We start from the raw sequence: 70,105 nt of genomic DNA, 5'->3' as shown, positions 1-70,105 counted from the left end.
GAATGGATGGGTCATATGGTCAGTGTATGTTTAGCTTCCTAAGAGACTACCAAACTGCTTTCCAGAGAGGCTGTACCCTCTTGCATTCCCATCAGCAACGTGTGAGGGTTCCAGTTCCTCCACATCTTTGCCAGCATTTGTATTGTCTGTTTTTGTCTTGTTTTGTCTTCATTGGGTGACATTCTAATGAGTGTGTAGTGGTGAATCATAGTCTTTCCCGCCGCTTCCATCATGCAGCTTAGAAGTTTTTCACCACGACAACATGGTGACGAGGGCAGCAAATGTTCACCTAAGACGGAGACTTACAGCTTTTCTTTGAAGATTGTCTTCCAGGACATGGCATTCATTTCTAAAGCCATAGGAGTTTCCCTGGGTCTTTTTGATCAAGAACAGATTCTATTAGAAAACAGAGGTTGGTAACAGGAATATTCATCTGAGTCTTCATACACAAGAAAACAAGGCTGATCATCCTTGGAATGTTCTCTCCTTAACACCCTTTCAAATCAGAATCTTTGAATAACTTGTAGCCTTGGGAAGACGTCTCCTCACTGTCAGAGCTAAGGAGAGGGGACCCGCCCCCATATCTTGCGGCAAGCTTCTTTCATTCATTATGAAGATTTGCCTTTTGATGGCCAGGCCCTGGAATTTCAATCTGCCGAGTTCAGTTTTACTGGCAGAAAATGGGTGAAGAAAGAATAGGTGTTTACTTAGTAACAGTGAGATGAGAAGCATATGGTATGAATCATGCTTAGTGCTGTGTACATACTGTGTGGCGTGCAGCTGCGTGGCTCTTTGTGCGTGCCCAGGTGCTGACACTTTGTAGAATCCATCCTTCCACACCTAAGCCTCCTTCCGTTGCAGTGAGCACCTGCTCCATAAAAATACAACTCACTTGCACGGGGCACTTACAACATTCCAGGTCCTGGGCTTTGTGCTCACAGCCACCCCATGAGGTATAGCAATTATTTCGAGCCCCATTTTTGAGGAGAGAAAACTGAGGACCAGAGAGGGGAAGTCATTTGCCTGATGTCACACAGCTAGTAAATGTCAGAGCTGGGTTTTGACCCAAGGTTGGTCAGGAGGCTACACTAATAACCACCAAACCACACAATCTCTTATTTGCTCAAGCCAGAAACCTAGGAGTCTCTCCTGCATCCTTTTTCTCATTCCCTCCTATCCCCATCCACTCTGTCCACCTCTGGGATAGATCTTGGATTTGTTTCCCTTCTCTCTGTCTCCATGGCCACCACCATCTCACACCTTGTTTATAGCATTAACCTCCTAACTGAGATCTAAAGCTGGTTTGGATTCCACTGATCACACAACTGCCGAGGTCAGGGGGCAGGTTCTGAAATACGAATTGGTTCATGTCTCTCCCCTGCTCAGAGCCCTTCTGTGGTTCTCCAGTATCCAGAAGAGAAAGCCCCAAAACCTTAACATGGCTCTTCAGGCCCCGTGTGACCTGACTCCTGCATGCCTCCCCTTATCACTCCAAACTTCAGGACCTTTGCACATGCGGTTTCCTCTGCCAGGATGCTCCTCCCCCTTCCCTCCTCCTCTTTCTCCTGAATGACGCCCACTCATCCTTCTGGTTTCAGCTCAGACATTACTCACTGCGAGACCCTTTCCTGAACCCCTACAGGAGGTCACATCTCCCCATTTTCCGTCCTGGTCCTGTCCTTTTGCTTCAGAGCAGTTAGAACCATTTGTAATTATTTATTTGTGTGTTTAACCAGGCCTTCTTCCTTGATTGCCCTTCTCAAAATTGCATATCTCCTTCTTCGCCTTTTTTCCCCCTAATACTTACTGTCCTATAAAAGTGTGACGTGGGAATTCCCTGGTGGTCCAGTGGTTAGGACTCCAGTGGTTAGGACTCTGCACTTTCACTGCTGAGGGCCCGGGTTTGATCCCAGGTCAGGAAAGTAAAATCCCTCAAGCCAGCCCTGTAGGAAAAAAAAAAAAAAAGTGTGACATGAGCCACATATGTTATTTTGAATTTTCTAATAGCCATTAAAAAAGTAAAAAGAGGGGGAAAGTGGGGGGGTGAGGGGTGGGGGATGGGATGAACTGGGAGATTAATAATACACTATTAAGTGTATTATACATTGTAATACAGGTATATGTGCGTGTATTCTAATACATCCAAAAATGTCATTTCACCATGTAATCAATATTAAAAATTATTAATGAGATATTTTAGATTTTTTTTTAATACTCAATTTTTTCAGTCTGGGGTATATTTTATACTGACAGTACACCTCAATTCCAACCAGCGTGTTTCAAGTGCTTCGTTAGTGGAAATATATATTTTGTAACTAGATAGATACATTTACCAACAAATAATATCTTTTATTGAAGGTCTGTCTTTTCCCCCTAGCATTTAAGCCCCATGAGAGCAGGGAGTTTTGTCTGTCTTGTGCGCTGCTGAATCTCCAGCGCCTAGAACAGTGTCTGGCACACAGCAGTTGCTCAATAAACAATGATGGCAAATACTTACATAGAGCTCACCCCGTGCCAGGCACGGTTCTATGCATTTGACATACACTAACTCATTTAGGCCTCACGACAACCTGGGGAGGAGGTACTATTATCACTCCCTCTTTACAGAAGAGGAAAATGAGGCCCAGAGAGGTCAGCCATATGCTCAAGGTCACACAGCTCATAAGTGGCAGAGCTGGAATTTGAACCCAGGCTGCTGGCTGCAGAGCCCTTGCTCTTAGCCACTAAGTATTACTGGTTGTGTAGGAAATGTCTGTGGAATGAGTGAACGCGTGCATTTCACGTGGCATGTATGCATATGTGCGAGCCCAAGTGTAGAGCATGTGTGCGTATCTGATGTACACACTTGGGTGTATATGGGAGTTCCTGTTGGTGCCTGTAAGTGCCGAGGGTGCATACATGTGTGACTGTGCGACCTTATGTTTTTCAAGAGGGGTGGGGTGGCTTTGGATCCAGCCTAAATTGGGATGTTTCCAGCTCAGAAGGGGTGGGTGAGGATGGGGAAGGGTCACAGCTTCTCAAAGAGCTGGTAGAAGGACCACCCACATTCTGACCTGGATAGTGTTCTGCAAATGAGATGCAAATGAAGGTCTGGTCCTCCACCCCAGACCCATTCTCCAGAAGCCAATTTGCAGAGAGAACATTTGAGTGGCTTCTGCAGCTACAGACTGGGGAGGGAGGGGGCGGCAGGAAGGCACGAGGGACATAAGGATGTATTTATAAATTCGTTCCCTTGAATGTGACAAATGCCTAAGAATAGAAGCTTCATAAATAAAATCTCTTATTCATAAAAATATATCCCCATAAATTCTTCCTATTTGGCAACATAAGAATATAATAAGTGCATATTCCTCATCAATACATTTATAAGAATGTATTTATAAGTAAATATCTATAAAGAGAATATTTAGTTCTCATGCCTTTCACTCTCCCTGCTGTCTGCCCCTCATGGCCCCTCAGTCTCTCCTCTCTCTCTCTCTCCCCAGGCTGTGCTAAATGCCAACTCTTTTTTTCTGCCTTTCCTTCCACAGAGGGAGCTTGGGAAGACACACTTCACTTTCTTTTCAATGCTATTATAATAAAAAGCATTCAACAAAATTTAAATCTTTAAAACAAGTCAATGTGGCAAATTATTTTCTGCACAATGCCCACCAGCCCCCGGATGAGACTGCCCTCCTCTAACAGGACATCATATGTGGAGGCTGCCAAGCACCCTCCCTGACTCCCACTCCCCTTTCTGCCCTGTACCCCAGCCGGGTGGAAGAGACCGAAGTGGTGCTGTCCCTGGAGCAAACGGAGCGACACTCTCGCAGACAAGTTCAGCGGGGCACCCCCTCTCAGAAGGATGCCCCTAATCCTGGTGACAGCCTTGGTATGGGGCAGGGCTGGGGCTGGGAGGGGTTGTGTCCCCAGGATGCTCGGAAGAAAGCCCAAGTGCCTTAATGCCACTCGCTTGGCCCTGTGTGACCTGCTTCCCTCCCCTTCTTACTCTCTGAGCCACACCAGCCTCCTTAGTGCTCTGGGAACAAACCAAACTCTTTCATGCCTCAGGGCCTTTGCACATGTAGTTTCCTTCGCCCAGAATGCCCTTCTCTCTTCCCTCCTCCCTCTTCTCTGTCCCCAGGATGATTGCTTCAGTCTTGTTGCTCTCTGCTCTGAATCCTGCTGTGGCTTCCAGTCGCCCCCACTTTCCATTTGTTCCGTGCTCCCACTTCACTGTTCTTTGGCTTCCAGTAATCTTGACCCTTCCACGTCTGGCTCCTTTCTACCTCTTCCTTCTCCTCTGCTTAACACCCCACCCCCTCCAATCCTGGATGGATGAGCTTCCCTCCCTGTTTGTTCTTCAGGGCCTCACCGTCTCCAAACTGTTGCTGGCAACCCATGCTCCTGGGTGTGGTAATGAGGTCCCCCATCTGCTTTCCTTTTCTGGCTTAGAACTGGCTCAGGGCCACATCTTGACCTCCAGGGACCTTAGAATCTCCTGGAGGATCATGGGCCAGTCTTTTCTCGTAACATGACAGCCCCCCAGGCTGAATGTTATTCTGTGCCACCGGGGAACCGGGTCAGTCACGTGCCATGGTCCAGCCATGTCAATTTTAAATATTAAAACATTTCCCCACCATTGGGCAATTGCTACAGTCCCCAGCCTACTGTGTGCCCTCACCCCACGTTAGCCCCTCCAGGGCAACTGAAGGGACAGCAGAAGTTCTCCAGGACTCGGCAGCACTGTGAACGGGGTCTATGCTGATTACCTAGTCAGCTATGCTCCCGGGGGTTGGCAGAGGGCTCTGCCCCTCAGCCCTGGGTGACCCTCCTGTGTCCTCCCCATCTTGATGTGTCCTGCAGACACCTCTGGTCCCCGGATCCTAGCCTTCCTGCACCCCCCTGCCCTGAGTGAGGCCGCCCTGGCCGCTGACCCCCGTCGTTTCTGTAGCCCTGACCTCCGTCGCCTCCTGGCACCGATCCTGGATGGGACTTCAGTAGCCGCTACCCCCAGTGCACCCCCAGCCCCACGACGCCCCCGAAGTCCTCTTCCGGTAAGCGGTCCCCTCCACTTCAGCCCTCAGGATCTAGGCTGATTTGGCCTTTGGCTTGAACCTTGCTATTCTCTGGGCCTCAGTTTCTCCATCTGTGTAGTGGAAAGGCTGGGATGAGATGGAGTCGGGGGTTCCTTCAAGACCTAGATTCCAGACTCTTCAACTGTTATCTGGACCAAAACCTAGGATGTTTGGGACTGGCGTGGGTGACCCCCTCATTGCTTGTGACCAAGCATCCAGGTTTTCTGAGGTTTGAATTCAGAGTCCAGAATGTCTAATGTCTTAAACTGCACAAGCTTGGATTCAAATCCTGACTCTGCCATTTATAGCTGTGTTACCCTGGACAAGTGGGGCCTCGGTTTCTTCACCTGTAAAATTCAGATAATAGCAAGTAGCCACCTCATTGGTTATTGTGAGGGTTCAACGAAATCATTCATGGGAAGCACTTAGAAAGGCTTCAAGAGACCATAATGGTTACTGTTTTCACTTAAGAGTCCAGATAGTCTGACCTTTCACTCAGGGGTCCATATTATCTGGTCTTGACTTTCCTTATTCCCACCTTTGTGACCCCGCCCCCCCAATATCTTCTCTCCACTGGAGAAATAGACTGTGACCTTTGACCTCACCCTTTATCCTTGGGAAGCTGGACCGGGCATTGTTTTCCTCCAGACTCCAAGACATTTAACCCCAGAGGGCCAGAATATCTTGGCCTCAGGCTTTGGTCTTTCGAACCTTTGATGTTTGCTCTGTAAATCTACACCCAGCGGGACTTCCCTGGTGGCGCAGTGGTTAAGGATCCACCTGCCAATGCAGGGGACACTGGTTCGAGCCCTGGTCCAGGAAGATCCCACATGCCACAGAGCAGCTAAGCCTGTGCGCCACAACTACTGAGCCTGTGCTCTAGAGCCCGTGCACCACAACTACTGAGCCCGTGTGCCGCAACTACTGAAGCCCGCGTGCCTAGAGCCCGTGCTCCACAACAAGAGAAGCCACCACAATGAGAAGCCCGCGCACCGCAATGAAGTGTAGCCCCCGCTCGCCGCAACTAGAGAAAGCCTGCCTGTAGCAACGAAGACCCAACATAGCCAAAAATAAATAAAATTAAATAAATAAATTTATATATAAAAAAAATTTATACCCAGGCACTCAGCCTTTTGAACACCCAGGTGCAGAAACTCACATTTGCTATTTGACCCCTTTGGTGTCCCAGCTGGCTGACATTTGACCCTCACTTCTACCCCTGAGGTCAAATGTTTAGACTGCCTTACTGCTCAACATCTCCCAGGCTCAAGATTTCCTTAAGTCTCTTATTCTCTCTCCCCACAGGCTGATCTCCCAGATGAACTACTTGTGGATGTGGAGAATGCACACAAACTCTTCGCCTCTGGGAAAGACCTTGAGGCAGTGGAGACAGATCTAGATATAGCTCAGGTAAGGGCTGGCATGGAAGGAACGGTCTTTACCTCTGGGTTCTGGGTGACATATCTAAGTTTTAGAGAAGGATGGTGGAATGGTTAAGGGGATGAGTGGATGGATGGATAGATGGGTCATTGAATTCACTAGGTGGATGATGGTAGAGAGATGGATGGGTAATGCCTTGGTATTTGGACGGATGGATGGATGGATGGACAGATGGATGGATGATGTATGTTTGGATGGGTAGCTGGATAGATAGACCGTTTGATGGATGATAGATGGATAATGTTTGGATGATTGATGGTCTGGAGAGATAAATGACAGTGGCATGGATGTATTAGCTATATATCACTGTGTAACAAATTACTCCGAAACTCAGTACCTTCAAACAAACATTTATGGGACTTCCCTGGCAGTCCAGTGGTTGAGACTTTGCCTTCCAATGCAGGGGGTGCAGGTTCAATCCCTGGTCGGGGAGCTAAGATCCCACATGCCTCGGGGCCAAAAAACCAAAACAGAAAACAGATGCAATATTGCTACATATTCAATAAAGACTTTAAAAATGGTCCACATCAAAAAAAAAAAACTTAAAAAAAAAAACCCAAACATTTATTAGGTCACACAATTTCTGAGAATCAGGAATCTGGGAGGCAGCTTAGCTGGATGGTTTATTCTGAGTCTGTCATGAGGTTGAAGTCAAGCTCTCAGTCGGGGCCATAGTCATCTGGGGCTAGAGGATTCAATTCCAAACTCACACACGTGGTTGTTGGCAGGCCTCGGTCCTTCACTGGCTTTGGCTGGAGGCCTCAGTTCCTCACCATGTGGGCCTGCATAGAGGCTGCCTAAGCATCCTCACAGCATGGCAGCTGGCTTCCCCCAAGGCAAGTAATCCAAGAGACAGAGTGAACCTAAGATAGAAGATGCAGTCTTTTATAAGCTGATCTCAGAAGTGACATACCATCACTTCTGCTGTATTGTATTGGTCATACAGACCAACCCTGGCACAATGTGGAGGGCAGCCACAAACAAGTGGGAACACCAAAAGGCCAGGGTCATTGGGATTTATGTCTCTCCTTCACACAAAACTCACTCACCCCCTCCCAAGTCCCTCAAAGTCTCTTCCCACTACAGCATCAACTTTAAGTCCAGAATCTCGTCACCTCAGTCAGGTCTGGGTGTGCCAAAGCACCTCAAATACAGTTCCTCTCAATCTGTTGGTCTGTGAACTAAAGAGACAGGTTGTCTGCCACCCACGTACCCAACATCCAGTGATGGGACAGGCATAGAATAACTGCCCAAAACACTCCTATTCAAAAAATAGGGGAAAGGAGAGCACACAGGTATCACTGGTCCACAGCAGTTTTGAAATCCAGTTGGGCAAATATCAAAAGTTCCTCGGTCAGAACCCATTCTGACTCAAAAACACCCCAGGCGTTTTTCTCCGTGGTGGTTCTTGGCTCCACCCTCTGGGCTCTTGGCAATTCACTCTGAGTCATCCTTCCTTTCTCATAAAAAGGTAGCATGTATTTGCAGCTGAGTGGTTTTTGTAACCTGCTTCCTGCCTTTAGAACTTTGATGGCCCGAAGGTCTCTTTTCATTTCGTACCATCTCTGTCCCTTTCAGGCCAAGCTGGCAATGCTTCTGTTCATATAATTCTCTTTAAAGAAAAAAAAAACAACAAAAAACATTGTATGTCTTAAATGAATCTCTTTGGAGTTCACTCCATTAGACAAAAGCCATACCCACAAATCTCTGAGAGAAACCCTTCTCTACCTTGGGCTTCTGTTGAGATGGCTGAGTGACAGTGCCCTGAGGTTTAATAGAAGCCCTACTGTTTGATTGAGAAGACCTATGAGGCACATCCTTAAACCCTAGAGTACCTTTTGTCTGACTGAGGATATTCTAGGCACCACCTTTTGTCTTTCTGGGGTCTTAACAAGGAATTTTATAAACACACCCTGGGCTTAATCTTTAGACCATGCTTTTCTTAGAGTGCCCTTCTTTGCTCAGAAACCATTTCTTAATTTTAGCCTCACTTGCTATCTGGTTCCCAGAGTCAGCCAAACCCAAGGTGAGGGGCACAATCCTCCAGACCGTCAAGTCTGCCCAAGACTTCTGACGTCAGCCACAAGTTTGGGGGGCCCCAGGGCTACCCTCATTTCAGAGCAGCTGCCTGCAAATTCAGAGACTCTCATGGGCTCCCTCAGGTTTTATAATTTACTAGAACTAGTCATAAAACTAAGGAAAGCACTGTATTTATGATTACAGTCTTATTATAGCAAAAGAATATTATAGCCAAAGGAAGAAATTCATAGGGTAGAATCTGGGACTGGGAAAGTCCCAAGTTCAAAGCTCTCAGGTCCCCAGGGATGGTATTACCCTCCTGTCATTGATGTGTGGAAACATGCATATGGAATACTGCCAGTCCCGGAAGCTCACCCCAGCTTTGGTCTCCAGAGTTTTTATTGCGGTTTCATTGTGTAGGCATGATCAATTGAGTTATTGCCAATGTAGTTGAGTTCCATCTCCATCTCCACCTTCCCCAGCACACACACACACATTTTCCTTGGAGGTCAGGCTGATTTCATGGGGCCCAAAGCCCCAGCCCTCAAATCCCATGGTTGGCTTTTCTGGCATGGAGAGTCCCCATCCTCAGTTGTCTTGTCAGAATAAACTATCAGGTGTGGTCCAAGGGGTCCATCACGAGTAGCCAAGACACACCTATCACTTGGGAAATTCCAAGGGTTTAGATGTCACCTCCCAGGAGCCAGGACAAAGGCCGAACCTCTTTTTGGGTAAAATTCTTCACTGCACGGGGAGGTTGAGAATTTTCAAGCCCTTCAAGCCCCAGCTCCTTCCTGTTTAACATTTCTTCCTTTATCTTTTCTCTCCCTTTGCCTTTTACTCCAAGTAAGCAAGAAGAAATCAGGCAGCCCCTTCAACACTTTGGCTGGAAATCTCCTTAGCTGGATCACCCAGCTTACTAGTTACATTTTCTACTTTCAACAAAACTGCAGGTGACAGTGTTGCTAAACTTTCAGCCACTTCCCAGCAAAAATCTTTCCTCCAGCTTCGGATAACGTGTTCCTCACTTGCCTTCAAGCCCTCAGTGGCAGGCTCCTCGTGGTTCAAATTTTGACTAATGCCTTGTTCAAGGCAATCTAGGCCTCCTCTAACGGGCCCTTCAAAGTCCTCGAGCCCTTGCTCACTGCCCAGTGCAAAAGCCCCTCTCCCATTTTAGGTTTTTGTTACAGCCACACCCCACACTCCTTATCAAAATCTTATTTGCTATCTATTTCTGGATAACAAATTACTGTAAAACTTCGAAGGTTAATACAAGCGTGTATTACTTCACATACTTTCCGAGGGTCAGGGGTTTGGGAGTCACTTAGCTGGGTGGCTTTCGCTCAGCGTCTCTCATGAGGTTGCAATCAAGATGTCACGCCGGGTTGCAGTCATCTGAAGGTTTGACTGGGACTAGAATACCCACTTCCGAGATCCCTCTCTTGGCTGTTGGCAAGAGGTCTGTTTCTTGCCGTGTAGGCCTCTCCAGAGGGCTCCCCTCAAGAGCCAGTGACCTGAGAGAGAGAGAGCACAGCAACAACGGAAGCCACAGTATCGTTACAACCTAATGTTGGAAGTCACACACCATCATCTCCTCAATATCCTATTGTTACCAGGTCAGCCCTAGTCACCATAGTAGGGGAATAACCTAGGGTGTGAATACCAAGAGGTGAGGACCCTTGGGGGCCATCTTGGCAACTGGCTACCACAGAGTCCTTCTACCCATTTTACAGATCAGGAAACTGAGGCTCAGACTCTTGACCTCAGGCACACAACTCAGAAGTGGTGGAGCTGGGACTCTAGCCCGGGTCCACCCAAGGCCAAGGCTCATGCTCTTAACTCCCTCCTGCCCTCTGCAGGACGTCGATGCTCTGGACTTGGAGATGCTGGCCCCCTACATCTCCATGGATGATGACTTCCAGCTCAACTCCAGTGAGCAGCTACCCAGGGCCTACCACAGACCTCCAGGGGCTGTCCCCCGGCCCCGTGCACGGAGCTTCCACGGCATGTCGCCCCCAACCCCTGAGCCCTCCCTGCTGCCCCGCTGGGGGAGTGACCCCCGGCTGAGCTGTTCCAGCCCCTCCAGAGGGGACCCCTCAGCATCCTCCCCCATGGCTGGGGCTCGGAAGAGGTGAGCCACAGTAGAGGTGGGATATAAAGAAGTGTAGAGGGAATTCCCTGGCGGTCCAGTGGTTAGGACTCCGCGCTTTGACTGCTGAGGGTGTGGGTTCAATCCCTGGTCGGGGAACTAAGATCCTGTAAGCAGTGGTGTGGCAAAAAAAAAAAAAAAAAAAAAGAAGTGTAGAGAAGGTCCCTGACCCCATCTTTCTCCTGCCTCCTACTTCAGCCTCATTCCTCATTATTCCTCCTACCCTGACCTCTGCTCCAGCCAGGCCCGCAGTGTCCCCAGCACATGTCATGTTTGTTTCAAACTTTATGTCTTTGCCTAGGCTGTACCTTCCTTCTGGAGTGCCCTCCACTGTTCTCATTGTTTATCCATATCCCACCAGTCAACCACGGCCCTCTCCTTTAGAATGCTTCTATCTGGCCTAGTAACAATTTTTGTCAGAGTTCAGAGGACATTGCCACAGTGTCAGAGAAACTGTCTAGAACTAAGTTCCCTAACACCTTTGGATATCTGTTGAAAGCCATGGACCCTTCCCAAGAAGATTTACACGCACATATAGACACATGATCTCGCGTATAATTTCAGAGGATCCATGTCCCCCTTCCAAAGATGTTACACTACTAATACTCAAGTTTTTGCTCTCCAAATTGTAGGCATGTGCCCATTTAGTCTCCAGGGTGGTCTCGTTACTATCCTTATAAGGCTTTCATGGATACATCTCACTATTTTCCAAGGCTTTCAGTTTGGAGCTGGATATACAGTGGGTGCCTAATAAAGATTTGTGAAGTGAGAGAGGGAGGAAATTAGTGAATATGGTAGTTGGACGGATGGATGGATGGATGGATGAGTGGGTGGCTGAGTGGGTGGATAGATAGGCGGACGAATGGAAGGATAGACGGATGGTAGTTGTATAGGTGGGTGGGTGGGTGGGTGATGGATCACTGGATAGATGAATGGGAAGATGGATTGGCAGATGGATGAACGGATGGATTGGTGGGTGTATGAGTAAAGGAATAAACAGGTGCTTGGGGGAGTGAATGAACGCTCATCACCTGCTCACACTGGTGCCCACACCTGCCCAGGTTTGCTGGGTTCTGAGATTCTTGCCTGTCTTCCTCCAGGGCCCTGGCCCAGAGCGCAGAGGACGAGGCAGAGGGGGTGGAGCTGCTGGGAGTGAGACCCCCCAAACGGTCCCCCAGCCCAGAACCCGAAAACTTCCTGCTGCCTCCCCTCAGCCTGGTATGTGTGGGGATTCGTGGGATTCTCTGGCCCTCAGAACCCAGCAGGCTTAAACCTAGTTTTTATAGATGGAAAAACAAGAGATGGCAGGGTCAGCCATCCAGCTAGGGCTAGGACCTTGATCTGCTGGTTCAGGCAACAGGTATGGAAGGGCTTTGCAAATAGACGTAAGTTGGTGGTAGGTGCTAAGAAGAAAAAATAAGCAGGGTAAGGGGAGAAATGACAAGGGTGAATATCTCTAGGAATCTTCTCTGCTCCCACGGAACACTCCCTCCCAAACCTAGCACAGGTCTTGGCCTTGGATTATTAGTGTAGCTTTAAGAGTACAGACACTAGAGTCAGACTGACTTGGGCTCGAGTCCCAGGTCCGTCACTCAGTAACTGTGAGACCTTGGGTGGGTGACGTCGCCACTCTCGGCCTCAGTCTCCTCATCTGGGAAGTAGCAGATGGTTGCATTTCATAGGACTGGCATGAGACGTAACGAAATCAGGCCCTTAGCTGCTCCTTAGTGGGCTGTTGATAAATGGGCGTATAAACACCAACCAAACAAGAGCAGCACCTCGGGATCCTCACTCTGAACAGGGCTGGTTTTTTTGTTTGTTTTGTTTTTTGCGGTACATGGACCTCTCACTGCTGTGGCCTCTCCCGTTGCGGAGCACAGGCTCCGGACGCGCAGGCTCAGAGGCCACGGCTCACGGGCCCAGCCGCTCCGCGGCACATGGGATCTTCCCGGACCAGGGCACGAACCCGTGTCCCCTGCATCGGCGGGCGGGCCCTCCACCACGGCGCCACCAGGGAAGCCCTGAACAGGGCTGTTGGAACATGAGAGTGTGGTTGGTAGTATCAACAGCTCTTATTTATTGAGTGCCCACCATGTGCCAGACGCTGACTGAACCAAGTGCCTTGCATGATTATTCAGTCCCTACAGCCACTCTTGAAATATTATTATTATTCATATTTACACACAAGAGGTTAAGCAACTGTATCAGTCAGAGACTGGACAGGAAACAGAACATGTTCAAATGGGGTGTTGAGGAGAATTTAGTAACAGGACTGTTGGCAAAGGTGTAGACATCACCCTGGGGCTAGCAACACCATCCCTAGCCTGAAGGCACAGGGCAGAGGGGTGGTCACTGGATCCTGGAGAGAGTAGGGTCCACCTTGTAAGAGCTGAAACCTTCCATGGAGGGACACAGCCAACCCAAGATGACCCAGCAGGGAAGCAGCTAGAAGCTCAAATACCCCTTGTCTTCCTCCTCCCACCTGCTGGTATCTCCCATCACGTGAACCTCAAAGGAACACACCGAGCAAGGTTGCACGTTGATGGAGTCCACACACACAGGTCAGCCTGCTGGGGCACTGAAGAAGGGGAGAACAAGGCTCTGGAGGGACCCACAGAGGACATCTGGGACAGTGACTCACCCTAATTCACACAGCCAATAAGCAGCCACTGAACACCACAGTGCCCGTAACCACTGCCCCATCCTGCCTCCTTGGATATGATGGTGATGATGATGGTGGCTTTGTCTGTGTCCCCTAGAGTTTCCTTCTGACAGGAGGACCAGCCCCAGGGAGCCAGCAGGATCCCAGCACCCACCTCCTAGAACTGAATGAGCCCCTGGGTGAGTAGCAACCTGGGTAGACAGAGAGGCTCTGGGTCCCCATCTCCTGTGGGAGGTGCCTTAGATGGCTGAGAGAGGGTGGGATGATTCTGAGGCTGGTGGGGGGTCCGTCTGTGCCTGGACATGACCTTAGTGGAAACAGGCAGCCCCTCCCTCTTCTCAGGGACACTGTGGGAGGAAAGAGAGGCCCTGAGGGAGGCAGGGGCTGGCCAAAGCTGTCCCTTGAGGTGGAAGCTGAGCCCGGGCCTGAGTCTAGGTCTCCCGAAGCCTGTGTCTGATTGTCCCTTGGTCCTTCCCAGCTGTGTGGCTTTGGGAGATAGTTTCTGCTTCTGGAGTCTCGGTTTCCCCCTCCTTGTCAGTGGGGGCCTATTTTCCGTAAGGAAAAACCCCAACGAACTTTTTGGCCCACCCAGTATAAGAGTTCATACTTTAAGGAGATGTTTTGAGGACCTGTGGATATGCTGCCCAGGAAGAGCTTAGCACGAGACCTGTTTCACAAGAAATGTCGCCCTTAAGGCGATGCTGGTCCCAGACCACCCCACCCCCACAACCCTGCAGAGTATGGGACGGGCCGCTTTGTCCGTGTCGCTCTCATCATCTTGCAGCACAACTATGAACAGCCATAGCTCCACCTGAAACCTGCAGCACTGGCCATGAGGGAGCTTTCCAAAGCACGAATCTGACCCTGGCCTTCCTCTGCTCAAAGCTCTTGTATGCCTCCCTAGCGCCCTTCAGAGAAAGATCAAGCCCCTCATCTTGGACTCCAGTCTCTGCGGGGTCTGACTGTTGCCTCGTCTCAGACTGCACTCTGCTTCACACCCTCCGTTTCAGCCACAGTCACTACCCTTTAATTCATTCTTTCCTTCATGTGTGTAACAAATATTCACTAAACACACAGTAAGTGCCAGGCACTGTCCTAAGAGCTGAAGACAAAACTGGGAACAAAACACACGGAAACCCCTGCCCTCGTAGAGCTGACATGCTAGTGAGCGAGACAGTCCAGAACAAAGAAACAAATGCAATAAAGAGTACACGTGATGAAAATAATGTGTGCAGAGGAAAAAGGAGTTCTGTGGTGGGGGGATTTCCATTTTAAACAGTATGATTAGGGGTGGTCTCACTGAGAAGGTGCCATTTGAACAAAGACCTTAAGGAGGTGAGGGAGTGAGTTGTGACAATTTCTGGGGGAACAGCATCCAAGGCAGAGGGAACAGCAAATGCAAAGGTCCTGAGGTGGGAGTGTATCTGTCTTCTATGGGGAAAAATCAGGCCAGTGTGGCTAAAGCACAGAGAAGAGAGGAGAGAAGCAGATTCCACAGGGCCACTGTGGGGCATTGTGAGGACTTTGAAGTCATCTTGCTTGAGGAGGCTGCCTCAGGGCCTTTGCATATGCTGATCCCTCTGCCTGGAATGCTTTTCCCTCCGTTCTTTGTCTAATTACCACATCCTTTAGATCTCAGATCAAATACGACTCCTCCCACAGAGCCTTCCCTCATTTCCCAAGCTATGGTTTGAAACACTCATCACAGTCCACGTTTGCATAGGAGTTTGTAACATTATTTGATTACTGTCTGTCTGCTCCTCACAGGGCAGGGGCCTGGCCTGTCTTGGTCATCATGCTTCACCGTGTGTGCAAGGCTGAGCACAGAGCAGGGCCTCAGTACATATTTGTAATTGAAGAGCTAACATTTATCTAGAGCTCATTCTGTGCCAAGCTTTGTGCTCAGTCTGTTACATACATGATCCAATTGACGTCCCTCACTGGAATGTCAGCCCCACGAGGGCAGGAAGTTTCATTTATCCTGTTCACTACTGTGTCTCCAGTGCCTGGCACAGAGTAGGTGCTCAACAAATATTTTTTGAATGAGTGAATTCTCATGAGTGAAGTAGGTCTAAGTATCCCTGTTTCCCAGATGACCACAGCTCACTAGGCGCTGTTCAAAGCGCTTTACATGGATTCACTCATTTACTCCTCACTGACAGCCCTGTGGGAGGCAGGGGAGGTATTGTTGTTAGCCCATTTTACAGATGAGGTAACTGAGGCACACAGAGGTAAAGTCACCTGTCCCAGTTCATACAGCAAGTAAATAGCAGAGCCTGGATTCAAACTCAGGTGGCATCTGGCTCCAGGCTTCTTAACATTAGGACGCCTGAGATTCAGAGAACAGCTCTTGCCCAAGATTTCACTCCTATTTGAATCCGGGCATGCCTGCCTCACCAGCGATGCTCTTAACTGTCTGAAGACGGGTTTGGGTGATTGGGTGGTAACTCCCCACTGGTTTACCTTCCATCTTCCCCCACAGGCCTGGGCCCCTCCCTGCTCTCTCTCTACCCGGACGAGGACACCGCCCAGCCCAGGAGCCACTTTCAGCCAGCGGCAGGCTTGGCCCAGGCCAACTGAGCCAGGTCCTCTTCCCACCTCCCTTCTCCCCCCACAAGAAAGGACGTCAATCATACTCCAAGCCGGCAGCCAATGCACAGGATGGAGGTGCCGGAAGAGGGGCTCCCTCTCTCCTCTCGGTGACCCCCGCCCACCTCAGGCCTACCTCAGTCCCCACCCCTCTGCCCCACCCCCACTGTCTGGGGGTGCTCCGGGGTGGTCTCAGCTCAGTGACCTCTGGGAGGGGGTCCCTGGCCCCCTCCTGCTTCTCTCAGGACTTCCCTTGGGGTTCTCAGTACCGGTTACCTCATCCTTTTCTCCAATTCTCTTGGCTTTATTTTCGGTAATTAGGGGTGGGGGAGTTTGGGGCTCAGGTCTGCATTTCTGGGCTTGGGGGAGTATTGATAACCAGAAGCACCTTGTTTTCCATCCATCTTTCTTTCATTCTTATTTTTATTTTTGTTGCTTTCATGATATGTTTTTCATCGCTACGAACTGCCTGGGGTCCACAAGAATGTGGGACTCTGATCTTCCCACCAACTCAGGTGTCAATGGGGACGGGAGGCCTCTGGGCCAGACCTCACCCCCGGCGACTCCTGATTGAGCCCTTAGCCTCCCAAGCGGCCATCCAGCTCTGCCCACCCCTCCGCTCTGGACTTCTGCTGGCTCCTGCCTGACCTGGACCCCGACTCCATAGGTGGTCTTCCTATCCCAGGTGTAGCTTCCGACCTCTGCTTCCAGACCATGCCACCTCCAACCCTCTGTGGTTCTAGACCACACAGCTTTCGACCTACTCTGGTTCTAGACTGTGCCACTCCCGGCCTTCTCTGGTTCTAGGCTGCACAACCCCCAACGTGGTCTGGTTTAGACCTTGCATCCTCCAAACGGCTGTGATTCCGGATCTCACCGTCCTCAGCTTTTTCTCCTTCTGGACCTCACAATCTCCAACTCTATCTTTCTACTTCACGCTCTCCAAAGTTGTCTGGTTCTAGGCCTCACAACTCCCTCAGGCCTAGGACCACCAGAACCCTCTGGTTCTAGAGCTCTCCCCACAGGTCTCCCTTGTTTTCAAAGGCGCATGCTCCCACTCCTGCTGATTCCAGCTCTTACAACCAGATTTCTTCTGATTTTGGAACCCCACATCCCCAAGCTTGGAATTGGTTCTAGTCTTCCTGATCTGTAATGCATTTCGTTCCAAATCTAGACTTTGTGATGTCTCAATCATTTTGATTCATGATGCCCAGCTCATCCCTTTTCAACTCTACACTCGAGACTTGCTTCTCCCATCAAAAAGAAGTAAAATGGGTTTCATGTCTTGACCTTATGGGTTTCGTGTCTGGACCTTTCAGAACCAGACACAATGTTCCAGTTCTCTTTTGCTCTCGACCTCATCATCGCTACCACTGACTGGTCCTGGACTATACAACCTTTACACTTTGCAATTTCCAGGGCCCTCTGATTTCAGATCTGATGATCTCCCTTTCTTCTGGTTCTAGTAATGGGCTTCAAATGTCTTCTGATTCCAGACCTCGTCCTACAAATTTCCTTGGTTCTAGACCTCACAATCTCCAATTGCCCCTCATTCCACATCTTATGACTCCAAACTACCATGTATCTAGAACTCAGCCTTCAAACATCTTCTGATTCTAGACCTTACAGCTTTAAATTCCTGATTCTAGACCTTACAACTCCCAAATCCCTCTGGTCCTAGAACTTGGTCTTCAGACTTTTTCAAATTCTAGTCCTTACTCTGTATCTCTGGTTCTAGACCTCACAGCGTCCAAGTGCCTCTGATTTCAGATCCAAATTCTTCTGGCTCTAGAACTCAGCCTCCAAAGGCTTCTGATTTTAGAACCTGGACTTTGCCCTGTAGATTCCTCTAGTTCTGAATCGTAAGACCTCTGACTCCCTCACTCCAGACCCCACCCTCCTAACTCTATTCTGGGCTTCCTGCCCAACTCAGCTTGCTCTGATTGCTACTCTCTGCCTTCAGTCTTCCCATCCCAGATCCCTACCCTCCAGGTCCTTGAGCTAATGGACTTCATGCTCAAGCCTCTCCATTCTCAGTCTCATATCCCTGAAAGTTCTCTGTCCTAGAACCCCCTCCCTCCCCACCTCAGCCCTCAGATATGTACTTACTATTACTTAACCCCAGGCATCTGGGGAACCTGGGGCTCCCTCATAATCCAGGTGACTTCCCCAGCCGCACAGGCACACGCACAGCCCTATCTGCATATCATGGGGTGGGGAGAGAGGCCAGGACTCCTCAGTACTCCGCCACCACCTATGTGTCCCCGTCCCCTTCCCCCAACCTTCTTTCGACGATGGTGCTATTCTCGGTCTCCCACAGGAAAAGGCCTCCCTCTCTCAACCCAATTCACCCCCTTTATGGAAGGCACTTCTCACTGTTTTGTCAAGGGATGGCCTGTCCAGATCGGTGCTATGAGGGGAAGGGTCTGACCCCTCTCTCTCTCAGCGGGTGACCTAGGCCCTCTATGGAGGGAACTGTGTGGGCTGGGGGAGGGGAAGGGACTGGACCAGCCACGCTGGCTCTGAAACCCACTGATCTCTAAACCCCCATAAAGATCTCACCTTGGTAGGCACCAGAGCTCTGTGTGTTGACTCATCTGTGGGGTCGCTTCAGGGGGTGGGGGTGCACCGGCTGACTGGGTGTCCATGTCACTTTGTGATATAGGTCTATGTAACGTTGTGTGTCTGGTGATGATTTCATTCTGTGTGGGTCATTGTGACATAATTCTGTGAACCTGTGTGTGGGGAGGGTTGTAATTCCTCCTACATGTGTTACTGCCTGGGTGAAATGGTTCAGCCTTATGTGTGTTCCTCATTACTGTGGATTTCTGTGTTCCTGAGTGTAGGAGGCATTGCGATTTTTTTTTTTGGTACCTGTGTGTTGTCTGTGTGGTGGTGTGATTCTAGATGCACGTATGGGACTGTGTGACAGTATAATTCTGTGTATTGTCTCTGTGACATGATTCTCTGTACTTGAGTGTGTGTGTGTGCGCGTGCACACGTGCCAAAGAGAGGTTTTGTGTCTACAGCTTCCTGTGTGGACGGGTGTGCCTGTTCTGTCATGTCACCCTTATAACCCCTCTCCTGTGTTCCACAAAGTAATCTTTTCAAAGGAAGAAAACCACTTTTAGGGACTCCCTGGTGGTCCAGTGATTAGGACTTGGCACTTTCACTGCCATTGCCCGGGTTCAATCCCTGCTTGGGGTGAACTAAGATCCCGCAAGCCACGCGGTGTGGCAATAAATAAATAAATAAATAAAAATTTAAAAAAAGAAAGCCACTTTTAAGCCTTCGCACTTGCTGTTCCCTCTGCCTTCAATGCCTTTCTCTCTTCTCCCCTCTCTTCACCTGATAATCTCCTACTCATACATTAGATCTCGGTTCAGACATCCCCTCCTCCAAGAAGTCTTCCCTGCCTACCTCAGCTGGGTGAGGTCCTCCCACAACCTCCTGAGAGCTGCCCGCCCCACCCCCCATCAGCTCTAGGTACTCTGTCCCACTTTGAGTACTTCGGAGTGGATATAAAAAGTACTTACACTGTGTCAGGCCCTCTGTCACTTTACTTACGTGATCTTATCAAACTCTCCTCTAATCCTATACAATAGGCAGTTATTATCCCCATTTTGCAGTGAATGAAACTGAGGTTCAAAGAGGATGATCACTTGCCCGAGGTCACACAGCAGGGAAGGGCTGTGCTGGACTCGAATCCAGGATCCAGGATTCAAATCCATTATGGCATTCTTCCCACACACACCAAAAAAAAAAAAAAAAAAAAAAAAAATCTAACCCACAGCGTAGGCTCTGGAGCACACAGGAACAGTAGAGTAGCAATTAAGAGCACAGGAATTAGGTGGGACAGGTTCAAGTTCTGGCTCTGCCACTTTCTTATTGTATGACCTTGGGCAAATACGTTGCCCTCTGCAAATCTCAGTGTCCTTATCTGTAAAATGGAGACGATACTAGTATTTACCTTCTCGGGTGATTGTTGGATGTGGTAGGGTCAGATTGCCAGGACAAGAAGTTTTGGGGGTGGGAGAGCTTGTGCTATCTCCAGGAGAGGAGCCAGAGCAGGGCCTTAAAGGATTTAGTGCTACAGTTCGGTATTGAGTAGCGGCTGTGGGTTTAGGAAGGATAGTCTGGAATGGTGTACCGTGAATGAAGACTGGGGATGGGAGTGGCATCTGGAGATGTTGCCTGAGGCTAAACTACTCAGGGTCTCTTAGGTCATCAGAAAAAGTCTGGGTTTTCTCCTAAGGGCACTGAGGAGCCATGGAAGGCTGGTGACTGGGGGGCGAGGAAGGAGAAAGGAGATGGTGCAACAAACTTCTAAGCCTAGCTCAGGGCTAGGGGATCCAGGGCACCTTTAATTAATAACTTAGAAACACTGGCCCTTTCTGGTGTTGGTTTGAGAAACCGCCCATTTTTCAGAGAGAGGTAAGTGAGGCCCTAGGGAGGAAGGGAAGATTTCTTTGTTTAAGGTCACGCAGGTAGACTGACAGAAGGGCTTGACCCCCGGCTCCGGTTCCGCGTTGGGCATGGTGGTGCCTCGCAGAAAAGCCACACCCACCAGCAGCATTCGCAACCCACCTACCAGCGGGAGAAGACGGCAGGGAAATCCCACTTTAAGACCCCGAGAAACTTCTGCGGCTCGGAACATGGAACTTTGGGAGACAGGGCCACGCCGGGCCTTTTTTGCCCGCGCGCCCCTTTTCGCCTTCCCCATTGGCTCATGCTAGGAAGGGCGCCGTCAGGGGGCCCTCTGGTCACCTTCTCCGCGCGCTCTATGGCTAAAGCGCCCTGCGCAGGCGCGCGAAGGGAGCCTTCAGGGCCCGCGCTTTACGACACTTGTGCAGCAGCGGCAGCGGCAACTCGGCACTCCTTCGCGACGATTCGGCCGGGTGCCGCTGGCCGCGGTTGCCAGGGTGGGGGGTCGCTTTGCGGCATGGCGATGGCGGAGGGCGAGCGGACTGAGTGTGCTGAGCCCCCCCGGGACGAGCCCCCGGCTGATGGCGCTCTGAAGCGGGCAGAGGAGCTCAAGACGCAGGCCAACGACTACTTCAAAGGTGCGCCCGCCCTGGAGGGAGCGAAGGAAGGTGGAGAGCGGCCCAGGTCAAGGGGTGCCGGGCCCGCGCGGAACCATGGCAACGAGGAGCGCCAGCCTGGGCGCGGGGCAGGCACTACCAAGTGACTGGGCGTGGGGAGGCCGAGGATGGCGCTACCAAGGGGCGACAGAGGGGCCTTCTGAGAGAAGGGGTGACACCTAGAAGTGGCGTGCGGAGCGGGTGCTAAGTGGGGAGACTGAGGAAGGCGCTTCCAAGTATGAAACGGGAGGGGGACGGGAATGAGGGCATTACCAAATGTGAGACTCCAGAGGTGCCAGCTTATGGTGAGACCTGAAGAGGGCGCTACCAAGTAGTGACATGGGGCAGAGCAGTGATGGCGCTACCAAGTGGAGAGACACCAAGTGGGGGGGAGGGGGGAACTGTCCCAATAGAGCAGGAAATCATGGGAGTGGAGAATAGATCATTAGATGGGAGGGAAAGGAAGTAGGAGATTTGGGGTTACACCAGGAGAAAGGAGGTTCTGGGAGTAGAGGTGAGGCAATCCCAAGAAGAGTATGACTTAGGATCTTGGGAAAGAAAGGTGTGGGGGCACCCATTCATTCATTCATTCATTACGTTTATTGAGCATCAGCTATGTGCTAAGGACCATGCTCGACGTTAGGGATGTAGCAGTAGATGAGACAGATGTAGCCCTACCCTTATATAGCTTGTAATTTAGCAGAAGACTCAGACATTGAGTAAACACACAGATAAATATTAAAATACTTAGAAGCTGTGATGAGTCCTTTGGAAAAACCCCAACGTAGTGTGAAGTAGAGAATAAGGGTTAGAGGCTAGTACTTTAGAGAGGGCGGTCAAGGAAGATCGTACTGAGGAAAAGGCATTTAAGTTGAGAAAGAGAATTGGGAAGGAGTGTCCCAGGTGGGTGGAGCTGCCTGTGCAAAGGCCCTGAGGTCGGGAATGAAAAGAGACTGGCTGGCTTGGCTGGAACTTTAACGAGTTAGTAGGGAAACAGGTACAAGATAAGCTTAGGACAGGGGCCAGTTCATGTAGGGTGTCCCAAGTCACTGCATAGACTAGTGTGGATTTGACTGTGCTATCCAAGAGGAGACATTGAGTAGGTAGACGGGCCAGTCTGGAAGTCTTTGGAGAGGGATTTGGGTATGATCAGCCTATGGGTGGACTGGAACACCCTGGGAATGGATGAGGTCACCTCAGAAGAGAAGGGGCCTAGTTCGGAACCTCAAGGGATTCTAATGTTTAGAACAGAAGAGGCTGAGTAAGAGTGGTCAGTGAGGTGGAAGGAAAATCAGGAAAGTTGAGAGAAGAGAGTGCATCTAGAAGGAGGGGCTCTACCTGAGGCCGGATGCTGCCAAAGCGAGCACCGAGCATTGACCATTGGATTTGCCTCCATAACATGTTGGTGGTCGCCTTGACCAGAGCAGTTTCTAGGGGGTGATAGCGATGGTAGCCAGAGGGAAGGGCGCTGAAGAGTGAATGGGAAATGAGGAAGTGGAGACAGCAATTGTTGATAAGGGTTGTGAGAATTTTGGTTCTGAGGGAGAGTGGAGAAATGGGGGGAGGGTGCCTTTTTTTAAGGATAGAAGAGACTAAGAGTATGGTCCTACAGAGAGAGAGTTGATCTTGCAGGAGAGAGAGGAGACCTACAGCAGCAGAGCCCTGGAGGAGGGGTGGGGCATGGGAGGAATCCAGAGCATTAGTGGAGAGCTGTCCTCTGGTGGGAGCACGAACAGATTTTAAGAGTGGGAAAGTCAGGTCAGGCCAGAGCAGCGAGAAGGAGGTGGGGCTGGTGAGAGGTGAGGCTGGAAGGTAGATCCCTGGAGGCAGGTCAGGGACGTGATCCCAAGGGTGGTAGGAAGCCAAGGAAGGTTTGAAGAGAGGAGCAACACTGTCTGATTAGCGCGTTTGAAGGCGATCCCCCAGCGGCCTTGTAGAGACTGGACCCAAGGGCAAGGCTGGAGACCAGGAAGGAGACTAGAATGGTGGACAGGTGAGTGGGGAGGGGGGTGGTGCCCGCTAGGCTGGAGAGACGGAAATCGACTCAAGAAATGTTTCAGAGGGAGAATGACAGCGGCCGCCTGGAGAGAGGGAGGAGGGAACCCCAGGTAGGAAGAGCTGGATGACAAAGGCCCAGAGGTGAGCCTGGCACCAAGGAAGTGAGTGGGGCTGGAGTGTAAGAGGCCAGAGGAGTTTATGGTGAGGCTGCAGGCAGGAGCCCGAGCTTTCCACTTGAGGACCCCGAGGAGCCGTGGATGGTTCTGAGTGGGGAAGGACTGGATTGGGTTTGTGCTTCAGGAAGGCCCCTCGGGAGCGGCAGGAGGGGGCGTACGCTGGGAGAGCTGGGAGGAGGCTGGGGCAGGAACCTGGGCAGGAGAGGGTGAAGGCCAGACCAGGGCAGAGAGGGGTTCTCGGGGTGGAAGTGAGAGAATAGATTTGAGAGATGTTCTGGAGGCTGACATGACAGAACAGGGTGACTGCCTGGCTTTGGGGCTGGAGGGATCAGGTGTCCAGGACAGGGTCCAGCCTCCAGCTGGGGGTGGTGTGGAAGGTGGGGCTGTTCCTGCAATGGGGCTCAAGAGGAGCAGCAAGTATGGGGGTGATGCTGTGGCGAGGGAAGAATTCTGGGAAACAGTAGGCCGTCGGGAAGGGCTCCTTGCCCTCCAGGACCTGGGATCTGAGCTCTTAGGAGGCCTGAGACTGGGCAGGTAGCCAACGGTCCTGGCACTGAGCTGGAACGGAGGGGAATGCCCCTTCTGGTCCAGGTCCCTCGCTGTTTGGCAGGCAGCTGCAGGCGCAGAGCCCCAGTCTCCAGGGCTGGGGGAATAGCAATAAAAAGAATAATTACAGCTCACCTGAATTGAGCCCCCCATGGTGGCCAGGTACCACTTTGTTTAATCCTCCCCCAGGCACTAGGTAGGAGCGGGCCTGTTTGTTTATAGAGGAAGCTGAGGCTCTGAGAAGTGAAACCGCTTGCCCAAGGTCAGGGTGTGTGAGCAGCACAGCCCGGATATCCCCCTTCCTCACCACGCGCTTGGCACCCACGTTCAGAGTCCTTAGCCACAGCCTCACCTGGAGCCGTCCTGGCCCCAGTGGGAGAAGAGGGGCCCCAGGGGCTCAACATGGTGGGAGAAGAGGGGCCCCAGGGGCTCAACATGGTGGGAGAAGAGGGGCCCCAGGGGCTCAACATGGTGGGAGAAGAGGGGCCCAGGGGCTCAACATGGTGGGAGAAGAGGGGCCCAGGGGCTCAACATGGTGGGAGAAGAGGGGCCCCAGGTCCCCCGCCCCCATCAGCATGGCTGGATCACTTCTGTGAACTCAGGCCCGTTCCAGAGGCCCTGGTGGGGCAGAGCCTGATCCCCAATGTCGTTCAGCTCTCTTCCCCTCTTTCTGGGCCTCATTGCCCCCCACCCCCTTCTGTAAAAAGAGAGGGGTTCTGTTTGACCCCCCAGGAGGCCTCTGAGTCTAAGAGTTTGTAGGCAGGCTTAGGAGCTCAGGCTGCCTGGGTTCAAATCTTGTTTCTTCCTCTTACCTGCTGTGTGACCCCTGGGCAAACCTTAACTTCTCTGTGCCTCAGTCTCGTCCTCTAAAATGGGGCCTCTCTTGAGGATTAAATGCGTTCATATTTGTCGAGCACACAGAGCAGGGCTGGGATCTGGTGCCACTGGGTGGCTGTGCGAAGCACAGGCCCCTCCTGTTTGCTCTAGTCTCTTCTTCCTTTCATTTAGTCATTTATTCACTTCTTTTACAAGCCTCTGCTGACCTCTTTCTCTGCTGTAGCCACATTTCATCCAGGAGTTCCTTTCACCCTCACAACCAGCCCATGAGGCAGGGCCGATTGTGGTTCCCGCAGTTCAGATGAGCAAGCTGAGGCTGAGAGAGGGGAGGCTGTCTGCCCAAGGTCTCGTGGTCGGGATCCTCAGAGCCAGATGTCCGGCTCTGAGACACCAGGCTCCCCACCCCATGCCGAACGGCCCGGCAAGAGCACTGGCCAGTCTGCTTTTGGAGCCCAGCCGGGAGGCTGGAAGGAGCCCTCGAAGGTGTTGGTGTTCCAGGGAGGGTCAGTCAGACTTGGGCTGCCTGCTTCTGCCCTTGCGTGTTGCTGGGAAGTCCTGGGCTGCCCTCCAGCACTCACCATCCTGGGGGACACACCCATCACCTAACGGTGACTACCCAGAGGGGGCAGGGCTGGCATAGGGGAGCCCAGGGGCCGAGGCAGCCGGAGAGGTGCCTGATCCAGCCTGGGTGTCAAGGAAGGCTTCCCAAAGGAGGTGACACCCGAGCCATTTGAAAGATTGCCAGACGTCAGCCTGCAGGAGGAATCGCTGTTATATTGTTCCTGGCATCTCCCAGCACCTGGCTTCTTTCTCTAGTGTAAGTGTGTCCTGTCTTTCTCTTTCTTTCTTTCCTTCCTGCCTTCATTCAGGAACCATTCATGAAGCCTGGAATCCTCTTCTTCCATTCTTTTCACCTGGCTCACTCTTTCTCCTCCTCCAGGTCTCAGTTCCAGCATCCCCTCTGGGTTGCCCCAGTTGTAAAACACTCTGGGTCATCACTGCCTGGGGGTGGATCTGTGTGTGCTGTGTCACTCCCACCCCGCAACTGGACTGTGAGCCCCAGGAGGGCAGGGCTGGGGGCTGCTGTGTCCTCAGACAGGGCAAGGGTTCAAAGAAGTAAGACAGTCAGGGCCCCTGCCCTTATGGGGCTTAGGTTCAAATTGGGATGATGGATTATAAGCAAACAAAGGAAAGCCATGGTTTATCAGATGGCTCTGGAGAAAAGAGTAGTGGAAGTTAGGGCAGGAATTTTCATTTTAGGCTCAGTGTCTGGAGGACTCTGAAACTTTAGACCAGAGAGGGCACATAACTTGCCCAAGGACACACGGCTAGTAAGGAGTGGAGCCAGCAATTGGGCCCAGGCTACCTGCCCCTGTGTCTGTGCCTGTCTCTATGCCAGGCTCGCACTGAGAGGCCGCCGGGTACGGAGGTTGAGAGTGGGGGCATTTGGGTCTTGGCCTGGCTCACAATTCCTGCCTGCCACTTTGTGTGTTGGGGTTTCCCTCCTAGAGCCACGCCTGGAAAATGGGGCTAATGCAGCTGTCCTCGGGGTTGCCTTGAGGGTTCAGTGAGGCGACTCATGCACCAAGAGCCCCATGTGGCACCTGGCACATCATGGCCTCCGCAGTTCGGGCACACCTCCTAGCTTCGGCCTCCTGCCTGTTGAATGGCCATATGGGCAGGACCCAAGACAGCTCTGCAGATACAGACTGAGTGTTTGACCTTGAACAAGACCTCTGTGGCTTGCTGTAAAGTGAGCACCAGACGGTGCTTATGCCGTGGAGATGTGAGGATTCCACAGGCTGAGATGTAACGTGCAAGGCATGGCCGTAGCTCATTTCAAATAAAATTGACCTTTCCCCTTGGCCAGATGTCACATCCTGTCACTCCACACTTAGAACATTGATGTCCACACCCAGCTCTGGCTGTGGCCTTTGGGATCTGTCCTGCCAGCCTCCCTGCCCTCATATCCTGCCCTCCCCCAGCTCACTCCACCCCAGCCACACCACCCTCTTGCTGGTCCTGGAACATAATGCTCTCTCACCCCTTCCCCCCCACCCCCAGGGCCTTTGCACCTGCTGTTCCTTCTGTTGGGAATGCTCTTCCTCTGGTCTGGTTTGTCACTTCCTTTGGGTCTGTGCTGAAGTGTCCCCTTCTTGAGACCTAAGTAGGTTTTTCCTTCCCCACTTCCTATTCTCCTACTAGAACCCCTCTTTGGGCTTGTTTACTTGCTTGGGGGGCTGGACAACCAAGGGGGCTGGACAACCAAGGGGCTCGGGGAAGACTCACACTTGCTGGTTCACAGCCCAGGTCTGGCACTCAGTAACATATCCTCTCCGGGCCATGGGGAACATTCAGTAAGACCCTCCTGAAGTCCTGGAAGAAGTATTGTCCACCTGGGGCCTTGGGGGGTGATGGTTGGGTGGATGGGTGTGTGGAAGTGATTTGGGGTCTTAGGGATTTGGGCCTGAGGAGACAAGGCCTGTGCTAGGGTGGGACAGGTCAGGACAGGGAAGGGGGGTGGGCGGAAGAGACGTTTCTGAGCTCAGCTGTGGACCTCAGTTTCCCCATTTGTAAATTGGGGGACTGGGCGAGTACCCAGCCCAGGGCCTCTTCTGGCTGGGCGGTGGCAGCCTTGCCTCATGCTTCTCCTCCTCCGTCTTCACAGCCAAGGACTACGAGAACGCCATCAAGTTCTACAGCCAGGCCATCGAGCTGAACCCCAGCCATGCCATCTACTATGGCAACCGCAGCCTGGCCTACCTGCGCACTGAGTGCTATGGCTACGCGCTGGCCGACGCCACGCGGGCCATCGAGATGGACAAGAAGTACATCAAGGGCTACTACCGCCGGGCCGCCAGCAACATGGCATTGGGCAAGTTCCGGGCCGCCCTGCGCGACTATGAGACGGTGAGCCAGGCCTCGGGGGGTGAGCCAGCTCCCAGCTTCTGAGCCGGGCGGGTGCTGAGGACCGGGTGGGGCGGGCTGGGGGAGGACGGCCTCTGTGTGTGCGGCTGGACTAGACGGGGAAGGTATGAGGGGGCCATTCACACGTTTACTTGCCGCTTGCTCATCCAACAGATGCCAGCCGGGCTCGTAGCCCAGCTCTGCCATCGTCGCCTGGTGACCTGGGACAAGTTACCTGGCCTCTCTGTGCCTCCTTTCCCACATCTGTGAAATGGGAGGACAGTAAGACCCACCTCTTAGGGTTGCCGTGAAGAATAAATGAGCCTCTGCTTTCCAAGTGTTTAGAACTGCCCCTAGCATGTAGTCAGTGTTCTGTAATAATTAACTATTATGATAATTGTTGCTGTTATTGTTGGTGAACAAGAGGCACACAGCTCTTCTGGTGGAGCTTATAATTCGGAGGAGGGCAAAAAGCAAACCCGTCATTGTGAGGGTACACAGAATCGTTGCAGGTGAGGATATGGGCCTGGGAGAAAATAGACGAGGGTGATATGCTGTAGAGGGAGCAAACGGGGAATGTGTTTTAACGAGGTGACAAGGGAGGGGACCTAGAGGACGGCAAGAATTCACCAGTTCACTCGCTCATCTGCCACCCCATCACTGTAACTGCTCTGATGATAACGACAGTGGTAAGGACTCCCAGAACACACGCCTTCGGGCCAGGCATGTTCGATACCCTTCTCGTCAGCTGGCTGAGGGACTCGTGCGGCAGCCCTGTGAGGTGGGAACTGTGATTACTCCCATCGTACAGATGGGGTGACTGAGGCCCAGAAGGCTCAAGTCCCCTGCCCACCAGCACGCAGCAGGCGAGTGGCAGAGCTGGGATCTGAACGCAGGCAGCCCAGCCCTCCGGCCCACGTCTTTCCCCACTCAAGAGAGTCGCTCCTTGAGAGTAGGGGTTTTGTTTATTCTGGTCATTGGGATGGTGCTTGGCATCCAACAGGGGCTTAGTGTTCGTTGAATGAATGATCACTCTGCCCCCGTCCCCGCAACGCACCCGGCACTCCCTCCTTTCATTTCATTCGTCACGCACTCTGAGCAGCTTCTGTTGTGTCGGGAGAGGCGGCAGGGGAGGCTGAGAGCCACAGGCTGCAGTTGGAGGGAGCCAGGGCAGACGGTTGGGGCTGGCTGCTGGCCTGGAGAGGAGGGCGGCTGTCAGGCCAAGTGTAGGCTCCAGCCAGGCGCTGGGCCGGGGGCACCTGTGTCAGGGTCGGGCAGAGGCCTGGAGGAAGAGATAATTCAGAGACTGAGGGGCGGAATGGAGGAGGGGGCTGGGGTGACCCCCTGGGAGGAGGACGGAGGAAGGAGCAGCAGAACAGAGCCCTTGCAAGCGTGGGCTCCCAGGCCGTTCCCCAGCCAAACCTCTCCCTTGTCTCTTGGCGTCCTCATTTGGAGAATGGTGACAAGAGGAGTGGCCACCTCCTGGGCGGCTGTTGGGCTCTGGTGAAGTGGTGTGCGTAAAGATCATAGGGCTGGAGGGCTCTGTAATGAGTAACTCGGAAGACAGGTGGGGTTGGATGGGGACAGGGCTTTCCTGCAGGTCCCCAAATGGGGGGAGGGGCCTGGAGGAGATGGGAGGGGGCAGGAGATGAGAGGAACCCCAAGCACAGGTCTGCGGCACAGCTCTGGCCCAGACTGGGGCCTCGCCCCACATATTGCATGAGGCTGAGAGGTCACTTGCAACCGTCTTGTGGGCATACTGCATCTGAGTTTTCTCCCGGGCCTTGCGGATGTCCTGGGGGCCGGGTCACGGTCCATTTCCCTGTGAGGGCTCTGCCAGCAGCCCTGGGGAGCCCCTGCACGAGCCTGAGATCCTTGCCCACCTGGGCCAGCCGCCCGCCTGCAGGCCGTCCTTTCTGACACGTTTCATCCGACTCTGGGTGCAGGGCAGAGGGCTGGGCCCTGGGGTGGCTCCCCATCCAGAGTCTCTACCTCCAGGGCTATCTTGTGACGTGCTGGAGTTTCATGGAGGATGTGCCCAGGCCCCCTCTTAAGTCATGGCATCCTCGGAGGCGGAACCAAGATGTGACCTTGGTTAAACAAAGAGCCTGAGGCTCTGTCTCACAGCAGCCTGGGCCCTCAGGTGAAGGACCTTTCTTTTCTCAGCCTCAGTTTCCTCACCTGCATACTTACTGTGGGCCTAGCTCTGCTGTGAGCTCTTGACGTGCTTTTTACAAGAAGGAAAATGCGTTCAGTCCGTTCTGCAAGAAGGAAAAAGAGGTCTAGAGAGAGGAAGTCCCTCCTCCAAGGTCACCCAGCAGCGAAGTGGCAGGGCTGAGACTTGAACCCATAGTCCATGCTTGTAATGGTTAGTGGGCCGTGAAGTCAGTGTAATAGTTTGAGACCAGCACTTCTGTCTTCATCAAATAGAATAGAGAAGAAGACAGCAGTTCATTGTTTGGAGGAAGTACGTATATATTTGGGAAAGAGTATTTTTCATTTATGTGAATACGGATGCGTATTAGGTGTGATAAAATATATATTTCTTACTGTGAGTCATAGTCTCAAATTCTGAAGGTCACTCATGCAGGGGCTGGAGGCACCGGCTCCGCGGTCAGGACGCCCGGCTATGAGCTGTGTATCTCTGAGAGCTTTGGATCTTCGGCCTCAGTGTCCTCATCTGTAAACGGAAGATAACAGCAGAGCCTGCCTCAGTGGCCTTGTGAGGATTCGGCAAGAGTAGTACGTTCAGAGTAGGGCCTGCCCCTGCTCAGTACTGGGTGCGCTTTCTCCTGGGGGTGTCTGGGGAAGAGGCTGTGGCCCCCAGGAAGGGCCGTGTGCAGGCACAGGGCCTTGTTAGGGGGCGGGGACGTGGGGGCACCTCTCTTCTGCTCTCCCTCCAGGGCAGGAGCTGCTCTCCCCTTTCCATGGGTCCATGTTGAATCCCCCCACCAATGCCCCTCATCTCCAAGCTCATCCTTTCCGGGGGACTCTGGCTCCAGGATTCCCCGCCCCCTTATTGGGTCCTCTTCTCAGAAGATTCCACCTGTGTTCTTTTCCGTCTGTGGCTGGAACTCAGGTGGTGAGTCACACGGGCCCGTGCCGGATCTGGGGGACTCCTTCAGCACTCCTCACCCTCTCCTGGGATTTTTGGGGTTTGGTTTGTAATATGGTTTGCATTTGGGTTTCTTCTTACAGCATAGCCCAGCACAGTCAGTTAGCAGTGCGTTTTGCCTCGCTAGCCTGTACGAACGCCCGTTCCCCTAAGGTGTGGACGTATGATAGTAACAGGAACGGTCACAGCTGACACCTGACACGGCGCTCTCAGGGGCCGGGTGCTCTGGTGACCTTCGTGCTGTGAAAACTCATGTGATCTTCATGACAACCCTACGCAGTGGGGACTCTTACTATCCCTGATTTACAGGTGAGAAGACCAAGGCCCAGAGAGTAGTCACTGCCCCAAGGTCCTGCAGCCAGGAAGGGACAGCCTGGTCCCAGACTTGTCGGCATAATCATCGCCCTTAGCTCAGACAGCGTACTCCGATGGTCTCTGATTTATTATGGAAGGAGTGTTGGTGTGACCTCCTAGATGAATTCACTGGAGGGTCTCGACCCATGGGGTGAAAACCCTAGTGTCCTGCTTCCCGCTGCCTCCCCCAGACCCCTGGCTTCCTTGGTTGCCCATGTGCCGCTGGCAGGCGTGGCCTCTCTCTGGGCTGCATCCCATCACCTCTACCTTGGAAATAGTCATAATGGCCCACCACCCATTGTCATGTGGGTCCCCTGAAGTGAGCTTTTGCTCCCAGACTACAGTCCTCCTTCACCTCAGTTATAAACCCGAGCCGTTGTGAAAAATAGCCTGGTAAGTTTGGGCAACTCATTTGGTGGCAAAATCTGATCTGAACTGATAGGCCGTTGATGGTCTTGTTTGCCCCCATGTAGTGCGACTAGAAGTTTCACTGCAGAAACGGGAGTGTGTGTGGTTACCAGGTGCCACCCGGACTTGCTGGAGGTGTCCTGTAACATACAGCACGCGGGTGCACTGTGTCACCTTTCTAAAATCCGAAGAGTTCCCAATTCCCAAACACGCGCAGCCCCTGTGGCTTCATGTGGGGATCACAAGCCTATGTTATCATTTCATTGATTCGAGTCGTTGTAGTTACTGCCTGTGAATACTCCCAGCTGAAAATACCACTTTTTAAAAGCAGCTTTTTATTTTGAGAACGTTGTAGCTTCACACGCAGCCGTAAGAGGTAATACAGAGATCCCACTCTCCCAGCTCTCCCCAGTGACGTATCTGGCATCACTATCAGAATCTGGGCACTGACACGGATACGACCCAGATCCCGCTTTTTTCTTTTTCTTGCGGTACGCGGGCCTCTCACTGTCGTGGCCTCTCCCGTTGCGGAGCACAGGCTCCGGACGCGCAGGCTCAGCTGCCATGGCTTATGGGCCCAGCCACTCCGCGGCATGTGGGATCCTCCCGGACCGGGGCACGGACCTGTGTCCCCTGCATCGGCAGGCGGACTCTCAACCACTGCGCCACCAGGGAAGCCCCCAGATCCCACTTTTTAAAGAAAAGTCCAGCATTCGCTTCTGACCCAACAGGCCTTGGGACCCACTAGGCCCCTCCAACCTGGAGCAAACGACCTTCCCCAGGAGCGGGAGCCTGGCAGGGTCACTTCCCTTTCCCAGCCGGGCAGCCAGTTATAGTAGCAGTCGCAGCAGCCCCAGGCCCTGGCACAGGCACTCGCTCGCTGCTGGGCCCTGTGATGGGCCTGATGTTAAATTCTCACAGCCACCCTCCACCTCTCCAGCCTCCCTCGCTTTCTAGAAGCTGAGGGAGGCTGGAGAGGTAGGGCTGCCTGCCCTGGAAGGCCTGGATGCAGACCCTGGAGGCCTGGCCCCAGAGCCTGCACTCATGACCACGACGGTGTCTCCCTGGAGGCCGCGCAGGGCACCGTGGGGACAGTGGCAGCGGTAGGGAGGGGAGCACATTCCAGCGTGCTGGGGGAGCAGGATCTCAAGCAGCGAGAGAGCTGAATCCTGGCTTCTCGGGTCAGTGACCTCACCTCTCTGGGCCTCAGTTTCCTAATCTGTCAAGTGGAGATGTGATAACATCCCATAGAGCTGCTCTAGGATACAGTGAGCAAGGTAATTGCTCACAACATCAGCCGCGTGGTGAGCGTTCGAACACTTAGCTGTGTCCCGGTGCCGCTGCTGCTGTCGCTGCTCCCACCCCTCTGTTCCCGGGGTCGTCGGCGTTTGCCTGCATCCCGCACCCCAGCCTCTGAGCTGTCTGCGAACAGGGTAGTGGCTCAGAGGGAATGCTTAGTGGGGCATCCATCCACTCCGGGCATTCGTTCACAGCTGGGACTCGGCCTCAGCCCTGCCCTCGTGGCCATGGCCGCCTTGCAGTGGGGAGGCAGACCCATCTCCAGCAGTGCTCCGGGCTGGGGCGGGCGGGGGGAGCCCAGGGCCCTGTGTGAGCCCAGAGGGGGTGCCTGACCCAGCCTGGGGGAGAGGGGAAAGGGGAGCTGAGACCTGGAGGAGGAGGAGGGGCTAGAAAGTCGCTGGAGGTAGAAATGAGGTGCTCTGGGCCGGGGGCAGCCTGTACGAGGCCTGGAGTTGAGAAGGAGCTGGTGCGCTTGGGGACTTGGGAGTTTGGTCTGGCTGGTAGTGCTGGGCAAACAGAGAACGTGGAGGGGTGGGCGGACCTCTGTGGGCCAGGCCCAGTGGTGGTTTGGACTTCGTCCTGCGGTGTGGACTCGTAAGGTCTCCTTGGTGGGGAGGACTCCAGGGAAGGTCTGGTGCTGCCTTTCTCCCAAGCCTCACACCGCACCCCTACCCCGGGTGGAGCTGCCTGGCAGGGTGCCCTAGCCTGAGCCTGCCCCGAACCAGCTTCCTGCCCCCGCTCCTGGCCTGCACACCCATTCTCAGGGGCGTGAGCCACACTGACCCTCAGGGGTTATTAGCAGATGCCTTTTCCCAGGCTTCTGACTCACTCTGCCAGGCTTTCCGCCGGGGGGCATCCCTGCCCTTGAGGGCCAGCCCTGGCACACCCCTTTCGGGCCCCCCGGCACAGGAGCTGTGGGAGTCCGCTCCTGGGGAGGCCAACAGGGTGCGCAGGTCAGGCAGGGTCCACTAATAGTTACAGGAACAGTTACAGATAACTAAACTGAGGCTCAGAGGGGTGAATTCACTTGCCCAGGGTCACCCAGCAAGTAAGTAGCAGAGCTGGGATCTGAATGCAGCCCTGCCTGCCTCTCAGCTTGGAGGATCAGAGCTTTTAGGAAGCAGGGTAGAAGGTAAGGAGAGCGGAGAGGACAGGCTCCTTTTCCTGAGAGCTAGGTGTGTCCCAAAGCCATATGCCTGCCGCTTCCTCCATACGATCTCATTTAATGAATGCAGCAGCCCACGAGAGAGGGCATTGAAGAGCAAGTCTACGCTAATGTGGACTGGACTCCCGCCTGGCACCGCTGCACACACTTCACAAGTGTTCACTTGTTTAGTCCTCCCAGCCCCCTAGGGTAGAAACACTGTCACCTCTACCTTACACGGGAGGAAACTGAGGGAACTCACTTGTCCTGGGTCTCCCCAGAGCCCAAGGTTGAACAAGGGCCACGTCACCACGAGGTGCCCGCTGCTGCCCACAGAGCCTAGGCTGCATGCCAGGCCCTGTGTATCACCCCCAACAGCCCTGGCAGGTGGAGCCTGTCATCTCCCCCATCTTGCAGATGAGAAAACTTAGGCTCAGCGAGTCCGGGTTATCCAGCAAGTCATTGCCTCTTCAGATGAGTCTGGGCTGTAAATTATGACTTTGGATCCGGCCCACCCTTTCCTGTCAATCCCACCCTCCTTGGTATTGACTGTAACGGTATCAGTAAAGTGCACCTCAGCCCGCTCTGATTCCAGTGAGGAAGCTGAAGTGGGGCCAGCTTTATTCTGATGATGGTCAGAGCTAAGATTGATTAAGAGCATCTGCGTGGGTTAGCACGTTTACCCACCCGGCAGCCCTGTGTGGGCAGCTCTGTCAGGCCCAGTTTGGGGATGCAGAAGCTGAGGCCTAGAGGTGAAGCGAGCCCAGGCTTGCACCCCTAGTGCACCCAGCACGGGTGCTCTGCTTAGCAGTCGTGAAGCCCCGGGCCAGGCAGGCCGCGGGCAGCCGCGGCGTCCCCGCCTCCCTATGGCCCCGACCCCGGCCTGGGTGTTGATGCCTCTTTCCTTCCCTCCCCTCTCACCCACCCACGCACCCAGGTGGTGAAGGTGAAGCCCCACGACAAGGATGCCAAGATGAAATACCAGGAATGCAACAAGATCGTGAAGCAGAAGGCCTTCGAGCGGGCCATCGCAGGTGACGAGCACAAGCGCTCCGTCGTGGACTCACTCGACATCGAGAGCATGAGTGAGTCAGGCCTGGGTGCCCCGCTGTGCCCGGCCCAGAGCATTTCTCGTCTTTGCCTGAGCCCTCCATTCCCAGTGCATGCTGGGGCGCAGGGGGGATGGGGCTCAGTGGTGCCTCTGGTGCCCGTCCCCACACGCTGTTGCTCCTTCGCCTGCACTTCTGGGGACTCCACAGTCCAGAGCTGGGTCTGGAGGTTCCGGATTCGGGCGAGCTTCCCTGCTGTACCGCCCACCCTGTCGTCCACAGTTGCATTCACCCGTCACGGGCCTCCTGTGTCTGGTTTGTCCGTAGGTCCTCTGGGCGCTCAGCTGAGTCTGTCATTCATTCCACAGATGGTTATTGGGCACCTAATAGGTGCCCCTGTTGTAGGCACTGGGGATACAGCTGAGAACAAAACAGTCCCTGCCCTCCTGGAGCTGGTGTCCTAGTGGGGAGAGAGGATTGACTAGTCAGTTAACGGTGCTAAGTGCTATCAAGTCCAGTCGAGGAGAGGGCCTTTGAGCTGACCTGAACGGAAGGAGCGGGCCATGAGAGGACCCGGCCGGGGAGCGGCATCTTCTCTCACTCCATCCCCCTCTCAACCTGTGTGTCCAGCGCCGCCTGCCCCGTGCCTGGGAGCCAGGCCCCACTGCCCACCCTCACGGTGGCCACGGCCACTGACTCTCGTCCCCCATTCACACACCAGCCATCGAGGATGAGTACAGCGGGCCCAAGCTGGAGGACGGCGCAGTGACAATCACTTTCATGAAAGAGCTCATGCAGTGGTACAAGGGCCAGAAGAAACTGCATCGGAAGTGCGCCTACCAGGTAACGCCCCTGTCGAGGGCTGAACGCGCCTGGGACCCCAGGATAGCATCACAGCCGGGCCTGAACCCCATCACGGGGCGCGAGAAGGGCGGTACCGGCAGTGAACGCTTGCTGAGCCCGTGGTGTGCCTGGCACCCTGCAAATGAATTCTTTATTTCTAGCATTTCCATTGGGTTATTTTTTTCAATAGCTTTCATCTTTCTGCCCCATATGTTCATGCATGTCATTTACCTTTTCTGCTAGATCCTTTAACACATTTTTTTCATAGTTATTTTAAAGTCTCTGTCTGGATGTTCCACCATCTCTGGGTCTGCTTCCGTTGTGTGCTCTTTGCGTCTTATAATTTTTTATTGTATGCCAGACATCTTGTGTAAAAGAGTAGTAGCGACTGAGACAAAACTTTCCTTCAGGAAACGGCAGGACCTGATTCTGTCGGGCTGCTATTGTGAGGGTCTCTGTCCATCTCATCTGCAGTTTAGGGGCAGGTCTTATTGGACTTAGTTCACCGCCGGTTTCAGGTGTCTTCAGAGTGGAATCAGGACTCTCCCGTCAGCAGGGCTTGGGATCTTAGCCCTGGCAAAATCCCAGGGATGTCTTTATGCTGTAAAGTCTCCAGCTTTTGGAACTGGAGGAAAGCGCTCTGATTTTCAGCCCTGCTGCCAAGATGGGGTGGCTGGGGAGTTCTCTGCCTTCCAGTCTCACCCCCACTTTTGTGCCTCAGATGGCCTCTCTCCACCACGCCGCCTTGCGCCTCGCCTTCTGGGTGGCTGTGGGAGAGAATCTGAGGGCGAGGGTGGAGGCCTGCGGCGGGGCCCCTCAGGGCTCTGTAATGCCAGCCCACGCAGGCACGAGGGTTCTGCTGGCTTTCCCTCAGCCTTGAAGGGTCTTGCCCTCCTGGTGCGCTGCCAGGAGGGATGCAGTCACGGTCCCTTTCTCCCAGGGAAGGGTTTCTCACCGTTACTGCCTGCAGTTTGATTAATTTAGGTTTCTTTGTGTCCTTGCTCTCAGATGTTTCAGGGGTTTTTTTGTTTGTTCCTTTGTTTTTGTTTTTTTTTTGGCTTGTTCTCGTCATTAGGGCAAGAATGACAGTCTTGCACAAATCTTTACATTCTGACCTGAAGTGGGCATCTCCTACTTTTTTTTTTTTTTTTTTTTCCAGGCCCTGCTGTGCAGCTTGTGGGATTCTTAATTCCCCAACCAGGGATTGAACCCAGGCCCCGGCAGTGAAAGTGCCAAGTCCTAACCACTGGACCACCAAGGAATTCCCTCCTCTTCTCTTTAACACTCTGTTTTCCCAGCTTTGTATTTAGAAAATTGTCAAGGCTACAGAAGAGTCAAAAGAACAGTGCGGTTAACATCATACCCCTTTCACCTAGGTTCACCGTTAACATTTTGACACATTCACTTCATCTTTCTATGTATATGGGTGTGTATATACACATACACTTTTTTCTTTTTCCTGAACCATTTGAGAATAAGTTGCATCATAATCTGTAACCCCTAAAAACAGGACATTCTCCTACGTGACTATGATTTAGTCATCCCACCTTAGTAATTTAGTACCAATACAATAATACTGACTAATGCAAACAGTCCACAGGCTGTCCATAAGATTTGCAAACACTGTCAGGTGTACATGACATTGTCAAGGTCATCTTCAATCTGAAAGAACTAATACTCTGTGTTTCTAGACAAATATTTTAATTTTCCCCAGTTTTTCCCCCCAGATATTCTTTTTAGCTGTTTTTTTTAAAAAAAAAAAATCCAAAATCCGGGAAATTCCCTGGCAGTCCAGTGGTTAGGACTCTGTGCTTTCACTGCCGAGGACCTGTGTTCAATCCCTGGTTGGGGAGCTAAGAATCCCACAAGCTGTGCGACGTGGCCAAAAATAATAATAATAAAATATAAAATAAAATCCAGAATCCACTGAAGGATCAGTTACTGCATATGACCTGCCTTTTTAACCTTTTTTTCACCTAGAGCAGTCTCAAGCCTTTTTGGGAGATTTTCGTGACATTGACATTTAGACGTTTCCAAGCCAGTTGTTTTATAAAATGTTCCACATCTGGCTTCATCCTATGTGTTTCTTCATGATGCTGATCGTTTTTGTTTTGTTTTTTTTTAACATCTTTATTGGAGTGTCATTGCTTTACAATGGTGTGTTAGTTTCTGCTTTATAACAAAGTGAATCAGCTATACGTATACATATATGCCCATATCTCCTCCCTCTTGCGTCTCCCTCCCACCCTCCCTATCCCACCCCTCTAGGTGGTCACAAAGCACTGAGCTGATCTCCCTGTGCTATGCGGCTGCTTCCTACTAGCTATCTATTTTACATTTGGTAGTATATATAAGTCCATGCCACTCTCTCACTTCGTCCCAGCTTACCCTTCCCCCTCCCTGTGTCCTCAGGTCCCTTCTCTATGTCTGCATCTTTATTCCTGTCCTGCCCGTAGGTTCTTCAGAACCAGTTTTTTTTTTTTAGATTCCATATATATGTGTTAGCATACGGTATTTATTTTTCTCTTTCTGACTTACTTCACTCTGTATGACAGTCTCTAGGTCCATCCATGCTGATTGTTTTAAGAGAAACCAAGAATCTAGGTTTTCCCATGAAATAATCCTGATGTTTAAATACCACATGGGACACTCGGGTCACAGCTTGGGGGCCGCCTCTGTTCCCGGCCAGCACCCGCGCAGCCAGGCCTCCCCTGCCCCTTCCTCTCCTCTCCCCTCCCCGCCTCTCCCTCACCCTCAGCCCAGCAGCGTCTCCTGGCCAGTACAGTCTCTCTGGGGCTGGGGTGGGCAGCAGGCCCTCCAGCTGGCCCCACTCACAGCCTGCCCTGCCTTCCAGATTCTGGTACAGGTCAAAGAGGTCCTCTCCAAGCTGAGCACACTCGTGGAGACCACGCTCAAAGAGGTGCGCGCTGGGGGCAGTGTGCGGGCAGGCGGGCCGGGGCGGGTGGCTCCCTGGCTGGGGAGGGGCCACAGAGCTCAGAAACTCACAGACCCACCGGGCTTGGTCTGCCTTCTCTCTCCCTGACGTCTGCCCTCCTCCCCCACCCTGTCTCTCTCCTCCTGGCTGTCTCTCTCCTCCCCTCTTCATTTCTGTGCCTTACGCCTGTGTATTTTGCACGGTTCTTCTCGGTCTGCTGTGACCTCTCCCCCCTCCCCTCGCTCCTCCCCCCTCCCCACATCTCTCTCTGGGCCCCTCCCTCTCCGGTGGCCTCTTTTCTTCCAGACAGAGAAGATTACAGTGTGCGGGGACACCCACGGCCAGTTCTATGACCTCCTCAACATATTTGAGCTCAACGGTTTACCCTCGGACACCAACCCCTACGTATCCTTCCTCGGAAGGGCAGGCCCCTCCCCTGCCCCGCCTCCTGGGTATGGGGTGCAGGAGGGAGAGGAACCCCTGCCTGGGAAACAGGCGTGAGCCTGAGGAGGGAGAGGCCTGAGTGCTTGCTCTGGCACTGAGCGGGGGTGGAGCGGCTGGCGGCCTTGCGCTCCGGGCTCTAGGGCCAGACTGGTCAGGGCCAGTCCCCGCCTGCTGTGTGACCTGGGCAGGTGGCCAGTGTGTCCGAGCCCCAGCTTCTCCCCGGCTTGAAAGAGGGCTGGATGTGTGTGGTACAAGAGCACATACGTGGGGCGCCTGGCCCTGCCCACACCTGGCTTCCCTCTTGGTTGTGCCGTTTTCCAGCTATGGCTGTGGCAGGTCACTTCACCTCGCAGTTCCTCGGGTTCCTCGTTTGTAAGATGGGGAGAAGAGATAGTGGTAAAGTGGGCTTCCCTCATCGGGCTACTGAGGGGAATAGTGTGTTAACACCTGTGACGTGCTCAGTGGCCCACGGTCCGTGCTGAATAAGTATTTGCTCATGTTATAACTGCCTGATGAATGGCCACTGGGTGGGGCTACCAGGCCTGTGTCCCATTTGCCCTGTGGCTTTGGGCCTATACTGGGGGGAGAGCTGAAGCCGGCTGACCACCTGGGGTCTCCCCCTCTGCCATCAGTTTCCCTGAGGAGCAGATGAGGTTGGAGATCTTAGTACCATCCCGAGGCTCAGAGAGGCCAAGCTGCTGGGCCAGACCTACACAGTGAGGAGAGACAAAAGGCCAGATGCCCCAAGCCCTGCTGGCGTTCTCGACCCCGGGGCAGTGCCGACAGGAGCCGGGGTGTGGAGGGGCTGAGGAGGGAGCAGTCCCCCCCTTGTTTTCCTTAGCAGGGAAGATATTTAATGGCGACTTCGTGGACCGCGGCTCCTTCTCTGTAGAAGTGATCCTCACCCTTTTCGGCTTTAAGCTCCTGTACCCTGATCACTTTCACCTACTTCGAGGTGAGCTGGAAGGCAGCAGGGTCTGGGGTCAGTGTGGGGACCTGGGCAGAGCCCTCGCTTTTTCCTCTGTGAGCCTCCCATTTCTTACCTGAGAAGTGGGGATACCGGTTGCAGGTGTGTTTGTTTTGTGTCTTCACTGAGATCATGCACGGGCCTGCCCTGTAAGGCCGAGCAGGTTGTGCACTGTGCAGCGGCATCACGTTACTGGAGCTCTGTGGGCCCTGGTGAGGACTTGGTCGTGGGAGGGCTCTGAGCAGAGGAGGGCCAGGGGCTCCCTCTGGTGCTAAGAGGACCCCTTGGGCCTCCGTGTGGGGAGCAAACCAAGGGCTGAGAATGGGAGCAGGGAGGCTGGTGGGGGCTGGACCCGGGTGGGAACAGTGGCTGGATTGGGGCTCACTTTTCAAAGTAGAACCCAGAGTGTTTGCCAGTGGGCTGGATGAGGGTGTGAGAGAGAGAAAGGGTCAAAGGGGGTACTCCAAGGTTTTGACTGGAGCATCTGGAGGGCTGTGGCTGCCACTGACAGATGAGGGGACAGGAAGAGCAGGCTGTAGGCTGGAAGATGGGGAGCTTGGCTCTGGACGTGGCTGTGAGACTGAGAGATGTCTGGGGGCACCCGGGGGGCTGTAAAGTGTGGGTTCCTCAGCGTACATGTGGTATCGGGCAGGATGAGCTCACCAGGGAGTGAGGGCCGCCGGCGGAGGACCTGCCCGCTGAGAGGTGGGGCGGTGAGCGGAAGGTGCAGCCTGGAGAGGGGGAGAACCAGGAGGAAGTGAGGGCAGCGGGCTGGGTTGGGGGCTCCTGGGGGCACGAGTGCTGACACCGGGCAGGTTCACAGCCAGGTTCGGGGGGTTCTTGCAGCAGGACCTGGCGTGTGGCAGATGCTCCATGAGCGCCTGCTGCAGCCGTGGGGGCCTGGCAGCTTCCTTGTCTCCCCCAAGCCCCGGGAGGGAGGAATGAGGTTGCGGGTGGGAAGATAAAAGCACGGCGTGGGGCTGGCCCACGGCAGGCATTCTGCAGGGGGCCTCTTCTTTGTCAATACCTCCCCCTCCTTGGTACTTCCTGCCCAAAACGTACGGCAAGTCCTTCAAGAAGGAGCCCAAGGCTCACAGGGGCAAGGGACAGGCCTCTGGTCACTTGGGATCGGGACCAGGGCTGAACCCAGGCCTCGCCCACTCCGTGATGATCAGTGCAGGCCTGGGCCTTGTGGCCATGTGCCTTCTCAGCCCGTTTGCCCCTCTAGAAAGGGGCTGGGTTTCTGGGAGGGACCAGTGAGCTGCTGTGTGGATGCCATTGGCTTGGGGCCACCAGGCTGTCCTCAGCCTTGGCCGGGGTCTGAGCCAGAGGGCACCCAGCGGTGCTGAGGTTTCTCTTTGTCCTGCTGTCGGCCAGGCAACCATGAGACGGACAACATGAACCAGATCTACGGCTTTGAGGGTGAGGTGAAGGCCAAGTACACAGCCCAGATGTATGAGCTCTTCAGCGAGGTGTTCGAGTGGCTCCCGCTGGCCCAGTGTATCAATGGCAAAGTGCTGGTGAGGCAGGCCCGCCCCCGCCGCCGCTATGAGGTGCAGTGAGTCAGAGGGTTGAGGTGTGGCTGGCCCCTGCCCTCACACTGCTGTTCCCACCTGAACCCCAGATCATGCACGGGGGCTTGTTCAGTGAAGACGGCGTCACCCTGGACGACATCAGGAAGATCGAGCGGAGTCGGCAGCCCCCAGATTCAGGTGACTGGGGAAGGCTGGGGACAGCCCCTCCTTCCTGGGGCTCGGGGGCTCCAGCCCTGCCCCAATGGGCTTTGCGCCCTCGGCAAGAGACAGCAAGGCTGAGCCTCAGTTTCCTGACCTGTAACTTGGGTCAGCGCACCTCCCTCGTGAGGCAGTGCTGGCCGGGGAGCATGAGTGTCCGCAGCACACAGCGGTCATTTATTTCTTCATCTGTGAGCTCACCTGCTGCCCCTGCAGTGATGTGATGGGGACACACAGCAGAGTGTTAACCACACACAGCTGTGGGGAGAGGGTGTGTGTGGAGTGGTGAGGTAGCGGGCCGTGGGAGGGCCTCCTGGGGGCACCACGCGAACACTGACAGGGCAGGAGGAGGAGGTGCCTTCTTGCAGGAGTGCAGCCGGGCAAGCGCGGGGCGTGGAGGGGCTGGTGAGGCCAGACCCTGTCCGGCCTCACAGGTCCGGGTGAAGAGCTTGGTCTTTGTTCCTAGGGCAGTGGGAGCCACAGAGGCTTGAGCAACAGAGGGACCTGGTCAGAACTGCAGTGTTAAAAGCTCCCTCCAGGGACTTCCCTGGCCCCAGGGCGGTCCAGTGGTTGGGACTCCGCGCTCCACTGTAGGGGGCTCGGGTTGCATCCCTGGTGGGGGAACTATGATCCTGCATGCTGCGTGGTGCGGCTAAAAAAAAACAACAACAAAGAAACGCTCCCTCCAGCTTTGGGGCCCTAATGGATTGAATGGGGTCTGGTCCTGGGGGAAGGTCAGCGGGGAGGCGAGCAGCGGCTCAGAGTCCTGTCTCACGTGCCCCATGCCCGCCCTGCGGCAGACGGCCCCTCCCCTGCCCTCCGTCAGGCCCCGACGCTCCCCTCTGCTCCCTTCCAGGTCCCATGTGCGACCTGCTCTGGTCGGACCCGCAGCCACAGGTCAGTCTGCCTGGGGCCGTGGCCAGCAGGTGCGGGCTGTGGGCAGAGCGGGCGGGTTGGAGCAGCAGGCACCCTGAGCTCCCTGTCTCCCCAGAACGGGCGCTCGGTCAGCAAGCGGGGTGTGAGTTGCCAGTTTGGGCCCGACGTCACCAAGGCCTTCCTGGAGGAGAACAACCTGGACTACATCATCCGTAGCCACGAGGTCAAGGCCGAGGGCTATGAGGTGGCGCACGGCGGGCGCTGCGTCACCGTCTTCTCTGCCCCCAACTACTGGTACGTCCCCACCTGCCCCACCCATCTGGTGGTTTTCTTTTTTTAACTTTCTGTGATAGAAAATTCCCAGGATACGTAAGAGTAGATAAAATAGTATGATGAACGCCCACGTACCTGTCACCCAGGTTCAACAGTTACCAGCTCTCACCACCCCTACCGTGGGCTATTGTAAAGCAAACCCCGGGCATTCTCGCTTCTACCCGTTGTTGCCCTAGTATATTTCTGAAAGAAGGAGGTCTTCTTTTCTGTGTATAATTGTGATACCACTGTCACACCTTCTAAAGAGGTCACCTGAACCCAGCCAGAGTTCCATTTCCCCACGTCTCTCATCAACGTCTCATTTTAGTCGATTTCTTCCAAGCAGGACCCAAACAAGGGCCACGTTTTCAGTCTCCTGATCTTCGAGTTGCCTGTTCTTCTTGCCCTCCCCCTTGCTGGTTTTTGGTTGAAGAAACCAGAGTCTCTTGTGCTCTGGCCGTTCCATCCCCAGGTGGCCGGACACCACGTTCCTCTGTCCCCTGTGTTTCCTGTTGACTAGAGCCAGGGCATGGTCAGCCTGGAGACCAGGTTTTGGCAAGAGTCCTGCCTCTGCGGGGCTGCCCGTGCCCTCTGCCCATCCTGTCAGGAAGGCCCTCTGCCAGCCCTGCTCCCTGGGCCCTCTCCTCCCCGCCCCCGGCTCCCACGTGGCCCTCTTTCCCCCTCATCCCCACGCCTCCTGCCTCGGCCCCCTGGGCCCCTCTTCACCTGGATTCCTCTCTCTTGCCTGGTGAGCCTCTGTCCGTCCGTGTCCTTGACTCTGTCCAGGGCTCTTCTCCCTCCCTCTCCCCGCCTCCTCCTTGATGCCCCAGGCCCACCCAGCCTCTGATGGACCACACCGGCCCTTCTGCCCTTGTCCCCGCAGCGACCAGATGGGGAACAAAGCTGCCTACATCCACCTCCGGGGCTCTGACCTGCGGCCCCAGTTCCACCAGTTCACAGCAGTGGTGAGTCACCCCCTTGGGTCCCCTGCTCTCCCTGGCCTGGGCCCCGGGGGCAAGAGGCTCTTATGAGTGCATAACGGCTCTCAGGGGTAGGGCTGGCTTCTGCGTCTGGTGCTCCGCGTGCCGGCGCGTTTCTGTCTGTGTCTGACCTGTGTGCCTCTGGTTTCTCAGCCTCACCCCGATGTCAAGCCCATGGCCTATGCCAGCACGCTGTTGCAGCTGGGAATGATGTGAGGCCCACGCGGCAGGGGCCCTGCTCCCCGTCCAACCCCACGCCCAGCCCAGGCAACGTTGGAACCCCCTTTTACTTTGTAAAGTTTGTATTTATTCCCCTTTAGGTTTGCAGAGGGGGTGGGGGGCTGGCCAGATGGTCTGCTCCCTGGACAAAGAAGAAGGAGGTGGAGAGGCGGAGGGTGGGGCACCGAGCCGGCATTCTGGAGGGAGGCCAGCACTGCTGGGGGGGGCGGGGCCCAGAGGCTTCCCCGCCCCCTTGCTTGCGTGGCCCCTCCCCTGCTAAAGCAATAGGTCCCCGCCATGGGAAGACCCCTGGAAGGAGGGTCATCAGGGAGGCCTCACCTGCACCTCACCCGCTCCTGGCAGCCCCAGGGCAGGGCTAGGCTGGGGCTCACCCCCTTCCCGGCTCTTTTATGTCTGTAATTAATTATGTTAAAATAAAGTCATTATTGTAAGTCAGCTTGTCTCCGATGGTGGAGCCTCGGGAGCTGCTGGGATGGGGGTGACCGCTTCATGAAGTCCCGTCCCCTCATCTCTCATCTCCCTGGGGCACCCTGGAGCTGGACAGGCCGGTCTTGGGGCCAGCCAGCCAAGCAGCCCCTTTGCCCATCATAGTGGGCTCCTGAGGGAGAGTTCTGCTGCCTGGGACAGAGAACCCCCAACGATGGCTCACGTGCAGGTGGGGAGACCAGGGCAGAGCAGAAGCTCCTCCTTCCCTCTGCCGATCCCCGTCAGCAAGTGTTCACTGAGGCTGCTCACAGCCCAGCGGGGCAGAGCCCTCTTGGGCAGGCCAGCCTCGGTCCTTACATCACGCAAGGAAGCAGACGTCTCCATCCACCGTGGAAGACTGGAGGTATTTTCTACCACTTCCCCTTTTATTCTCCATCAGAGGTCACTGCTGAACCCCATTCAGGCTGCTCTCCCTGGCTTGGGCCACTGGAGAGATGTCTGTTTTTAAGTCTGAGCTCTTTTGGATCCACCTTTTCCAGATGACAGCAGATGGAGGGTGGAGTCCGGTGAGTACCTTGACCCCTCAGGTGCCGCCGCCCCCCCCCCACCCACCGACCCGGGGTACAGAAATGAGGTGATCGCAGTCCTAATTCTGTTTTGGCATTCAGAGAGGTCCTGCGGGTAGGTCCTCTTCTCCACGGCAAGTCGGTGTTGCAGTGGATGTGAATGAACCACCTTCCGGGGGTATGCACTGGACTGTCCTGAGGAAAATAGGCACGAGTCCCAGTGTGCCAGTTGCATTTACTTCCCGTGGGAAACAAGTGTTCTGAGGAGTCCTTCAGACCTCCAGGGGGAATTCCAGCGGGCGAGGCGCCCGGCGTCCGGGTGTTGTGATCACTCCTGCTGGTAACCCAGGAGTTCAGGAGTCCCCAGGCCCACCCTCATGTTCAGTCATTTGCTAGAAGAGCTCACAGAACCCAGAAAAGCTGTTATACGCACCGTTAGTTTATCACAGCAAGGGAAAAAAAAATCAGCAAAGAGAAGAGGCACACAGGGTGGAGCCCAGGAGAGATCAGCCGCGGGTTTCCGGTTGTCTCTGCCAGTGAAGTCACACGGATGGCGCTGCTTTCTCCCAGCAACCATGTGACAACACGCACAGGGAAGGTCACCTGAGCCTTGGTTTTCAGGGTCTTTACTGGGCTTGGTCACGTTGGCCACCCATCCCACATGGCTGACCTTAGTCTCCAGAGAGACTAGCCGATGCCGTGTGGCCCAGGGTCCCCAGCATAAATCTCGGGTACGTATAGGCCACCTGGATAAAAAAAGACCCTTGTCTGGGAGGATGTTCCCAGGGCTTAGAGCCCCGCCTTGGCCAGACCTTTCTTTGGGCGAGGTGAATCCTTTACTGCATAGCAAACCCTAAAACTCACTTTAAAAACACACACACACACACACACACACACACACACACACACACCCCTCCCCCCACCCCCGTCTTTCTCTGTTTCATGGGTTGACAGGGCGGCCGTGCAGTTCTCACTTGAAGTCTCAGGCATTTGTGGTCGGTCAGGTGGCCTCTGGGCCTGGACTCACCTGAAGACTGGCCTGGCTGGACGTCCAGGATGGCTCGCTCCCACACCTGGCGGCTGGGGCAGGCTGCTGGCTGGGAACTGTGGCTGGAGTGCCCACACTGGCCTTCCCTGTGGCCCAGACTTCTCACAGCATGGCAGCCGGGGCCCACCAGGGAGCATCCTGGATGCCCAGAGAGGAGCCGCAGGACCTCACGACCTGGTCTCGGAAGTCCCGATGCATCCCCTCCCCCACATCGTGTCCATCGACCACGCCATCTAGACAGACCCAGATTCAAGGGGCTGGGGAAATAGATGGGAGACACTGTGCCAGTCCCCTCCCCGGAACACTGCCTGCTACGCGAGGCCTCACCAAGACCCATGTTGACAGCACTTTCAGAGGAAGTTTTTTAATAATTTACTTAAATTTCTGATTAAAAGTAAATTTATTGGTTGGTCTCAAGTTGCTTAGAATTAACTTTAAGCCCAGAGATGCAATTATTCCTATAGAAAGAGGCGCATAACTAGCATTTAATTTGTCAGCTGTTCGGTTTGGCTTTTTATTTTAAGGATGACTCGATTCCAGACTGCATGCTGCTGGCAGTCCTCTTAAAATACCGACGGTTTCTTTTTTTCTTTTTTAACTTTGTATTTGGAAACAACTTTAAAGGTAAAAAGTTGCAAAAAAGGTCCGAAGAACACCCCTGTGTACCGTTTACCTGGACTCACCTATTACAGAACATTTTGTTCCATTTGCTTGCACTGGTGTGTGTGTGTCTCTGTATGTATCACACACACACTTTTTTCCTGAGTCGAGAGTAAATTGCGTGGCATACCTCATGATCCTTTATCCTTATGCACTTCAGTGTGTTTTTCCTAAGATTAAGGGTGCTTTCACATAGTCACACTACAGTTATCCACTAGTAAATTTAACATGGCTGTGCTATTTGTATTTATCCTACTAACTGTATTCCAGTTGTATCTGTTGACCCGATCAATAATGCCCTGGGTTACATTTAGTTCTCCTGTCTCTTTGGTCTCTAATTGGAAACATTTCCTCAGCCTCTTTATCTTTTATGATATTGACATTTGTGAAGAAGACAATCCTCCCCATCCTCTTTGTTTAAAGAATGTTTATTTGGGGTCCGTCTGATGTTTCTGCCTGATTAGACTCTGGTTGTGGATCTCCAGCCAGAACAGTACATAGTGAGGTACTAAAAGGCCCTGTATTTGTCATGTGTGTTGCAAATAATTTTCTCCCCCCGCCGCCTTTTTTTTAATACTAGTATTGTGGTAAAAAAAAAAAAAAAATCACATCACGTAAAATTTACTCTGTCCCAACCTGTCTTTTATCTTTAGGCTTTGCTTGTGGTGGTTTTGCCATGTAAAAGTTTACTTTTTTATTTTTTTATTTTTCACCGCGCAGCTTGTGGGATCTTAGTTCCCCAACCAGGGATTGAACCCAGGCCCCCGGCAGTAAAAGTGACAAGCCCTAACCACTGGACCACCAGGGAATTCCCTATTTTTAAGAAATCGAAGGTATTGGTTTTTCTTTGATTGCTTCTGGCTTGTGAGTCAGAGTTAGAACGCCTTTCCCTCCACCCAGATTTCAGGGAAATTCCCTCAGGTTTCCTTCTGGTGTTTGCACGAAGAGGGTGAGGAAACTGAGGCCACTTGCCCGGAGCACACAGAATAAGCAAGGAGTCAGGATTTGGACCCCCAGGTCTGCCTACATCCAGAGTTAACATGACCGCAGGGCTAGAGGCCCAAAGAATGAGGGAGCCCGCTTGAGGGATTGGAGAATGAACATGGGCAGAAGCAATTAAAGCCTGAGAGTGTTGGGAAGGCTGGGGCGAGCGCCCATCTCTGGATGACTAAAGGGGCAGCCTCAGGGGGCCTCATGCTTTGCAGCCTGTACTTTAAAAACAAACAGTCACGGGGACATTGCAACTGTCCCATGTTCGTGGTGGGAATGGAAACTGCCACTGCCGCTGTGGCACACCGTTTAGTAGTTCCTCAAGAGGTTAAACAGAATTACCATTCCCAGGTACAGTCCTGACACAGCAATTCCACCCCTAGGTATATGCCTAAAGGAAGTGAAAACAGGCGTTCAAGCAAAAACTAGTACACGAATGTGCATAGCAGCATTATTCACTATAGCCAAAAGGCAGAAATTACCCAAATGCCCACCAACAGGTGAATGGATTAAGAAATGTGGTCTATTCATACAACGGAATATCGACTCAGCCTTAAAAAGGAATGAAGTTCTGATCCATGTTACGACAGAACCTTTGAAAACATGATGCTAACTGAAGAAGCTGGACACAAAAGGCCACATACTGTACGATTCCATTGATCTGAAATGTCCAGAAGAGGCAAATCCATAGAGACGGAAAGATTAGTGGTTGCCAGGGCCTGGAGGGCAGGGAGAAAGGGGAGTGGCTACTTAACGGATACGAGGGTTTTTTAAGGGTGGAAATATTTTGGAACCAGATGGACATGAAAGTTGCACAACACGGTGAATGTACTAAATGCACTTGAATTGTGCACTTCAAAATGGTTTAAATGGTAAATTGGATGTTGTGTGTTTTTTCCACAATAAAAAATAAACGCAGTCACTTTGAAAACAGGGATGCGGGATGCAAATGTGGTGGGGAAGAAGGCAGGGCAGGGGTGGGGGGCGGGGGGGGGCGGACACCACCCACCTTGGCCTCGCAGAGACCCTGGGCAGGATAGCAATCAGGATAGCAACCTTCAAGGAAACGCTTGCATCTGTGCAAGCTTCAGTTTCCTCACCTATAAAATGGACACCTTTTCAGGCAACTCATAAAGTAATTGCTACATGGCCGGCTCTAAGTGCTTTACATGCATGAACATTTAATTCTTGTGCCAACACTATGAATAGATGCAGTTTTTAAAAAATTTTGAAGTATAGTTGATTTACAATGTGTTAATTTCTGCTGTACAGCAAAGTAATTCAGTTATACATATATATATACATTCTTTTTCATATTCTTTTCCATTATGATTTATCGCAGGGTATTGAATATAGTTCCCTGTGCTATGCAGAAGGACCTTGTTTATCCATCCTATATATACTAGTTTGCATCTGCTAATCCCAATCCCAAATCCTTCCCTCCCCCCCCCCACCGCCTTGGCAACCACAAGTCTGTTCTCTATGTCTGTGAGTCTGTTTCTGTTCCATAGATAAGTTCATTTGTGTGAATAGACATGCTTTTTGATGCCCATTTTACAGATAAGCAAATTGAAGGACAGAGAGGTTAAGTTATGTGTCCCAGATCACACAGCCAGCAAGCAGCAGAGCTGGAACTTGAACACAGAGCTGGGCTCAAGTCTGTGCCTTTAACCAGTCTGCAGTAATATTGAGCACTCCCTGTGTCAGGCGTATTGCAGGCATGAACACATTGGCTCCTCATAACAAGAATCGCCATTTTACAGATGAGGAAACTGAGGCACAGAGTCAGGCAGCAACTTACCTGAGGACACAGCTAGGAAGGCGCAGAGCTTCTTGAATGGGAGATAATAAGACCTTTGACGCTAATGCTAAAAGCAGAACATTTGGGGGAAAGCTTTTGACCCCTTTCAGCAAACAAAACAAACTAAATTTTCACGATGATGAAACACAGAATACATAAAGATTTAAGTTAAATAAGAATTCATCCCACCTGGGTGATCTCTTTTTTCTCCTTTTAGGACAGATGGTTTGCAGTCTTACCGCGGATAATAAAGACTCATAAATCCCTCAGAGCTTTGCAATTCTCAAAGCATTTTTGTTAACCATCTGTCCTTTCAAGATTTCTCATTAGATACTTTTGTGACTGTCTATTCTACAGCTCTAGGGGGCGCTGTTAAAGTCGTGGTGTTCTATATTCATTACAACACCGTTCCAGCAGATGGCAGTAAAGTACCGGGGTAAAGGGAGTACCTTTTCTCTATTCCGCGTTTTTTTCCCCTAATCATTTGTATGACAGACATATTTCTAATTTGCGTCACTTGGTTTCAACTACCAATTTTAACTGAGCCTGAATCAAAGTATTTGGCATTTACCCTTTTCTATGTCCCCTCCTATCTGGGCCTGTTTTCCTGTCCCTAAGACAGGGATGTTTAAAGGAGTTTTCTTGGGACCTCTTTCCCATAGCTGCCCCAACACTCATTTGGAGCTGGTTTAAAGGCGCTGGCTGCTGGATCCCCAAGCGGCTTGGTGGGCACTCCCCTCCTGACTTTCCCTAGGGGCCCAGCGCCCCCTCTCTCAGCCCTTTCTAGCTCCCTCTTCTTTCCTGGGCTCCAAACCCCTGTGTCTAACTTGAAGACAGTTATCAGCGTGGGAAGGGGAGGCAGACGGCCTTGGACTACTGTCAGTGCATAAAGGCAAAACGGGATTTATACGAGAAAGATAAGAGAAAGCTTCAGATGGTTTGGGGACGAGTTTTGCTTTTACACTTCGGTGGTGGGGGGGCAAAATGATTATCTAGCAACTAGAAAAGAGCAGGCTTTCTGGGGCCATTAAAGAAAGCCATTTCAGATATTTGGGATTCTCCAGAAAACCTTGAGAGTTTGGCTGTGGAGCATTTGTGGGAGGCTGTGTCTGTGACATCTGCGGTGGCCTCCCTCTGGCAGTGCCCCCATGGTTAGCCCAGGTTGGCTCCATTCCTATATCAGGGTTTCCTCAAGATCTGTGTTATCTCTGTCTCTGTCTGTAGGTTTCCGTCTAAGTACATCTGCATCCATATCTACACTGACAGCTGTATCCTTATCTAGAGCTACAGTCGTATCTACAGCTGCGTCCTTATCTGTATGTATATCTACAATGATATCCAAATCCAATCTATGAGTTTCCTAAGGCTGCCGTAACAAATCCCCACAAACTGGGTGGCTTAAAACAACAGAAATGTATTCTCTCACAATTCTGGAGGCTGGAAGTTCGAAATCAAGATGTCAGCAGGACTCTAGGGGAGACTTCTTCCTCGCCTCTTCCAGCTTCTCCTGGCATTTCTTGGCTCCAATCTCTGCCTCCATCTTTACGTGGGGTTCTCCTCTTCTTTCTCTCATAATAACACTTGTCATTGGATTTAGGGCCCACTTGAATAATTCAGGGTAATCTCATCTTTTTTTTTGCAGTACGCGGGCCTCTCACTGCCGCGGCCTCTCCCGTTGCGGAGCACAGGCTCCGGACGCACAGGCTCAGCGGCCATGGCTCACGGGCCCAGCCGCTCCGCGGCATGTGGGATCCTCCCGGACCAGGGCACGAACCCGTGTCCTCTGCATCGGCAGGCGGACTCTCAACCACTGCGCCACCAGGGAAGCCCGACTATTTCATTTTTAGACTTGAAAAAAAAAAACACAACACCCTCTGCACCGCATGCCCTGTCTATATGCATGCATTTGGATATAAATATTAAATATGAGGGAGAGGGGATGCATGGAATTCATCAAATTAAAACTGAAACCAAAAAACAAAAAGAAAAAGAAACCTGAAACCAACCCGAACATTAAAAAATAGTACATGGTAACTGGAGAAATGAATAAGGACAAAAAGATAAACCTGAGGTAGCAAGAGTGGCCCAACATCACTGATCTGAAATATCTGTAAAAACTCGAATTAAGTGTTTGGAGATTCAAGCAACAAAATCATCTGCTCTGACTTGGTCAGATTTCCCAGAGTCCCTGCTGAGTTTCAGCCCAGGAGCCAGCACTCACACAGCAACTTGTGAATCCTCCTCCACACTCAAGTATGTCTTCTGGTGAACACTGGAAAGGCTGCCCTCTGGAGAGGCACTTGCAGTGCCTTTTTGTGTGTGTGGAGCAAAAGATTCCACAGTCATTGCCATTTTTCTGTTGTGGAATACACTTCGTAACATCAGTCTGCCAACCCTGAAAAAATTCAGGTCTTTTTCCTCTGGCTTCAGACAGCAAGTACTTTCTTATATTCTCTACACAAAACTTAAAATGAATATCTTGGGAGTCATCAAATGAGATAATTTGATTATAGAGTGTCACAGGAATGACAGATCATGGACTTCTAGGTGAATGGAATCAACAGAGGGCTCCTTTTAAACAAATCCACCTTTTACGGTCCATCTTTTTGCTCCATGCTATCCTTTGGTTACCAGCTGTCTATGAAAAAAAAAGTTGTTGAAAAAGTGACCATGGTTCCCAGAAGATTCTGTTCCAAATTTTCCTTACAGGGACTTCCCTGGCGGTCCAGTGGTTAAGACTCCGCGCTTCCACTGCAGGGAGCGCGGGTTCCATCCCTGGTCTGGGAACTAAGATCCCGTATGCTGCGCAGTGCGGCAAAAAAAAAAAAAAAAAAAAAGAATGACCTTACGGCTGTGACCTGTAGTCAGAACTCTTCTCTCTACAGATTCTTATTCAAGCCAACATCTTCCCACAATTTATTACCTGCCCCTGACAGATGCTCACACTGGGGTCAGGAAGGGGGAGTTAGTCGTGTCCACTCTGAGTGGAGCAGGGCAAACAGACTCCGGCCTCGTCTCTGCCAGCCGCCGCCAGAGGGCGCACTGCGGAGAATTGTCTCCAAAATGGCCAGTATCAATTCTTTCCCTCCCTGTCTATGCCTGGTATTTCTCCCATCAAGAGGTGGAGTCTGTTTCCCCTCCGCTTGAATCTGGGCTGGCCTTATGACCTGGCTTGACTAAGAAGTCAAGTCCAGTCAATCACTCCCTTCCCCAAACCCTCGAATGGCTTCCAATGTCAATTAAGGTCGAAGCCACAGACCTTACGGTGGTCTAGACCTGCTCTGTCCAATAGTGTACCCAATGGCCACAAGGGGCAATTTAAATGTAATTAAAATTAAGATTGAACATCGATTTCCTCAGCCATACCAGCCACATTACACGTGCTCAAGAGCCACAACGTGGCCCTGGCTACCATACCAGGCAAGTATAGAAAGTTCTCTTGGACAGCACTGGTCTACTCTGTCCGTACGTCCCGTCTCTGCTTCGTTGTCCACCACTCTCACGTGACTTCAGCCACCCAGGTATCCATGCTGTTCAGGGAACACGCCAGGCATATTCCTGCCTCAGAGCCTTTGCACTTGCTGTTCCTGCTGCCTGGAGTGCCCTTCCCCAGGATATTTGCAGGGCTCTGTCCTTCACTTCGTGTGGGTCTTTCTTCGAATGTCACATTCCTAGGAGGGCTTCCCTGACCACCCTGTTAAAAATGTAGCCCTCCCCGCACATCCCCACTTTATTTCAGACCCCTGATTGCCACTTGGCACACTTATTTGTTTCTAAACAGTGCACTGACTCTGTTTGTCTGGGGGGTTAATAGAGGGCATTGAGGACACGGGTATTGAAGGCAAAGAGCAAAAAGGGGAAGGTCAGGTTGCCCAAAGATCAGAAATGCAGCCGCTGCTCCCGGAGCCCCTGTCCCACGTCACTGCTGCTGCCACCACAGCCTGAGTCCCCCTCCTCCCGCTTCCAACTGCCACCAGTGTCCATGGGCCAGCAGCGGCGGCGCAGCTGGCAGAGGACTCGGGACGGTGGCTGAGGCCGAGGGGCCTCTGCGAGGGGGGAAGGGCAGCAGAGCCGCTCAGGCTCCGCGCGGCGGCCAGGGTGGCTCTGAGGTCCGTCGGGTCCCCCCGGCCCTCGCCGCGTCTCCAGTGCCGTCACAGTGCCCGCCCACGTGGCCGCGCAGATTCTAGTTGTTGAGTGACTGACGGACGGAGTGAACCGCGCGGACTTGGCAACCTGAGCCCAGATGCGCCGGGCGAGGAAGGTGCTAGAACGCTACGCGGGGGTGGGAACCAGCCGAGGAGGCGCAGGGAGGAGCGTCTCCCGCCGTCTCCGCGCGTCTAAGTCTTACGCTCCCGCCTGGACAGCGCGGCGCGCGGAGCCCGCAGAGGCCCTGCAGCAGCGGGTTGGTCCCCGAGAGGGAAGCCCCGGAGCTGCCGCGGGCCCCGAGGAGGATGAAGGAGACGCGGTGGCCTCTGGCGGGAAAAGAAGGCGGCGTCCCGGGAAAGGCCCGAGGGAGCCGCGGATCCAGGCCCCGCCGGGGCTGCGGCAGGAAGCGGGACGGACAAGCACAGACCCTCGCGGACCCATCATCGGGGGACAAATCATAAGCTTCCTAGACAAGTACAAGCTTCTCTCCCCTGTGCTGTGGTGACTGCAGAGCAGAAAAATCAGGAGGGCAGGGGCCTGAGGAGGCCGGGGCGGGAGAGGGTTCGCGGTCATGACCTAGTTAAGGTTGTTCAGAAAAGCCCTCACTAAAAATGTAGGTGGCTTCTGAGCAAAGACCCGAAGGAGGGGAGGGGTGAGGCCGGAGGATGCAGGAGGGAACCGCACTCAGGAGGCAGGAACAGCTGGTGCAAAAGGCCCGAGCCGGGGCCGTGGTGATCGGGATTTATTCACATGTAACCCCTGACCCCTCTGGTGCCAGGATTCCTTGCTTGCAGAGGTCCCTGGGGTAGGGGGCAGGTCGCGGCGTGCAGATAGGCCGGGAGCGTGCCCCAGGCTCGGACCTCGAAGAGGCACTGTCCCGACCCTTGACCGGATCAAACAGACGGGGGCGCCCTGAGACTCCCAGGGATGTGACTTGGTCCTCGAAGAGCCGGAGTGAGAAGCCAGGACTCCAGGAACGGAAAAGAACCCCCCTTTCCTGCCATCAGGTTCCCCAAAGCCTTATGCCCACAAGGCCCCGCCTTCCTCATTGCTGGCCCCGCCCCTCACACAGGACGCCCCGCCTCTCCTTCGTCTAGGCCTGCGGAGAAGGTGTCAACTCAGGCAAGTTGCCGTAGCCCGCTTCTCCACCAGGTGGCGCTCCAAGACCGATGGTTAAAATCGCGCCCGCGGTGGCTCTCAGGGTGCGCCCACGGTCCCCACCAGGAGGCGCTCTAGGACTGACGGTTAAAATCATGAGGTTGATGGCGTTTCCTGAGCGCTCAAGGTGTGCGGAGCACTAGCCTGCCGTCTTAAGCTCCAAAGCTCCGCCTGTGTTTTGTTTTGTTGATTTATTTATTTATTTATTTATTGCCTGTGTTGGGTCTTCGTTGCTGTGCGCGGGCAGGGGCTACTCCTTGTTGCAGAGCACAGGCTCTAGGCACGGGGGATGCAGTAGTTGTGGCACGCAGCTCAGTAGTTGTGGCTCACGGGCTCTAGAGCGAAGGCTCAGTCGTTGTGGCACATGGGCTTAGTTGCTCTGGGGCATGTGGGATCTTCCCGGCTCAAACCCATGTCCCCTTCGTTGGCAGGCAGATTCTTAACCACTGCACCCCAAGGGAAGTCCCTCCACCTGTGTTTTGAACGCCAGGCTGCAGAAAGTGGACTTTCCTCTAGGGCAGTGGTTCTCAAAGTAAGATCCTGAGATCAGCTGCATCAACTTAGAAATGCATATTCTCGGGCCCACCTCCAACCTACAGAATCAGAAACCCTGAGGGAGGTGCCCAACAATCTGTGTTTTAAAAGGCTCTCCAGGTGATTCTGATGCACGACCTGTTTGAGAACGCCTGCTGTGGGGTCTGAATCTCCCCTGGAACCCTAGAGTAGCGGTTCTCAGCCCCTGATACACTGACACAGTGTCTTCTTCAATCCTTACATCTGAACTGAGAGGAAAGCTCTATTATGATCCCCCTTTCAGATGAGTAAGTAATCAGAGTAAGTAATTACTTAACCAGAGAGGTTAAGTAATCAGCCCAGGGTCACACAGCTTATAATTGGCAGTGCCAGGGGTGAGCCAGGCTCCAAATCTCTCTTCCAGAAATCCCTCTTCATCTTATCCCCCCAACGATTTCCTCTTTTCCTGTCACACCACCATGGGCCCTGGGGTGGGGGACTTAGGAGGTCTTCACCTGTCACAGGGTGGTATCTATCCCCTCCACGTCTGTGATTCACTGTTTTTCTCCGTGGTGATAGTTGAATGGCGGCTAGGTCAGTCCAGATAAGCGCTGGTTTGGAGTCAAAACTCCAGTTCTGGGGCTTCTGCCCTGAAAATCTTGGCACATTTGAAACCACAGCCTGGAAGGCACCAACAGGCTGCATTTGGGGACTGGGCCCTGCTGGTGACATTTGAAGCCCCCTTGGATTAAAAGTAATAGTGAAAGCCCTGTCTCAGGTTACCCAAGGGACCTCCCACCTTGGGGGCCTCACTGGATCCTCATGCTGGGGACACAGGATGGCAGGGCAGAGAAGCCTGTGTCCGCTCAAAGGAGGGACAGACACTCAGTAAGGGACAAATTTGTCCAGAGTCTCAGGGCTACTCAGAGGGGGTGTGAAGATGAGAACCTTGTGTGTGATTTGACAAGTGTGTCTCTGAGTGTGTGTGTGTGTTTGCACATGTTTGTGGTGGGTGAAACTGCGTGTGCATACGTCAGTGCCCCAGTGTGGATGCCACCGTGTGTTTGTGTCTCAACCATTAGGTGTATGTGGGTGCATGTGTCCATGTGAATGTGTGTTTGTGTGTATGAGTGGGTGTGTATGTCTACCCAGAGAATTGTGTGGGTGTATGTATAGATCTGTGTTGATTGTAGGCTCGTGTGTGTGTGTGTGTGTGTGTGTGTGTGTGTGTATCTGGGCTGATGGGTGCTGGTGCATGGTATATTATTTCATTTCATTTCATTTTTTATTTTATTTTATTCTATTCCATTTTATTTTTCTTCAACCAGATAAAGGGCATCTGATAAAACAAAATACTGTATCATAAACTTCATCATACTTGATTGAAGTGTTTCCTCCTAGGATTGTGAACAAGGCAACGATGCCCAATCTCCCCATATCTATTTAACCTTGTATTGAAAGTCCTAGCAGGTGCCTGGTGTTTTAAAAGGTGGGTAATGGTTTGTGAATTTGTGAATGAGTCTTTATGCCTTGGTGTGTGTCTGCATGTCTGTGGCTGTGTGAATGCCTGTGTGTGTTTGTGATTGTGGGTGTGTAGGTGTGAGGGAGGGAGTAAACAGTCTCCTCAGGGAGAACAGTTTCAAGATTAACAAGGGTGGGTCTGTTCATGTGACCAAGGCACAAGAGGACACTCAGCTGGCTTTGAGCAGGGTTTACCGGAAACTGCCCTAGCATGAGTTCCTCTCTGAGCTCCTTGGGGCAGCGTCCCCGATCTCAGCTCCCTGAACTCCTCCCAGGGTCTCTCCCCATCTCTGCTTCTCCCACACCCTCCCACCTTGCGGATTCCCAAATAGGTGAGGCCTCCTGAGTCTGTGGCCAGCAGTTCCCCTCCCTCCAATCCTGGCACTCAAGCCTCCTCTCTGTAGGCTCCAGAGATGGTCCCTGTGCGGTAAGGGGTTAACTCAGTGGGCTTGGCCCATGCACTTTCAAAAAAAAGAACTGGCCTCCTGGGAGGGAACGTCTAAGCCCTTGGAATGTACTGCCTGATAAGAATGTCTTTGTTTCCCCTGGGGCCTTGGGGCAGAGAGTCTATGCTAACAATGCAATTTATGCTGAATGCCTGTTTTTGTTCATGGGGGGAGTTGGACCAGGCTGCTGAGTTTGATCCCTGGAGGGGCTGGAGACTGAGTAACCAGGCTTACGTGACCCACCCCCAATAAAACCATAGACAGGGCTTCCCTGGTGGCGCAGTGGTTGAGAATCTGCCTGCTAATGCAGGGGACACGGGTTCAAGCCCTGGTCTGGGAGGATCCCACATGCCACGGAGCAACTAGGCCCGTGAGCCACAAGTACTGAGCCTGCGCGTCTGGAGCCTGTGCTCCGCAACAAGAGAGGCCACGATAGTGAGAGGCCCGCGCACCGCGATGAAGAGTGGCCCCCGCTCTCCGCAACTGGAGAAAGCCCTCGCACAGAAACGAAGACCCAACACAGCAAAAATTAATTAATTAATTAATAAACTCCTACCCACCAACATCTTCTTTAAAAAAAAACAACAAAAAACATAGGCACCAAGGCTCAGGCAAACTCTTCAGGATACCTCTAACCCCCTAGAAACGTCAGAATCACGTCGCAGTTTTTAAAAAGTCCCCTAGTTCATTAAAAAATGAAGATGTGCCCGGGAGTTCCCTGGTGGTCTGGTGGTTAGGACTCGGCACTTTCACTGCCATGGCCCGGGTTCCGTCCCTGGCGGGGGAACTGAGATCCCACAAACCGTGCGGCCAAAAAAAAAAAAAAAGAAGAAGAAGATGTGTCCAGACATTCTGAACACGCCACTAAACAGTGGTCTAATTTGACCAGTTACATTTAAGGAAGGAAGACTTGAGTACACACGACAAATAAAGACAATCACTGATGTGCACAAGACAATTAGTAGGCTCAGAAAAAAGTGAGGATTTCTAGTGCAATGCAGGCTGGCCTGGGGCTTGGGTTTCCAGCCTCAGGGTGGCTTACCTGCGTGGGCAGAACATCAGAAACACCGGAAATGCCATTGCTGGGAGAGTGGCTGAAAATGATGGTGCAACACCACGCTGGTGTCTTATACACCCGGAATGTACGGACTGGGGTCCTTTGGAGTAAGCACAGGGAGAGGCAAGAAAAGTTGTATGTCATAGGATTTCCTTTTTTTTTTTTTTTTTTTGTCAAAAATAAAATACTGCAAATAACCTCTGTATCTCTATGAGTCCATGAACAATGAGAAAATGTGAACGGCTGTGTCAGGCTATAAAGGTGAGGGTTACAGCGTAGCCAAATCTTGGCTCTGTGACTTGTGTGACCTCAGATGACCTCTCTGGGCCTCAGCTTCCTCATCTGTAAAATGGAGATAATAGTATCTGCCTTGCAGGGTGACTGGGAGACATGTAAAGGGCTTCTAGTAGCTCCTGGCCCACAGTAAGTGCTCAATAAGTACACAAGTCACTAGTTAACCTGGTTATGCAGGAAAAAGGGGCATTTATAGGGGAATGGGGTGGGGTGGGGGGTGGATCTAAACCACAAAGGGCACAAAGGGTCACCACCTATGCGATCACGTTTATCCAGTCATGTAAAGTGATGTGTGTGCAGAAGGAAATTAAGCAGAACTACTTTTTAAAAGAAAAATTGTAAGATGATCCTCTTCTTGTCAAGCTGTCAGAGTCTCTCTGAGCCCACTTCTGAAACTTCCAACAAAGCTTTTTTCTGCTTAAGGCGGTGTATTGGGTTGAAGAGTGTCTTTTAAAAATTCAGGTCCAGGGAGTTCCCTAGCGGCCCAGTGGTTAGGGCTCTGAGGTTTCACTGCCGAGGGTTCGATCCCTGGTTGGGAAACTAAGATCCTGCAAGCCACGCAGCGCGGCCAAGGAAAAAAATTCAGGTCCACCCAGTACCTTGGAGTGCAACGTTGTTTGGAAATAGGGTGTTTGTGGATGTAATTCTTTTTTTTTTTCATTTATTTATTTATGGCTGTGTTGGGTCTTCGTTGCTGCACGCGGGCTTTCTCTAGTTGCAGCGAGCGGTTGCTACTCTTCGTTGTGGTGTGCGTGGGCTTCTCATTGCGGTGGCTTCTCTTGTTGTGGAGCACAGGCTCTAGGCTGCGGGCTTCAGTAGTTGTGGCACATGGGCTCAGTAGTTGTGGCTTGCGGGCTCCAGAGCACGGGCTCAGTAGTTGTGGCGCATGAGCTTGGTTGCTCTGCAGCATGTGGGATCTTCCTGGACCCGGGCTTGAACCTGTGTTCCCTGCATTGGCAGGCGGATTCTTAGCCTCTGTGCCACCAGGGAAGCCCTGCAGCTGTAATCCTTTAAGGATCTCTAGATGGGCTCCAAATCCAATATGACTGGTGTCTTTATAAAGGGAGGAGACGGGAATTTGGGCACAGTGAGACACAGAGGAGACAGCCACGTGAAGACAGAGGCAGAGATGGGGTGATGCTGCCACAAGCCCAGGACCACCTGGGGCCACCAGAAGCTGGTGTGCTGGTCACAGCCAATCACAGAAACAACGGCTCTGGCCACCTGTCATAAATTGGGTGGCTTAAGACAACAGAAATGTATCTGCTTACAGTTCTGGAGGCTGGAAGTCTGAAATCAAGATGTTGTCAGGGGGCTTCCCTGGTGGCGCAGTGGTTGAGAGTCCGTCTGCCGTTGCAGGGGACACGGGTTCGTGCCCCGGTCTGGGAAGATCCCACATGCCGCAGAGCGGCTGGGCCCGTGAGCCATGGCCGCTGAGCCTGCGCGTCCGGAGCCTGTGCTCCGGAACGGGAGAGGCCACAGTGCTGAGAGGCCCACGTACTGCAAAAAAAAAAAAAAAAATTGGGATGGATACATGGATAGATGATAGAACAAAAGTATTGTTTACTGAAAATGGCAAGTGTAGAACAGTGCTTGCCATCTCCCTTTGCATCATCTGGGAGCTGGTTAAACAGCAGACACCAGGCGCCAGCCTAGAACTATTGCCTCAGGATCTGCATTTTAACCAGGCACCGAGGTGACCTGGATGCACATTACCATTTGTGCATTACCATCTGAATTACCAGAAAAAGAGAAAATATGTGTATGGATGAACAAAGGATTTTGTTTTCATTGTGTTCCTGTAAAAAAAAGAGAACAGCACGTGGGACTTCCCTGGTGGCACAGTGGTTAAGAACCTGTCTTCCAATTCAGGGGACACGGGTTCGAGCCCTGGTCTGGGAAGATCCCACATGCCGTGGAGCAACTAAGCCCGTGAGCCACAACTACTGAAGCCCATGCGCCTAGAGCCCATGCTCCGCAACACGAGAAGCCGAGATAGTGAGAGGCCCGCGCACCGCAACAAAGAGTAGCCCCCGCTCACCGCAACTAGAGAAAGCCCGGGCGCAGCAATGAAGACCCAACACAGCCAAAAATAAATTAATTAATTAGAAAAAAAAAAGAGAGAGAGAGAACAGCACGAGTGGCCAAGAGTCTAATCTCTGGAGGCCTGATCTGGGTTCAAGTGCTAAGCTCCCCACTCCTAGGCTGTGTGAACTTAGACAAGTCTTTCAGCTCCATGGGCCTCAGCTTCCACATCTGAAAATGGGGCAATGCTGGATGCAGCCCCTTCCCTGCTGGTCGCTGTAAAGTTTTAGTCCTCAGCACAGAGGACTCAGAGTACCCAGCCCAGAGCAAGGTCTGCCCGTTCCTTGTGCCACTTACATTTTGTAATCATGTATAAATGTACTCACAATGTAACACCTCTGTAATAAAGGGGCCAACTCCCCACCAACCACTTGGCCAGGCCACGCGCTTGTGCGGGATCTTAGTTCCCCAACCAGGGGTCCACCCGGGCCCTCCGCAGTGAAAGTGTGGAGTCCTAACCACTTGACCGCCAGGGAAGTCCCCCGACTTTCTTTTTGAGGTTTGACCATCCACAGCGTTTAGATCACCCGCCCCATGTCTGGGAAAGCTCATAGAAAAGCCCACTCCCTCCTGTCCTTGGCAATGGTGTGAAAGTCAAGGCTTACAACCCCCAGCCCCACCTACCGTAAAGACCCAACTCACTCACTCCAATTCTGTTTAAGCCACCAGACTGCCTTGTGCCTGCCCTGAACTCTCCAGAAAGATCCAGCATGTGAGTAAGAAACCTTTTTATACCCTCTTGGTGCTTGTGGTATCATAAGTCTCGACATCCCAACTGATTTGGGGTGTGTTTGATCCAGCCAACCACAAAACCACCTTTTATGGGGCAACCACAAGAGGACTTCACTATTAAAAACGTGTTGTCATGCAGGAATCATTTGTTTTTAATTGACATATATTTGATTTACAATGTCACGTTCATTTCTGCTGTACAGCAAAGTGACTCAGTTACACACGTATGTGTATTCTATTTCATACTCTTTTCCATTATGTTTTATCGCAAGATACTGAATATAGCTCCCTGTGCTATACAGTAGGACCTTGTTGTTTATCCATCCTATATAAAGTAGTTTGCATCTGCTAATCCCAGACTCCCAATCCTTCTCGGTTTTGTTTATAATGACCAGAGACTCATAAACTTGTAGGATGTCACAGCAGGGAGAGAGTTAACTAACGTCTACGGCAGTGATTCTCAAGGTGTGTTCCTTGGAGTAGCTGCAGCAGCCTGGGTCCTCTCCTCCCTGGAAACTACTGACTCAGAACCCCAGATAAAGGATGATTAAAAGATGATGATGGCGATTCTTTTCATTTATTTATTTATTTTTGGCTGCACCGTGTGGCTTGTGGGAATCTCAGTTCCCCAACCAGGGACTGAACTCGGGTCGCAGCAGTGAAAGCCCGGAATCCTAACCACTAGGCCGCCAGAGAACTCCCAGGATGGTGATTCTTAACCTTGGCTACTCATTGGAATTCCCTGGGGAGCATTTTTTTTTTTTTTTTTTGCGATACGCGGGCCTCTGACTGTTGTGACCTCTCCCGTTGCGGAGCACAGGCTCCGGACGCGCAGGCTCAGCGGCCACGGCTCACGGGCCCAGCCGCTCCGCGGCATGTGGGATCCTCCCAGACGGGGGCATGAACCCATGTCCCCTGCATCGGCAGGTGGACTCCCAACCACTGCGCCACCAGGGAAGCCCCCCCTGGGGAGCATTTTAAAAACTGGAATGCCCTGGCCACAGCCCCAGAGAGTTTGAACCTGTTGGTCTGGGATGGGGCGTAGGCATCGTAATTGGAAAAGCTCTCCAGGTGACTCTAACGTGTGACCAGGGCTTCGAACCATTTCTACTGCAATCCTCCAATTTCAGAGGCAAAGAGCTGAAGCCAGTTAAGGGGAGGATCTTGCTAAGGTCACAGGGCAAGTTGGTGACAGAGAAGGAGAAGAACGCAGGAGTCCTGATTCCCCCTCAAAGCTTCCTTTCATTCTATATGGCGGCCCTGGGCCCTGTCGGTGGTGGTGGTGCTGTTTTAAAAGTAATAATAATTATTTTTATGCGCCATGGGAAGACTGATACGGCTTACTTTGAAATCTCCTACATTCTTTTTTTTTTTTAAGATTTTTTTTTTTGATGTGGACCATTTTTAAAGTCTTTATTGAATCTGTTACAATGTTGCTTCTGTTTTATGTTTTGGTTTTTTAGCCTGAGGCATGTGGGATCTTAGCTCCCCTACCAGGGCTCAAACCCACACCCGCTGCATTGGAAGGCAAAGTCTTAACCACTGGACTGCCAGGGAAGTCCCCAAAAGGCTTCTACATTCTTTGAATTAAAACCAATAATCTAACTTTAGTAAGCAAAATGTTCCACAGCAAAATGTTTGAATGGTGTATACGTGGCAAAACGATGGCTACTTTTTCCATGTTTATCGAGGTTTTTCTATAGTAATCATATATTACTTACATCGTTAGATAAAGAATGTCTATATAAATGACACTGAGGGTAAAAAAACCAAAAACAAGTAACTAGGGTGAGGCGGCCACGGAGCATTTTAATGGAAACGCCAGCTCTAGCCAGGAAAAAAAAAAGAAAGATGTACAAATGATTCATTTTTTCCTTCAACCTCTAAGCTGAAAACCTTCCTGGTGTGTGAGTGGGTGGCCTTGGAGGGTGGCCTCATTCCTGCATAAACCTTATTTCAGTTGGCATAAAATCTCTTTAGTCGTGGGTCAGATGTATGTTCCTCATTACCACGACCCCTCTCCTAATGTCCTCCATAGCCCAATTCCTTGCATTTAGGGCTTAAATATATGTCATTTTTAAAAACCATTTTTAATTAAAGTATAGCTAATTTACAGCGCTGTGTTAGGTTAGGTGTACAGCAAAGTGATTCATATATATATGTGAATATTCATATATATATTCATATATCTATGTTCTTTTCCATTATAGGTTATTATAAGACATTGAATATAGCTCTCTGTGACGTACAGTAGGTCTTTGTTGTTTATCTCTTTTTTTTTTTTTTTTTGGCGGTATGCGGGCCTCTCACTGCTGTGGCCTCTCCCGTTGCGGAGCACAGGCTCCGGACGCGCAGGCTCAGCGGCCATGGCTCACGGGCCCAGCCGCTCCGCGGCATGTGGGATCTTCCCGGACCGGGGCACGAACCCGCGTCCCCTGCATCGGCAGGCGGACTCTCAGCCACTGCGCCACCAGGGAAGCCCCAGGGAAGCCCTGTTTATCTCTTTTATACATAGTAGTGTGTATGTGTTAATCCCAAACTCTTAATTTATCTCCCCCTCCCACCTCCCGCTATCCCCCCGGTAACCATAAGTTTGTTTTCTATGTCTGTAAGTCTATTTCTATTTTGTAAGTAAGTTTATTTATATCACTTTTTTTTAGATTCCACATATAAATGATATCTTATGATATTTGTCTTTCTCTGTCTCACATGCTTCACTTGATATGATAATCTCTAGGTCCATCCATTTTGCTGCAAATAGCATTCTTTTTATGGCTGAGTAATATTCCATTATATATATATATATATATATATATATATATATATATATATATATATATATCTTCTTTATCCATTCATCTGTTGATGGACATTTAGGTGGCTTCCACATCTTGGCTGTTGTAAATAGTGCTGCTATGAACATTGGGGTGCATGTATCTTTTCGAATTAGAATTTTCTCCAGATATATGCCCAAGAGTGGGATTGCTGGATCATATGGTAACTCTATTTTTTGTTTTTTAAGGAACCTCCATACTGTTATCTATAGTGGCTGCACCAATTTACATTCCCAGCAACAGTGTAAGAGGACACACCCAAAGATATGTGATTTTTCCCTCCACGTGATATCTTTCAGGCCCACAAGGGAATATGATCTACCTCTCTTCATGTTGTTTATTAAATTTGGTTTACCAGTTGTCTTTCTGCTGTGTTGCCATCTTCAAATAGATATTTATAATGTTTGGCAAACGTAAACATAATTTAGTATTCAAAGAATTTTAAGACAACAATATACATCTTCTTTCAGAAAAATAAATAAAATAGTTTATTCCCTTTTGTCCTTTAGTTAAAGGCTTCAGACAAAAAAGCAGGATTAGTCACCAGCCAAGACTACTATTCTCACCACGTGACACTTTCCAGACACCAGGAAGAAATATGATCAGTGTCCACAACATAAACGAGAGAAGCTTCACCTGACTGTTTTGTGCATTTGGTCTTTTTAAAATGCGCACTTGTACCGCTGGGTTCAGATTTTCATCCATGGAACATTCTAGAAAGTAGACATAACATTCATTCCATTGCTGTACCTGAATGAGTAGCTGCTTGTAAAAAACATTTTTAAAAGTCATGGAATATGTCTCATGCGTACAGACATGTGCCCCAAACACAGTTTAACAAAAAACATAGCAAACTCCATGGTCCTACGACCCATCAAGAAACGGTCAATCCAGAAGCCCCACGTGTCCTGCTCATCACAAATTCCTCCCTCCCCCCAGGGTAAATCATACCCCGCTTTGTGATAAACACTTCCTTGCTTTTCTATAGATATGTATGTTTATTGCCAAGCTATGCATCTCTCAACACTATAGATTTGACTGTTTTTGAATGTTATATTCATGCAATCTTACTGTATAGATTATTTTGCTGTGTGGCAGTTTTTCAGGAAAAATAAATTAAGCAAAGGAAAAGAACATGGGGCCTCCCAGTTTCCTGGCCATGTTTCCTCCCTTGGAACCTTGTTCCTTCCCTTTAGAGAGTGGAGACAGCTGCTGGGTATTTTTTTGTCAGGAGAAAGTTCAGGGCCTGCAGCTGGTGGCTGTAACCTGAGCCCCAGCTCAGATGAGAACACATCTCTCCCCCCAACACATAATCCCAAGGTTTTGTCGATTATTTCCAGAGAGGAAGAGAGAGAGAACTCAGAATGGCCCTGGGAGGGGATAGAGTTGCCAGTTCCGTGGTATTGAAGCATGAGGCCATATTTTATTTTATTTTTAAATTTTTTTATTTTGATGTGGACCATTTTTAAAGTCTTTATTGAATTTGTTACAATATTGCTTCTGTTTTTTGGGGGTTTTTTTTGGCGGTATGCGGGCCTCTCACTGTTGTGGCCTCTCCCGTTGCGGAGCACAGGCTCCGGACGCGCAGGGTCAGCGGCCATGGCTCACGGGCCCAGCCGCACCGTGGCATGTGGGATCTTCCCGGACCGGGGCACGAACCTGTGTCCCCTGAACCGGCAGGCGGGCTCTCGACCACTGCGCCACCAGGGAAGCCCTGTGGAAGATTTTTATTGTCCTCTTTTCAGTATGTTCTTTCATAATAGCTATCTATTGCTCTTTTTTGGTGTTCTATAATCAGATTAAGACACTTATTCATACTTGCCCCCCTCACACAAATTAGGAAAAGATAAAATAAGTGCTTGTCCAGAAAACCATTCATTTCCCCATCTTGGATAATAATAGTGATGAAAGCTATGTGCTGAGTGAGTTCTATGTGCCAGGCCCTGAGATTCATATGTATCATCCCCAGAATCCTCCCAACACCCCATTTTGCAAACAGAGAAGCTGAGGCTCAGAAAGATGGAGTGATGTGCTCAAGGTTTCCCAGCTCTGAGGTCATGAGTCTGACCCAAGATGACCATCACTTTAAACGTCCTCCCCTCTTGCATTAGTGTCTTTGGAGAATTTATGGCAAATCCATCCAATAAAAATATTCCCCAAGCCCTTCCTCTGTGTTCGGCCTGTGCTGGGGACACAGAGGTGACCAATGACAGCCCCAGCTCTGACCCCCCAGGATTCACAATCCAGTGGGGGAGACAGACCCATCTCCAGGCAGTGATGACCCAGAGTGTGCAGAGTTGGGACGAAGGAGACTCAAGGGGGCGCTGGACCCATCTTGGGCAGTCAGGGAGGGCTTCTTGGAGGAAGCTGAGCCCTGAAGGACAAGGAGGTGTGATCCAGGTCAAGTGTGACGAAGGCTTTGAAGGGAGAAGCCCAGGGCACTGTGAGACTCCAGAAAAACTTACAGTGAGTGGAGGAATCCAAGCTGAACAAGAAAGGTAAATTCCAGATCCTCCCCAGAACTGCTCTTGGATAATCACATATCTTAGGACTGGCCATGAGGTTTGGTCTCTGGTTGGCAGGTGATGGAACAGAGGAGGAGGGTCTCTGATGAGAGCGGCTGGCGGTCTCTTCCAGGCCCAGCCCTACTCAGGGAGCTCTGTGGATCTTTGTTTTCCCAAATCTACTCTGCTCAGTTCCAGAGCCAGGGTCACCAGGCTGCCCTTATCCTCTTTGCTTGGGGTCCAAGTCCCCGGTCAGGGACACAGCAAGCCAGACAGATGTAAGTTCAAATCTTGGCTCCCGGGACTTCTCTGGTGGTCCAGCGGTTAAGACTCCGTGCTTCCACTGCAGGGGTCTCTGGTTCGATCTCTGGTCCGGGAACTAAGATCCCACATGCCACATGGTGTGGCCAAAATGTTTAAAAAATAATCTCACCAGATCCTGGCTCCCTACAAACTGGATGTGTGGTTTTTGAGCCTCAGTGTCCTCGTCTATATAATGGGTTGATAATCTCTAGTCCATGTGCCTGTTGTGAGGGTTAAATTCATATCAGATCACACCTCTGCTCAGAACCCCATGGTGTCTCCCATGTTCCTCTGAGAAAAAGCCAAGTCCTCCCAAGACCTCAGTCCCTCTCTGATCACAACTCCCACCTTCTCCCCCTCCCTCCCTCTGCACCAGTCACACTAGGCTCCTTGCTGCTCCTCAGACATCTCACGATCTCCAACCCCTGGGCCTTTGCACTGGCTGTTTCCTTGTCTGGAAAGACTCTACTCCATCTATCTGCAAGGCTCATGGATTTTATCTGTTTTGTTCACTGCTGTATAAACAGTACTAGAACCATGCTTAATAATAATGATAGTAATTTTATATTATATTATATTAATATAACAATGATAATAGTGATGATCATAATTATTACAAGAGCCCCTAGGCACATTCAAGTGCTCAGCTCCATCCCTGAGGTTACCTTGTTACCAAGTCTAAGCTTGTACTGCTTACTGAATGACAGGTCAATAAGTCGAGAGATGAATTGTTGAGGCAAGAAATAGCAACTTTATTTGGAAAGCCAGCAGACTGAGAAGATGGTGGACTAGTATCCCAAAGAACCACCTTGCCTGGGGTGGATGTTAGTTTCTTCTATAAAACAAAGAGGGGGAGGTAAGGAGGTAAAGTATAAAAGGTGATAAGTTATTGTATTTCCTGGTTCCAGCCAGATTCCAGAGGGGATGTGTTAATTTCTTCCTTCCTGCAGCCATTCACAGGTAAGTCTGGTCAGGATGTTTCCTGTGAGCTAAACAAAGGTACTTTAGCTTAACGCTCAGGCATGGGAGACAGAGTTCCTGGAGATGGGCTATTATGTATACTTTAAGCTTATAGGCAACATCCCTTTAGTGAATAACTTATAGCAAAAGCAATAAAATACAAAGGTTAAAATAAAAGAAACAGATCCAGTATGGAGTCAGATTTGTTCTTCCTGATTACAACCCCCATACCTCTGGCCCTCACTTTCTCTGGGTCTCAGCATGCACTACAGTCAGGCCAACAGGGGTTGTCCTAGAAGATGGCTCTCATTGGCTCTGACCACCTGATGGTTCTTTTAGCTGGACCAACGAGGAGAGGGAATTCAAGAAATCCACTGGGAAAGCTTGCCAGGATAAAAAGTAAATTTTTGTGGTAAGGCCTGTTAACAAGCAGTGGAGATTTTTGAAAATGTACATGTGAAGAGTAATGGAGGGTGGTGGTGAGAAGGGGGCTTGAGCTGTGAATACTCCAACCTTGATTTGACTAGGGGGACCTGAGCTTAGAGAGAAGAGGCAGAGAGAGTACAGGTTGAAAAGTTTCCCTGGAATGGCCACCCACAGGATTTATGGCCACCTGGAGTGACTGGCCTCATTGACTGTCATCAAGAAAAAAAATTACCCTCTAAGGCAGGGGAGGGCGGGCGTCTCTCTTGTGGAGTTTACTATTTACCTGTCTACACTGATGAATAAGCACTCCTTTGTTCTGGCTCCCTTCCCAGCACTGCAGACAGAGGCAACCCTCTTTCTTTTGTCTTTTTATTTATCTTTAAAGAGAGTGTCTCACTCTCTGGCTTCAGAGTTCCAGTGGTTGTCCAAATGGCTGGCTCCATTTCCAACCCAGGACAGTCAATGGATGCAGTCATTTATTCCTTCAGCAAAGAATGATTAAATGTCCCTTTATGGCAAACACTGTCTAGAATCTGATGGTGAAAAAGACAGGGAAGGTGCCTACCCTTGGGGCCTTCTGTTGTCATGGGGAGTACAAATTTAGATAGTGTATGTGCTATCTTTAAACCACTTTGGGAATTGTCTGTTATGCAATGATGCTAACTGATACCCTAATAAGCCAACGTGATTTTTGTGAGCGTGTGTGAAGGAGAAACTCCTGCAGTTAGGTAGAATCTGGTAAGGCTTCTTAGAGGAGGTGACATTTGGACCAAGGCTTGAATGGCAAGGAGGGAACCACACAGGGAACAGCAAGTACAAACATCCTAAGGTGAGAATAGTGGAAGATCATGGCTGAAAAAGACGTAAATGAACATGGAAATGATTCAGTTCTTAAGCTGGGGGTGGGGTTGGTGGGTAAACTGGCATGCAGGCACTCATTCTATTATTGTGTATACCTTTTTTCATACATCTAAATATTTAATAATGACAGTTTTCTAAAATTATGAGAATAATTATTTAAATAGAGAACAGGGTATATATTTATTTGGTTAAATATTTCGACAAAACAAGGACAGACAGACAGATAGGATGACTCTTTCTAACCAGTTAACAGTATGAATTTTACCTTTTAAAAGTTGTAGTGCCAGATATTATGAGAAGAGTTAGGATCAAAACAATAAAATCCTGTGGGGATGCATTTTACTCTTTCTGTTAGCAAGAAAAATGAAAAATAAAATACCAAAGATAGAAGACATTTTCTTTCTTTCCTTAAAAAACAAAAATTCATGGAAATTAAAAAATGTAAACGACAGTCGTGAGAATAGTATAATGACCTCCATCTATAACAATTTTTTTTCAGGGTCAACTCACAGCCAATCTTGTTCCTTCTATGCCCCTACCCTCTTGTTTTTTTCTGGAGTATTTTAACAATAATTTTTTTCAAAACATAAATAAATTATGCGTATTTGGAAATA

General features: G+C 51.7%; 2 protein-coding genes across 2 annotated transcripts in view; both read left to right on the top strand.

Annotated features, from left to right (window-relative positions):
* HIF3A (hypoxia inducible factor 3 subunit alpha) overlaps positions 1–16,130 on the top strand; it is a 25,163-nt gene extending 9,033 nt beyond the window's left edge. The window contains exons 8-14 of the mRNA XM_022585307.2: positions 3,753–3,871; positions 4,846–5,036; positions 6,363–6,467; positions 10,376–10,647; positions 11,766–11,883; positions 13,425–13,506; positions 15,810–16,130. Of these exons, the coding sequence (XP_022441015.2) occupies positions 3,753–3,871; positions 4,846–5,036; positions 6,363–6,467; positions 10,376–10,647; positions 11,766–11,883; positions 13,425–13,506; positions 15,810–15,907 (985 nt within the window). The 3' untranslated portion in view covers positions 15,908–16,130. The remainder of the gene's footprint in view (positions 1–3,752; positions 3,872–4,845; positions 5,037–6,362; positions 6,468–10,375; positions 10,648–11,765; positions 11,884–13,424; positions 13,507–15,809) is intronic.
* Positions 16,131–20,785: 4,655 nt separating this feature from the next.
* On the top strand, positions 20,786–44,595 carry PPP5C (protein phosphatase 5 catalytic subunit). The gene is made up of 13 exons (XM_022585305.3): positions 20,786–20,979; positions 27,223–27,464; positions 34,719–34,866; positions 35,552–35,673; positions 38,528–38,593; positions 38,915–39,013; positions 39,902–40,007; positions 41,397–41,539; positions 41,644–41,731; positions 42,609–42,649; positions 42,744–42,922; positions 43,824–43,905; positions 44,074–44,595. The coding sequence occupies exons 1-13, from the start codon at positions 20,859–20,861 to the stop codon at positions 44,134–44,136; spliced, it is 1,500 nt and encodes a 499-aa protein (XP_022441013.1). The 5' UTR covers positions 20,786–20,858; the 3' UTR covers positions 44,137–44,595.
* The last annotated feature ends 25,510 nt before the right edge of the window (positions 44,596–70,105 follow it).

This window comes from Delphinapterus leucas, chromosome 20, assembly GCF_059928025.1.
Source record: "Delphinapterus leucas isolate spDelLeu-1000000601 "Yukka" chromosome 20, BTC_Dleu_Yukka2, whole genome shotgun sequence".
NCBI lineage: Eukaryota > Metazoa > Chordata > Mammalia > Artiodactyla > Monodontidae > Delphinapterus > Delphinapterus leucas.
Note: the sequence above shows the minus strand (reverse complement) of the source record. Positions and strands in the feature narration are given on the sequence as shown.

Coding starts and splice junctions, on each gene's coding strand:
- PPP5C (XM_022585305.3), top strand. CDS start 20,859: ATGGCGATGGCGGAGGGCGAGCGGACTGAGTGTGCTGAGCCCCCCCGG. Junction 34,867..35,551: donor ACTCGACATCGAGAGCATGA/GTGAGTCAGGCC, acceptor TTCACACACCAG/CCATCGAGGATGAGTACAGC. Junction 42,923..43,823: donor TTCTCTGCCCCCAACTACTG/GTACGTCCCCAC, acceptor TTGTCCCCGCAG/CGACCAGATGGGGAACAAAG.